Source organism: Lactuca serriola, chromosome 4, assembly GCF_051521515.1.
Source record: "Lactuca serriola cultivar US96UC23 chromosome 4, Lser_US96UC23_V15, whole genome shotgun sequence".
NCBI lineage: Eukaryota > Viridiplantae > Streptophyta > Magnoliopsida > Asterales > Asteraceae > Lactuca > Lactuca serriola.
The window spans coordinates 328,158,791-328,230,879 of NC_136411.1; the positions used below are offsets into that span (position 1 = coordinate 328,158,791).

A 72,089-nucleotide genomic window follows, 5' to 3' on the forward strand; every position below is an offset into this window, starting at 1 on the left:
CCTTAATGTTGCATTGGAACTTCTCCTTTTCATCCTGAGTGACGTCTTTCACATCTTTTAATAGATCATTATACTCCTTTTGAGTTTTAATGATCCTGGACGTGCTTGAATAAGCGAAAGGGTCAGAAGTGATAGCTTCCCATATCAGATACCCGTTATCTTCAGATCCAATAACGTAATCTTCAAAGTGGTGCGTCCATACTTCATAGTCTTTAGTATAGAGAATTGGAATCTTGGTGGTTGATCCGATGCTGTTAGAGATGTTGATGGGATTGGATTGAGAATCATCCATGCTTGATCGTGTAACCTGTTATAAGATTAGACTTTGTAATATGTAATATTAGGGCAAGTTGAATAATTAAAGAGATACGTCAATTATGAGTGACGACTCAATAAATATCAATGAATGTGGAATAAACCCTAATCACTTCTTTCACAGAAGAGATGTGTATGAATTACACAGTCTATTGCTCTGATACCAATTGATGAGTTAAAAAACTCTTTGATCGTTTAGATCTTCGAACAGGTTAATCAGAAAAATACTAACAGAAAGATCAAACACAAGAATGAAACAAAATATGTCAAATGCTTCAATAGATTCACACCTCAGCAGAGCTCGACTAAGAACTTCCGCTGTAGAGGCTATTTAGGGTTACAATCAAAACAAAAGTATCGTTGATCATGATTGACTCTCCAAAACTTACGTACTAAGATGCATGCAAGCATCTATATATACTAAACCCTAGAATATAAAATCACGGATGGACAGGCCCAATCCAGATACAAAATTGGACTAAAGAACGAGCCCGAGACGCAACACTTAACGGACCCTACATATACCTGTCTACTGATGACCTGAGAATACAAGTTATTTTGAAAACGAGTATCAGCATAAAGCTAGTGAGTTCATAAGTATTTAGTGTCATTGCTTGTATAAAAGTGTTTACAATCATGTAATATAAAAGCTGTTATCAAAGTTTTGAAAATAGCATGAATCCCTAGAAAATCTTATATTTTCCAGACTTGAATATTTGTAAGTTTGATCCTTTGAGTGTGTAAATGTTTTCCCAATGAGACTATCAGTTATAAAAATATAATTTTAGATTTCATTCTTGTAAAGTAAATGGGAAAATAATGTTTTATCCCAGCAGTTTTACTGCCGGCTGAATGAAATAGAAATGCAGACTCCAAGTGGTGATAAGTGTACAATACACCTCGGGGAGTCTGTTTTAACTTATATTCTTAATTTATTAATTAGAGGTCCGAATGTGAACTCGTACGTAACCATGCTGATAGACGATCGAGGGGTTGATGACCCTCCAGGTCACACGTAGTGTGGTGACATTTTGTCATCCCTAGGCCTAGCCGACTCCGACTGTAGCTAGCAGTCGGGATGTGGGAGTGTCTATCCCGTATAGATCTATACACATAATGCCCGCTCTCCCTCCAGGAGACTCTGGTTACACGGTAAAGGTACAGTAGAGTGTCGTGTAGAGGAATAGTGTGTCACATTCTGTTTTAGTGTATTCTCTTGTATTATAGTATAATGTACTTTTTGGTATAGTGTATTGAGTGTTCTCTTGTATAGTATATAGTATTCTATTTGCATAGTATTTAACATGTATTAACTCATAACAGTAGTAATTATAGTAAGCGTCATAGTGATAGTGGTAATGAGCAGTAACCTTAACTATACCTATTATAGTTAAATAGAATGTTGGTTGCATGCCTTTGATACACAAAGGTATTGAACTAAGTGAAGACTTTCATATCTAACACAAATATATACAATATATAACCAAGAATTCATCGAAAGTCAGACAGATAACAGTATACCCTAAGTCCACAATCAAACAAGAACAGGAAGTAAGGCGAGCTATCAGACCTAAGTCCTTCAAGTCTTACTTATATAAATATATTGGTGTAGATATAGTTTGGAAACAAACAGGTTTAAAAATAGTTTAATAACAATTTAACATAAAAAAATGCGTTTGATAATTATTTAAAGTAGTTTTGTTGACAAAGCAGTTAAAAGTATAGAAAATCCTTTTTGATTGCAAGTTATAAATCACATGTGATTGATACTATAACTTGTTGGATTCAACTTGTATTCCCCCCCCCCCCCCATAAAAGCATTTAAAAAACATTTGAAAGGTTAATTAAGGGGTATGAACTCACCTGCAGTGAGTGGAGTGGATGAAAATGTCGGGTAGGATGCTAGGTGTCAAGTGAGGACTTGAACACACACACACAGATCCTATGAAACATGTAGTGACACATAATGGTGTCTAATTAGTCATTTAATCACCAATTAAGTAAGTAAAGACCCTCTAATGCATGAAAACACCTTGTTTCAAGTGCCAGGAGTGTTAAGGGTTGCATCTCAGGAGAGTATGGCCTCACTTTGGAGTTTACTCTTCAAATGGTAGTACCTAGGGGTATTTACGGTTTTTGAACCATATCTCCCATGAGTTTACGGCCGTAAACTCATGGGAGTGGTGTATTCGTGTGCTTTAAGGCTTCATGCTTCACAAAGAAAGGTTCTAGGGTCGATTCAAGGGCTTAGGAAGTGGTTAGGGCATGAATTGCCCAGTTTTTGGAGTTTACAGTCCTTGGACCATTTTTGGGGAGTTTACTACCATAAACCCATGAGTTTACGGCAGTAAACTCATGGCTACTCCATCCACTTCGAGTTTTGGGGTTTATAGATCATTCAAGCAAGTTCCTAGTCCATAAGTCATGCTAGAGAGGAAGTTAGGGCATCAAAACACCCTTCTTGGGGTGTTTACGATTTTGGGAGATCCCCAAACCGTAAACACTTGTTCTTGGGGTTTAATCCATAAATTTTCAAGCATACTAAGAAGATAACTAGATAGGAGGAGTATACTTACTTATATGAAGCTTGTAAGAGGGTTTTAGGACCCAAAAACACTAGTGTGTTCTTGGTGATTTGAAGATGCTTGAAGATCTAAGTAAAAATCAAAATCCATGGATGAAAATGATGTATAAACACTAGATTTAGTGTTGTATAAATGAATTTAGAGAGGAAACACTTACATTTGGCGGATTTGGAAGGATGAATTTATGATAGTTGAGAGAAAAGCCTTGTGTTCTTGAGTGGAAAGTGTAGAAATGAAGGCAAGGGGAGTAAACTCATGCTATATGCATGAGTCCTGGGAAAGAGGGTGTTTACGGCCCAAACACCCCTTATTTGGCCGTAAACACCTAGCTAAGGTGTTGGGTTGTTTTAATCGTCATACTACACTAATAACGACCCCACTTTTTTTTAATCGTTTGACGAAAAATAAAATTAAAGACCAAATGGACTTAAATCCGGCCAAAAATGTATTAAAAATATTTTTGACTAATATATGAAGTGTTTGGATGCGGGAATTTTACAATTGAAAATTTCGGGTTGTCACATGTACTCAGCACGTATGCGCAGCGTACTCGCTTGAGGGCTTGTATGCTAAGCGTACCTGCTTGTACGCATAACGTACTCACCCATTCAACCAAATCTCGATTTTAACCCTTAATCCATTAAGATATTGCTCCAAAACGTAGATCTGACTTCCTTGAGCTGGATTATCACATAAATTTGCTAACTTTACATTCATGCATGGCTAAATGAAGCTCTTAAGCTTAAAAAAGGACTTAATAGATGAATTAATACATGCATGAGACCCAATACTCCATAAAGTTGGCACATTTATGCTCAAGGAACTCCTAATAAGCTCAGATCTAAAAGAATAAGTCCTTCAAACGTCTTAACTCAACAACCAACCCAAAAAAGGACCATCAACATAACAATTCAAGTCATAAAGAGATATAAGCATCTAGAAGCCAAGGTATGAACTTGATACCTCCAAAGTCTTGCAAAAAGGGTGATAATTCTAGATCTATAAACTCCTCACCAATCAAAGCACCTTCAATCTTCTTTACTTTCTTCACAAAGGGCAAAATAAACACCAAAATCTTCTCAAGTGCTCAAGAACACCACAAAGAAGGCTTAAGGGTCAATTTAGTGTTTTAGGAGGTTTGGGGGATGGTAAAGAGACCATCCAGAGCGACTTAAGGTCTTTAAACAGGATGCAACACCCTAAAATTAGGGTTTCTTATTCCTCTATGTACGCTAAGCGTAACCCTCGTACGCCTAGCGTACGAGGCCTCGCAATCCCGATCGCTATCTGCTTAGTACGCTAAGCGTACCATGTGGTACGCCCCACATACTAGCTTTTCAACTAGTGCGCTAAGTGTACCATGTGATATGCCCTACGTACTATTCCAAGGACTAAAATGCAACATTTTCAAAATGAAAGGGCAATAAGGAAAATACCAAAAATCCAAGTTTTACATGTGTTCTTCCTAAAAACATACACACACACACACACACTAAGAGCATTCAGCTAAGCCCAAAGCTCCACAAGAGACATTAGAATATGTCTTCAAAGACGAGGCTGATGGATAAGCGACTACATGTTTCATCCCAACCTTAAGACATTAGAATATGTTTTTTTGCTACCCTTAATCTTAGCTGGAATATGTTTTGTGATATCTGGTTGGGCATGGTGGTTGTAGGATAAGAGGTGGCTTATTGGTGCCGACGACAACATGACCATGGTTCACCTGAGTTGTAGCCACTGCCTTTATCTTAGCTATCTTAGTTGTGGTGGGCTTTAGCTCTACACTTCTAAAAATGTAGTCGAGTGAAAATAGTGGAGGATTCTTCAAATCCAAATTATTCAAAACCAACAACAATAAGTTTGATTATGGGTATTTTTTGTTTCAGATTCTTGAGATGGGTTCTTTTTGGAAAGAGAGAGAGATCCTTTTATATTAAATAATTATATTTTATTTTTTGTTTTTTTTAAATAAAACAAAACTTCATAAATAGTCCCTATGATATTGAAATGACGAAAATGTCCTTTAATTAACGGACAAATACTGACAGAATGAGCAATAAGGACTAAACAATAAAAGTTTTGTAACTACAAAGACCATCTATAAGACTTTTAAACTTATTGACTAAACTTTTGATTTCGAGATACCATATGAACCATTTATGAAGTTTTGTCAAAACTAATTTTGTTGTAGGGCGAATTTACCCATGATGTTGTATGAAATCTCTACGCAATTCCTTAATTGATATAAAAATTAGTTCCATTATATAAATGCAAAACTTATGAAAGATGAGGGGCTAATTAATACTTATTTATATCTTCCATTCTTCCTCGCCCAATCTCTCACAAACAGATGTGATATTCTCACACATCCTTCCCCTATTTTCGCTCCTCCTCCAACTCCGGCCAATGAATCCGTAAAATCCCCCGAGTTTTCCGATCAATTGTCGGTAGAAGACCAATGAAGCGCAAGAAGTGGTCAGAGCTCGAAGAACAAACGCTTCTGACCAAGTACTCCGACCTCGACACCTCCGGCGCCCTAGCGAAGCTAAAAACCAGAGAAAAGAAATTCAAGCCAATCGCCGAACATGTCAACTCCGTCCACCACCTTCGTGACCCGAGCAGCTTCCCGTTCAAGTGGTCATGGCGTGACGTATCAATAAAAGTCCAAAACATGCGTCATCAGTACTTAGGAGTGAAGCAAAAAATTAGGGTTTCGGATAGCGAATACAACTGGAAAGACGGAGAGAATCACTGGGAGAATTTCATGAAGTATAAGGAAGTTTTCGGCGACATCGAGCTCGAATCTAGAGACAACAAGCGGTTTAGCGACGTCGGCGGCGATCTATTTGCCGATTCCGGTTTTGCGTATTCACGTAACGGTGGGGATGAGTTTTTCGGATTAGGTTTCGACGAATTGCAGAACGATGAAGATGACGATAACGATAACGATGACGATGGTGATAGTGAGAAAGAGGAAACCGATGATTCTGGTTCAGTTCACGTGAAGAAGCTTCGGAAAGGAGTAGGTGGGAGGATGTTAGGGTTAGTCGGAGCTCAAATGTTGGAGCTGAGAGATGTTGTGTTGAGGAGAGAAGAGAAGAGGAGGAGGAGAGAGGAAGGTGGTTTAGAGAGAGAAGAAAGGAAGAACATGAACATCAATGGAAAAGAAAAGGATGACGATGATGAAGAAGAAGAAGAAGAAGAGTTGTTAATGGTGATGGGGAGAAGGGAAGTGGAGAGCAGGGTGAAGTTAGAAATGGAATTTGAGGAGGAGAGGAGGCGGCGGATGGTGGTTGAGGAGCGGTGGGAGGAGGAGGAGATGAAATGGAGGGAGAAGATGGTGAGTATGCAAATGGAACATGAGAAACAGATGATGCAATTGCATGCCAATGCTTGTCAGAATCAAATGCAGATTCTTGGAGTTATGGCTAGGGTTTTTTGTCAGTTTTTTGGATCTGGGAATGATGGATTGGGGAATTTGGGTCCACAGGTTTTGCAGAATTTGCAGCATCCAGGTGTTTTGGATGACAATGGAAAGCCAGATTCAAATTCACCTTCAGAATTCTTGTAATGTAATTCATAACCTTTTTCTTATATATATAAAATCTTTTTAAATCTGATATGTATATAACCAAAGAGGCTAAGAAACAAAAACCATGATTCCAAAATGCAAATTAAATTACACTGTTATAATTATTTGACATGAAATGTACATGAAGTAATGTATATAAGTTATATAATATGTATATCTGGAAGTTGAATTAAGGCAACTCCAGAAACAAATATATAAATACGACTTAGGATTTTGGAGTATGGAGTATGGAGTATGTACATGGTTTTCAAAGGCTGTTATTATTTTTATTATTATTATCTCCAGTTGCTAATGACTTAATAGTCTTTCTTTGCCACATTGAAGTTTCTGGATCAAATCTTAGCTCCCATGTAGGCCAGTAGTGTAGATCTTGTTTCAGTGTCAACACTCGTGGCTTCCCATTTAAGTGGATTGTTCTTACACGAACAAATTCTCCATCTTCAATTTCCTATAATAAGATTGCATTCAATACACTACTTTCATTTTGCCAGTTTCTTGGTATAGTAGAATCACTTAATGTGTTAAGCCAAAAAAACCAACTCCTCTCACGTTAAGTGTGATGAAATTTTTTTTTTTTCTTTGGAATGTAAGGGTAAAATTGTCATTAATACCTTTGTGACATCAACAAAAGCATCCAAGTCAGGAGTTGGTTTCCCATTAACTTCCACTATCCATTGAAGAGCATATAAACCATATCTATGCACAGGACTCCCATGAGACCACCTGCAAATTTTATTTAGTACCCCAATTAAATTCTTTCTTAAGACATAAAACTGATGAAACACATATAGAGTAAATTACATCTTTGGTCCCTGAGTATAGATGATTTTTTCAGTTTTAGTCCTCTTGTAGTGTTGGTTCTTATTTGAGGTTTTTGTAACATTTCTGGTTCCAGTTGCCCAAGTAAAATAAATGACTATATTTTTGGGGACTAAAATTGCAAAAACCAACTATACTCAGGGACTAAAAATGTAATTTAGTAAAAGATATGAGAAAAATGATACCTGGTGACATATACACCATGGCCTTCTTCAGGAAGAAAGCCAAGGGCACGCACTGCTGGGTGAGGTTCCTGTACAAAGCATCCACACCAATTTATAACACGTTTTGTACCATTTCCATCTCTTATATCTGTTCCCACAACAACTTCAACTTCACATCCCTGAGAGAAAAACCACAAATAAGAATCATCAATTTCAACAGAATTAAAATAATCTTAAAAAATAAGAACCATATATATTTGATTAAATGAACCTGACGAAATATGGTTAACTCAAGTTTCTCTTCCATGTTATCAGAAAGATCCAATACATGACATGCATCTTCAACATCTTGAAAACATGTAACTGGCTTTTTATTAATAGCCAACACCATATCCCCTTGTTCTAATAAATTCTCAGCTTTAGATCCAGCCAAACAACCTTTCACCCGTAGAACTTGACGTCTCACAGGATCCTTTTTCGCAAGAGCCTGACAACAAATTTATAAAAAAATATATATAAATTTATACAAATATAATTTGATGATAAGAAAAAATTAAAAAAAAAAAAAAATACTTGGATCCAATTATTGTTGAGGCCAAAACTTCTAGCCTTGGAAAGCAAAGTAGGATAAAGCTCAACTTCCAAAATCCTAACTAAAGGCATGGGTCTTGTTACGCCATTTATAAGAAGGGAGGGACCTTTTGCGCCTGATATGATTTTATCAAGGACTTGGGTTATGGAATGTATAGGAATGCCTCTAACAAATTGATGATCTTCAGATGAATTCACCCCATATTTTATCTGAAATTAGGATTTAGATATTAAAGCATTAGTCGACGTATTAGTGATTCCAATAGGACTAAAGAAAACCAACCAACCAACCTTCCTTTTCTTTTTGTTTTTTGATCGATGATTAGTACAAACCTGAGTTGAAAAGCTTCCCCATATTGCTTTAACCCTTCCTTCCTCATCCGTAAGCACCCCCGAAAAACTGCTACCAAAATCTGCATAAATTTTATAAAACAATAAAAGATCCATCTCTTTAAAATTATGTTATTGAAGTGTTGTATATACTATATAGTACCTGTGTCAAGCTCAATGACTTCCATGTTGGTTGCTCTATAACGTGGAGAATCAGCTGAGCTTATGTTTAAAGCTGCACATGGGTTTGTCACAACAGATTTTCTAGATGTTGTTTGTAAGCTTCTACTTAACCCCACAAGGTATACACTCTCTCCACGACGCAACCCAGGTTCTATTTTTTATTTTTTTAAATAAAAAAAATAAAATCAGTATCAACTAAAAAGTCAAAAAATAACAAAAATTTGCCTACCAGGAAGAAGTTGAGCAGCTCGTACTAACGAAGCACCAGTAGCTCCAAGGGCAGAAGGGTCATATGCAATAATAGCATAATTATGAACTGGGTGAAGAAACACCACCTGAAAAAGTACTTAATTAGGAGATTTAATTTTAAGAATTAAAAGTTAAAAAGTTAATTTCTCTGTTTCATAATCGTATTTAATTTACCTCTCCTGGGATTTCTATAGGAAAAGCAGCAAAAGAAAGCATGACATCAGATGCTGATATGGCAACAGTATTCTTGTCAACAGCAACCAATCCCATGTCTTGAGAATGATATATAATCACACCAGTTCCAACAAAATGCTGTGAGTGGACCCCATCAAGCATACATGATGATGGTACATAAACCTGCCATGTCATGTCACATCATACATCATACATCAACATCAATCGAATCAAATGTAAAAAATTTCAGACTCAATTTTGTAGTTTACCTCAAACATGACAAGAGTGGGTTCTATAACACGTTCAGCAACAGAAGCATTCCCATTACCATTACCATTATCAGATGATGAATCTTCCATATTTGTAACATTATTACCATTAGCCACTTGTTCACCAACATCAACATCAACACCTTTAATAACTTCCAAAGTGGGACCCACAACCAGAGCTTGTTTTCCTACCCAAATACCAGAATTATCATCACGGGTGTAGATCTGAGGTGGAGCATACCACTCATGGCGATCAACTGTAACAAGAACAGACTTCCTCCTATGCCTATCTGTATAGCTTATGTACTCTAAAGGAACCCTAGCTCCTTTACTTAAATTAGAAAGAACATTGATCAAGTCTTGAAGATTTGAAATGTCTTTACTTGCTAACTTCTTGATAATTGCATGTCGTGGGACCCCTGCTCGATACAACATGTAACTGCATAGATATATATTGACAAAAGTTAAGTTATCATATCATACTAAAGAAATTTTAAACAACTTTAAATTTAAACTTAAACTTACCCAGGTTCTGATACATATACAAGACCACAGTGAAAACGAAAATTCCTAGCCTGTTGATAGGAGAGAGGGTGTATAACAGCACCACTAACTTCAAGAAAATGATTTGGAGTTATGGAGTGTAGATCTTCCACCTGAAGATAACAATTACATAATGGAGAATTTTAGTATCGTTGACTAGTATTTTGACTTTTACAAATTACAAAATCTTACCTTTAACTGAACAGTTAAAGGTGTGCCACCTCTTTCAAACTGTAACTCAACATTTTGGCCAACACTATCATCAAGTAAAGTCTCCATTTTCAGAAACTGAGTAGTCACCTGTATATACATTTGTTATAAATTAGTATTTGTTGGTATCAAATATGGTGAGATTTATTTTTATATTTTATATTTTATACATACCTCACCATTCATGCGAACAAGTACATCACCTGGCTCTAAATGGTTATAAGCTGGGCCACCTGGCACCTACATCATATGTCCACGTAGGCATCACCCATAAAACATACTGCTAAAACTATAGATATAATGGAAGGAGACTTATCACTTACCACAGAATCAACAACAAGCATTCCCGTTTCAGTTAGTGGAGATGCATGGCGAACAAGCTGATAAATAATCCACAAATAAAATTAATTTAAAAAAAAAAAAAAAAAAAAAGATGAATAAAAGTATAAAACCACATACCTGCTCTGTTTCGGTTTGCAGGCCTAGCCTACGGGTTTCATCAAATCCTTTGTGGACAAAGGTTGTCTAAATAAAAGCAGTGGCATATATGTAAATACGAATCATTTTGAAAAAGGGTAATCAAAATCAAAATCAAGATTCAAGAAGTCTCATTTAATTAAAAGTTAAAAGAAACAAACCTGGAGGGTACCACGAGGTATTGAGACAGCCTCCCACTTATCTTGACCAGAAGCTCTTCCCTTTTGTAAGAAATTTAAAGCCCTCACCACCTGCAACAATATTATTTATATAAGTTGTCATTTTTTTTTTTTAATTTTTCTTTATAAATATAAATAATAAGAATAAAGTTTGATAATTGTTAACTAACGCGTTCTAGAGGGAAGAAAAATGCTGAAGCACTAGAAGTCTTGCTGCCAGCATTCAGTGCAATTGCCCTTCCTTGCCAATCAATCACTGGGGAACCACTTGAACCACCTTTAGTACCTGAAGCAGCCTGGTGTGTGTGTGTGTGTGTGGAAAAAAAAATACAAAATTAAAAATTAAAAAGATTGGAAGGAAATCATAAAATTTAAGCTTAATAATTACAGGAAGCTCACCTGCATGTAGAAAGTATTGAAATCGTTGTATCCATCCCTGCAGTAAGGAAAGATAGATCTTTTTAGTTAAAACATGAATTTTAAACTAATATTGCATATAATATAATCATAAATTTCTTACCTTTTTGCCCTTGCTTATTTCTATGACTACATCCAGATATCTAGTTGTCTACAGACTACACATTACTACTACATTAAGTCAAGTTTGAAAATTTCTTACCTTTTTGCCCTTACTTATTTTTCAGACTACATCCAGATCTCAAGTTGTCTATACATTACCACATTAAGTCAAGTTTGAAATTTTCTTTACCTTTTTGCCCTTGCTTATTTTTGAGTTTAACATTAGTTAGGTTTGGGGTTGAGTGATATAAATAAAGGTAAAAAAGTATAAAAAATAGTGAAGCAGCATACTTTTTATAATGTGGAGCATCCCTATCCAGACGAGCAAGGGTACCAGCCAAAATAGAGATCTGTAAGTTTCACCCAAAGATATGAACAAGAAAATTGACAAAAAGTATGTATAATGTTCAATTTTATACCCCAGTGTGACCAAAAATCATGTACACAAGTACACAACCATGGCTTCACATAATCATCATACCTTCTCTCCACTGTCATTACCAACAACTCTAATTTCCAGTCCAACACAAGCAGCTTCAGGGGCAAGAGGGATCTCTTCATAGCTCAGGAACTGAATTGCAGCAGGATCATAACGAAAGAATCCAAAATCATGAACCTAAAATTGCAAAAGCATTAATATTGTTATCATTCACAAAACGCCTCTTTGAATTAGTAAATTGAACATTTGAAAACCAAGGTACTGAAGTAAGTCTCTTAAGATAGCTATGATCCATTAAAATGACTCACAGGGTCTCTGTATATGGGATAGACTGGAGTCTCTTCACGATTTACAAATGTAGCTTCTGCTACTACAGGACCTACAAAAGTTATAACCAAATCAGCCATAAATAACACCTTAAAGAAGCTAATCATAATCATAATATATTATATATCCAGAAGCGTTGAAAAGGTAACTTTTTTGTTTCTGTATTAAGATCATGATTACTAATTTCTACTCCCTTGTTGCACAATCAGAGTCTTTTCAGAACTGATCCGATGTTCTCAAGTTTCTCAATTTGAGATCATGTATATCGTTAACATTTTCCCTAAATTTGAAAAGTGGTGGCTAATGATGAAAAGAAGTAACTCAGCTTACCTGGTTTAACCACATGGCGATTAGTTAGTATAATTCCCCGACGCTTGTCGACAACAAACCCGGTAGCATAGCTAGCACCCGCAGATTCGGTGTCAAAAGCTCGGCAAGCAGTCGTACGAAGCACCACCACCGCCGGAACCACGTTATGCAGCGCTTTCCTCCAATCCTCAGCGGTCGCATGGTTCTCTTTGAACGGAGGATCGATTTCCATTGACAGCTCATTCTTCATTTCCGATGACTCCGATTCTAATAACTTCTCCGATGAATCCTCCATCTCCTCAAAACCTAAATTCCAATAGCTTTTTCTTCTTTGTCTTGTTATCTGAAACCGTAGCAACTGGTGATTAGGGTTTAGACGCTAGATGTAAAATGCGATCTCTTCGAGTGAGTTTATGAATTATGAGTATGCGCCCGTACGAGCCGGAGCACTGCGGCTGGTACTGAAACTCCGGCGACGGCGACGGCTACGGGGACTGCAACCGCGAAGTGAGTGCAGTTGTTATTGCGATCAAGAGAGAGGATGTTAAAATTACACTCAACCAAGTCGCTAATTCGTCCATTTCAGTTCGTGCTGCAGCTTTTTCAACCCTTGATATTAAATTACCAAAATACCCTTCGTCTGTCATCATAGTCAACCGTTGGTTGGTGTTATGGTCAACGAACAACAAACTCATTAGATTAGGTATCAAACTTTTCTCTTTTTACTATAACAATAAAAGTTAGGAATTAATTGTTTCATGTAGATATTTTAAATAAAATATTGCTAGAATAGCCTATATATTTAAAATCTACAATTCGTATCGGACAATAAAAAAATCATATATATGTATGTGTTTGTTTGTTATATATGAGATGTGGTTTGTTCCATGCTTGATTGTTTAAATTATAAATTAATTCCAATGGGTTAGCATAGCCACATAATGTTCAGTATTTTATTATAGTATTTGTGAAGGTTGGTAACATAAGATCTAAGGAATTAGAATCTTGCATTTTATTATGGGGATAATGACTTAAAAGGGTAACATATTATTGGTTTTGTACACATTTAGTCCCTGCCTTTTTTTTGTCCACATTTTACCCTTGAACTTGTTGTTGTGTATAAATTAAGTCATTATTACCGGTTGCTTCCATATTTGCTGGCATGGCTGCCTATGTGGACACTCATTAAAAGAAAACACTCCTACGTGGATCATCTACACTCCTACGTGGATCATCTCTTAGTTCCGTTGATTATAATACCATACCTACCCTAATTCCAGTCAAAAAACATTCGAACCCATACCCAAAATCGAAGAAGAAGATGTCGACTCCCAGTTCATCTGGTTCCATCGCAAAGAAAGAGGAGCTATGTGATTGTCAACTCCCAGTTCGAATATGCACATCGAACACTAAAGACAACCCTAACAAAAAGTTCAAAGTTTGCCCTAATTCTATGGTATGTCGATCTTGATTCCCCTCTGTACTTTTGATTTTGCTTCTAATAAATAAATATTTTGAGGTTCTTACAATTTTTATATTTGATTTCAAAGAAACCAGGTAAGAAGTGTAAGTATTGGGAATGGATTGATGAACCTGTGACTGGGAATCCAGATTTAAAACAAGAACTTGAAGCAGTTAAAGTGGATGTTGCATGTTTGAAGAAAGAAGTTCAAGAGCTGAAGAATAAAGCACATAGTTATAGGGTTGAAATCAGCTGTAATATTATATGAAAACAGTTTGAATAAAGTTTTGTATGATGTATTGAATTGTGGTATTTTGAATGTAGGGATTGAATGGTTTATATGGAATGTAATGAATAGTTTATATTAAATGTATTGAATGGAGTTTGCATACTGAATGAAGTGTTACATGGTGAACATTTGATTGTAATTTACATTGAATTTGGCTGCAATTTCAATAGCCAAAAGACAAGGACAATGATAATTTAATTTGTCTGCAACTTCAACAACCAAACGACAAAGGACATTGATAGAAACAAATAGGGAATATGATTCCCAGTAGACAATTGACATATGATTCCCATTATGACATTCTTAATAAACTAATGCATTAATACCAAAAAAGATTGAAAAAGACAAAACACAATTGACATAGGATACCATATCTGATTCTATTACTTAAAGACCATAAAAAGTTGCTAGGATACAAGCAAGGGTAGTATTGTCAGTTACATCAAAAGTTGGCCCAATTAACAAAAGAAAGTCACCATACACAGTGTACTATTACATACTTCCAAAGCAAAAGAAAACAAGTAACCCTAATCAGTCTAAATCTAAAGTAACTGGGTTGTCCTTAGTCACTCCTTTGCCATCCTTTCGGAAAACCTGCTTCCTGATTTGTATCTTGTTGATTCTCTCTGAAGGCTTCCTTGCTCTAACACCAAGTCTCTTAGGCACTCTAACACCAAGATTCACAAGCACTTGGTTAACAGGTACTGGAATCACAGGATCTTGGTTAATAGGTACTTCATTCACATGATCTTAGTTGACAGGAACTTCATTCACATTCTCCTGATTCATAGGATCTTCATTCACAGGGACATGGTCTTAAGTCAAAGGATCTTGATTGACATGTGTTGGAGCACTTGGAGCTGGAGTGCTTGGACCTGCTTGTGAAGGACAGTTTCTTGCATTACTCTTCTTTCTTGCTTTACTTGGACCTGCTTCAGAAGGACCCCTCATTGGACATGTAACTTTGTTGTGTCCAGTTTCATTACAAATTATACATCTGTGTTGAACACCTGCCCTGCTTATAGTATGCCTTGTGTTCCCACTGAGTTCATTTTCTGCTTGGTCTCTTTTTCTTTTCACACATGGCCTACCAGGTAACCTCCTCCTAATAGGAGGTAGTATCTGGTGAAAATCAGGCATGTGGGGCCACAAGGTACTATCATTCAGGGGATGTATGGTGTACTCATAGGCCTTAAGAAATGCATATTTAGTAAACCACTCTGCAACAAATTCCTCTGGATCAAGATTCAAGGAAGATATGACACATATGGCATGTACACAAGGAATTCCTGTCAATTGCCAACCTCTGCATCCACATTCTCTCTTCTCCAAGTCAACACCATACCTTTCATTACATTGCACAACTTCAAACTGCTTGTATCCACTAACATATGATGCCTAGAATCTGTCAATTCAAAAAGTTAGTTAGCACTAGCATGTACAAAAAGTAAGTAAAAGTGTTTGTAACAACTAACCTTCTCAACTTCTTTAGTTTACCAAGTTTCCTTCTGATAGTTGGACAAATTGCCAAATCCCAGCCCAATCCTTTCCCTTTCTGCATGTACAATCTCTCCATCACAAATACCCTTATGTCCTCCAATATAGTGATCAATGGCTTCTTTCTAGCTTCTTCAATATCAGCATTGAAGCTCTCAGACACACCATTTTCCATTGCATCACATCCCATTCCAACCTTAATAAAAGCCCTTGACCAACACTTGGGGTCCCTTTTAATGAGATAATCATATGCCCCTACATCAAAACTCTTGATTTCTTCCATTGCAAGTTCAAATTTTGGAATTGTAGTTGCCTTTACAGCCCTCCAATAAGGTTTAATGTAACACTCACCCTTAAAATTTTTATGGAAGTTAGCAAGGATGTGCCTAGCACACAACCTATGCTCAACTTCTGGACATCTTTCTTTCACAGCCTCCATTATACCCTGCATTGATTTGGTATGTTAGTTTATGTAAAAGCTAATTTTTGTAAAATAAAAGTAGTGTATATATGTACCTTGTGTCCATCTGACATCAATGTGATTCCATTACCATTTCCCCCTTCATCTATGTCTTCCATTAGATTTTCCAATAACCACTTCCAAGTATTCTAATTCTCAACATTTACTACTGCCCAGGCTATTGGGTAAATGTTATTGTTTCCATCCCTGCCTACTGCTGAGAGGAGCTCTCCTTTACAGATGCCCTTCAGAAAACATCCATCTATCCCAATTACCTTCCTACACCCATCTAACCATCCATCAATAACTCCTTTAAAACTCACATAAAACCTTTCAAACACCACAGTAGAATTATTTTGGGGCTGCACATACACTTCTACATGAGATCCTGGGTTGGCCCTTTTAATTTCAGCTCCATAATCCCACAGCTTGGAATAATGATCCTTCAAATCACCCTCAATTTCACACAATGCAAATCTTTTTACATTCCTACATTGTCCAACACTAACATTTATGTTGAATAACTTGGATACCATAGCTTTCATCTTCCTCAGACTCATTTTAGGGGACTTCAACATATCAGTGACAAATTGTTTCCCTATCCACTTGTAAGTAACAATTGACCCAAGTTTGAATGCCCTTGAACAACTATGGTCTTCTCTAAAGGACTTTATTTGAAATGTTTGTTCATCTTTCATCCAGGAAGCCCATAGTCTAAAAGGGCATTGTGGTCTTTTTCCTTTACAACACTTTACAAGCAACCTATCCTTGTCATTCTTCTCATAATACAAGTCATATCCATGTGCAACTGCATAGTTACTGAGAGATGACTTAAGTTCAGCAGGAGAAGAGAATCTCATACCTAGTTCAGGCTTCATCTTCCTCCATTCCTGAGTAGCATCATGCCTAGGGTAGACAGCTGAAAGTTGATTGCCTTTTTCATCTTCATCTTCAACAACTACTGGACATAACTTGTTCAAAAACTTATCATTATAGGTTCTTTTGAAGATTATTTTGCTTGATGTAACAGATTCATCCTCTTCATGTTCACAGTTCTCATCATCTGCCAAAACAGAGTCGACATCTTCTTCTGAATACACAAGGTCTTCATCGTCTGGTTCTTCTTTCTGAATCCACTCAAATAGAGGTTCATTATCATGGTCAATATACACATCCACATGTTTGTTAGCATTTGCAACCTCAAGAAACTCAGAGTAGTCACATTCATTTTGTAGTGTTTGGAGCCCCTCACTCAATCTCACTTCAGGTATACAATAATACACATGCTTGAACTGAAAATCGATAAGCTTCTCAACATATTTGATGAAATCGGAGAAACCTAACTTGTTTGCATCTTCATTCAGACGTAGTACTTGTGGAGCAAAATACACTAACGGATTAGGCACAAAAGTACCATTATAGTGTACATCGACTTTTGGAAAACCTTGATTTCCTCCATTGAATCAGAATGGTGTTTTGAGAGAAGAGAAGTGTGAGTAATGTGGAACCAATCAAGAACGAATTATGAGAATAAAGACAATATAACCCTAATTGATCTTCGTTCGTAAATGAGGTTTCTTGATAAATGAGCGTGAAAGGGGGTAACTGCCAGGTAATTGCCACGTAAACCAGTAAAACACAAAATGATCTGCTTAACTGGAAGCAACCAGTAATAATGACTTAATTTATACACAACAAAAAGTTCAAGGGTAAAATTTGGACAAAAAAAGTCAAGGACTAAATGTGTACAAAACCAATAATATGTTACCATTTTAAGTCATTATCCCTTTATTATGAGTATTAGTTCTTCAACCAATAGAATTGTAATATAATATGTTAATAGGATGGATGATTCTAAGCAAATTCCATGGTCCATCTTTTTTATGAAAAGATAAAAATGTTTTAAAAAAATTGTTAAATAAAATACTGTTATCATTTTCATCGTTTTTAATAATGTGAAGGAACTATGTTTCATTTTCTAATAATAAAAAATGTGACATGTGATAATTATTTTAAAAGTAATATTTTTCAGATCAGTACCACAAATATTATGTAAAACCAAACTTCTTTGTTTATCTAGTTGTATAGCTTTTGAAAAAAAAAAGATTTTGTAACTTGTTAAAAAAAAAGATTTTGTAACATTATATGTATCTCTATGTATTGCAATTTTGTTTATATTTTTTTGATCATTTTTTTAATATATAAGGATGTTGATATCGGAACCAACGGTTGTTGAACCTAGCCTAGAATGGGTCACTTGGGTTCTTAATATTTTAAAACTACTCTCGGAATCATTGATATTGGTTTCGGTTTCGGTTATCTGGGTTCTATTTCTTTTGTTATGAAATAAATTGAATAACTATTAAACAACAAAATAAATAATTAACCATATAAATTATTGATAATATATTGTAAATAAAAATTACATGTTATAATTGTTGACAAATACAAAAAAGAAAAAAAAAATAATAAGCCATTGTAATTTTTTTTAATAATGGGGTGAGTAAAATTGGTACCGAACTGAAATGGCACTGTATAGGGTAAATCGGTTATCGATTCCTCCATATCGCAAAAATCAATGCTCGGTAGTTTCGGTTCTGGTACTGATGTGAAAAATAATTACGCACTAGTTTTATCATACTAATGTAACTACTTTCTACCTAAGACAATGTACCTTGTTGTAAATAGTATAGCATAATAGACGGGTATCGAACACAGAGAACTGTATTATTAGCTAATTTTTACATACTACTAACTAAATTACTAAGAAATTTAGAAAAATATTTTTTCTCTGGTTGCAAGACTAGAAACTTAATTAACTAAGCTAAACTAACAATTAACTAAAGCAATTATCAAACTAAAGCAAGAAACAAAAAGAAGCGATTTAAACCAATGTATTTGAGAGACTTTAGTTTAGCTTCAGTTTATTGCTATTGTGGTTGATTTATGGAAGTGCATAGATTAATGTTCAATTGGTTACCGATTCCTAAGCTGGCCAAGTTAATGTTCACTAACTTAATCATTTAGCAAACAAGTTCATTCATACGATAATCAAGCGGATAAACTAACAAGCTCACTAGTGTTCGGTTCGAGTTAAATTAGACTATAATAGATTGATCAAATTGGTTAATTGATTCAATTCAATATATGATAGGTCGTCATATATTAGCTCCCACAATTATTTACCCACTTTTCTATCTAACCCTATATTTTAGTCAAAACTCTAGTCCTATAATTTTTGTAATCCACAAAGATCATAAGATTCAAGTTCAATTAAGAAACATAGTCATGCAAACTTAATTAAACTCAGCCATAAATAGATTAAACAGTTATCATAATCATAGAAGGTTATTTAATAAACTAATTAAACAAATAACCAGTAAAAACTTAATCCAACCATAAATCCAACCATAGATAGTCAAGAATATCTTCACCAAACGAAAGTCATGGGGTTTTAGCCCATGATTTCAACAACTAAACTCAGAAAAACGAATTTCATATGCAAAGACATGATTAAGCTAGAATATAAAATCATAATTAAGAGTTTATTGACTTAATGCTCTCAATTCCCAAGCTACAATCGATTTATTCACTTCCAAGCTTTAATTCAGATCCTTGGCCTTCAAAAATCATCAATAACTCTAAGCAAAAGTCCCCAATTCGGAGAATAATGGTAGGAATTTATAGATTCCCGAAAAACAGATCACCACGTTGTGGTCTTCATTGTTATCACATATACGGCAAGTATTCGAAGTCAATTGGGAAAGGTCAAAACACCACGTCGTGGGTAAGTCACCACGACATGTTGAATGCATTTTTTTCTTCATTTAAAAGTCTTCATTCAAATTCCTTAGCTTCCAGCTTCTAGCTTCATTTATGCTCCAAACATATCTTTTACCCCTACAACACAATACATAACAAATTAAGTACCTTTTGCTCTATAAAGGGCATAAAAGTAATTAAAAATATTAAGATATGATGTACAATTATATATATAGATATGCACATATCAGGTACCACCGGGTTAGGGGAAATTTGATACCGAATATCGGTACAAGTTCCAATCTTCATAACTGTGTTAATTCTTTTTTTTTTCAACACATTAATCTCTGTCTTTAGTACACGTTAAGCTCAAGAATCAAGTTAACTGTATAAGTATTTGTTTTAGTGCATGGCCTCAAACATAGGATGTTGGGGCTGTTTCAACTTTTTTTTTTATCATATCCTGATTTTTTTCGTATGACATTGATATGAGATGCTTTTTTTCTTGTATATTCATTGGTGTCTTAGTTAGAGGTTGGCTTAAAAACAACCTAATTAGATAAGTATTAGCTAAACTAAAAAGCCTCAAACATATATGTTTGGACTATTTTAGTTTTTGTAATTGTTTGGACCATATTATGTTCCTCATAATTTATTCGTACGTAGGGGCGGAGGGAGTAAGGGGACTAGTGGGTGCGCTTCCCCCCTAACGTTCTCTTATTTGGATTATTTTACTCATATAGTATTAGTAATAAATCTCATTTAATTGTTTTAAGCTCAAAATAAAAAATCATCCTAAGTCAACTAGCCCCCTCTATAGCCCAATTTCTTTAACTTTGTATCGGGCAATAAACAATTACCTGCACATAATAAAAAACACAGTTACATACCTACCGTAAGTCGGTTATTGCAAAATCAACAATTACAAATCATCGACAAAGAGCTAATGCAATTACATTTATCGACATTATCTTTTACCAACATCAGTTTCAAGAAAAGGTAATTTCCAATTCTTAATTAATACATATTTAAGTGTTGTGTAATTTATGGTAAAATTTTTTTTGAACAGTATAATTTGTAATTGATGATAATATTATGATTGTGTTTTTAATTCTTATAATCATAAGGTAAACACGAGTAAGAAAAGAACCAACGAAAAAAAAATATTCACGACTTACAACCACATCCTGTTAGTGATAATATTATGGTAGATGTTCATAATATATGCCCACAATCTGAAATGAATAGTAATATGGAAGAGTCAATTAGTGTTGAATTTGAAAAAAAAATTATATTTAAAAATTAAAAAGAGGTAAACTTAGATTCTTTGATTCGTTATCACCGAGTACCACTTTCGATCTAAAGATATCCAAGTCACCAAGGTGATGATATTAGATGATTATATATTGAATTTGGACCATGCCAACTTCTAAAACCAAAGTATACTTCTAGTCCTAGTGTAAAGATTTAATTTTGATATATACAAGTCTCACTTATTCTAAAATCCTGACCCCGCCCTTATTTATACGAGCTTGAAATGCGCTAAATTATTCTCCGTGACCCATTAGTAAAACCTTGGTATAAATACCTCAAAGGACTAGCGAGGTGTGAATTTGTAAACTTTATCTTCTCCAACGAGGGTTTGGTTTACTAAATTTGATTTTTCATTTCAGCGAGCAAAGTTAAGAGAGCCTAGAGTGTGACTCACTTAGAGCAATGCATCTAAAAAATGAGAGATGAATTATAAGGAAGATATATGACCTATATGAGTCACAACCAATAATGAGAAAAAAAATTCAGTTGCGATGAGTGAGTTAGAGACATGGAGGGACATTGTAGCTTCTTCGGACAAAAGAGAGGCTTCATCATTGTTCAATTTTGTAAAGACAATCGATAAGCTACGAAACCCAGTTATAAGTTTGATTGTGTCGTTCCAGGACCAAAGATGTTGGCGGTGATCGCATGCCTCCCGTCAAACCCAGAGTATGAGAATGGTGACATCCTTGCTAATAAATGAAGATTTTTTTGCCACTTGTTACACTCTCATTCAATTTGTCAAATGTCATTTTTTGGTTATTTTGAATTAATTTTTTTTCCACATTTCATTTGATGAGTTTTTCTATTTTATTAAATTTCACATAATATTTTAATGTAATAATTGCAATAAATATAATAATAAATGAACATTAATTTCACTGATAAACTTACCTTTTAATTTTAAAATTTCCAAAATTAAAGCTCAATAGTTTCTTTTTCTTTATTTAAATTATTTGTTTAAATTTAAAAGATAAAAAACATTTTCATTATAATACATCATTATTTTTCTTATAAATTCAAAGTTTTCAAATATTTTTATTTTGACATTTATATTTAATATTTTTTTTAAATAAACTCATATAATAAATGAATCTAACAACTAGTTAATGAATAAATGTATTTGTATGTGAAAGAGTTGTGATCCATATCCAAATTGTAAAAAAATTGTCAAACTTTGATTTGTATTCGGTCACAAACTTCAAATATAATGATTAAACAAATGCCATTAAAATAATTGCATAGTTGTGAAATATCACGATCTTTTTAATGATATGAACTTTTCATCTACAGTAATTTGGTTTTCAAATATTTATTTAAGTCGTCTGACAAGATATGTAGCTACCACCAATAACGGGTGAAATTTATGGGGCACAAATAGATTATAACGAAAGGTAGGGGGGGGGGGGGGGGGGGGGGGGGGTTGAATAGAAGATAACCATAATGCAAAAAGGTCAGTAGGTGGACAAGTAAATCTTGAGGGCACTTAATCTAACAAATAAAAAGAAGTGGGTTAAAAGTGAAAATATATTGTCAGAAGTGGGATTTGAACCCACGCCCTCTCTCGAAGACCAGAACTTGAGTCTGGCGCCTTAGACCACTCGGCCATCCTGACTAGATATACATTTCTGTCGATTTCAATGTAATAAATATAATTTAGTTTGAACTATAATATTGTTGTTTTTAAATAGTATTTAACTTTATAATCAATACATTCTTGCTAATTTAATGAAGAACTCTCAAGATTAAAGATCTTTAAACGTTAAGGTATTCTAGTTATTTTTTTCGGCCAACACACATTTATAAAGCTCTAAATAATAATATACTAGGTGAAAGACCCATATATTATATGAGTTTATTTAAAAGAAAAAAAAAACTAAATACAAAATTTTAAACATTTGAAATAATGAATTTATAAAAAAAGGTAAGAATATATTGAATTATAAAACTTAAAATATTTTTTTTCTCTTTTAAATTTAAACAAATAATTTAGATAAATAAATAAAGAAAATTAATAAATGTTTAATTTTGTAATTTTGAAGTTAGAAGGAAAATTTATTAATGAAATTGATATGCATTTATTATTGAATATAAATACTATCTACAATTTAATAAAATGAAAAAACCATAAAATGACATGTAAAATAAAAATTAATTTAAAATAACCACAAAATTACATGTGACAAAATGAATAAAAATATGACATGTTACAAAAAGATCTTTATATATTAGGGAAGATTCTTTTTAACGGGGCAAGGGTAATATACAAACACAAATCTTTGAATAAGGATGCATTCTTGTTAATATACGTGGCCATAAACAACCAGAGAGCATAAGTCATCAATCTAATTTTGTTACTTTGTTAAGTAGTAAAAGTACAGCACTAAATGTCGGTTCTTAATTTGTTGAAGAATATATACGTTTATATAAAACCTTTTATGTTATTATTATTAGTAGACGAAAATTCGTGCCCTATGTTGAATATCTAAACTTGTAATAAAAATGAACAATATTATAAAATATATGTATATTAGAATAATATCATTTGATAATATCTATACATTGGTTGCGTTTAAATAAAACTAAATATGTTTTTCAATTTATTATTATAATTTGATGTTATAATTGATTAATTTAGAAATTATTTATCTGTTGATTTTTTTAAAATTTCGATCATGGTGATTAATTGATATATTGACCATTGTTTATAACTTAACACAACTAATTTTTATATGTTATTTAATTAAAAACCGCTTATTTGGAAAAAAATGATATATAATAAAAAAAATATTTTTTTGATATTTTTTATTTAATTTGACTTGTGGTTATATATTTATAATATTTAATATTTTTTAATTATTTTGAAAAATAGTATTTGAACATATTTTTTAAGCTTCTTTTATATTTTGATTTATGGTTTATATTTAATATAAAATTTTAAATTAACAGATAAATATAGTATAGTAATAATTTTTAATGTCTACCAATAATAAAATAATATTTTATATTTAATAATATCTATTCAATTAATAGATTAATTATATAAAATTGAAAATTGAAATATTATAAAGATTTCTAATAGGTGATAGAAAAAATATACATACAAAGTCTTTATACACACGATATATATCACTCTAAGTTTTATAGCTTGTATGTGGAAGTTGTTACTAGAGATCCTAAAGTACAATGCGTAAAAAAGCAATGGAAAAAAAAAATTTGAATCAAAATCGAACAATTATATATTCTCATATATCTCATATATTCCATTAATTCACTATAAATATACAAAATACAATGGGCCAAAGGAAAATAAAAACAAACTGGACCTGAATGGGCCGGTTATATTATATATATACACATTACTCAAATTAATATTCCTTCATAATTTGATCGGGTGTCTAGACAGAACATTTAAATTGGTCCTAAATTCATAGAATAATGTTGATGGAAGCCCTTAATTGAAGATATCAACGATTGTGATGAGATGACACATCGAAAACCTGGATGCAACCCACGACCACTTTATCCCAGACGAAGTGGATGTCAATATGTTTTGGTATGTTTGTATTATTGCACCGAGCTAGAAGACATATAGATCACATTGATATAATCATATTAGATGATGATAATGATTGCCTTGGGTGGGGATGAGAGTAGTTCTCGTAACATATTGTCAAGCCAACATACCTTGGCTATGGCGCAAGCCAGTGTCAAAGTAAAGAGGTATCCTGGAAATTTTCTTTTGTGTAATATACAATAAGAAAAAAAAAACCCCGCAATTTCATTAGATATAAGGTTCAACTTCCATAACAAAGTTACGTTTTAAAGTTCACCTCTTCGCTCTTTCATTTTACGAAAGCAATAATTATATTTTCAGTCTTAACATTCTCTAGTGCTTCCTTTTCTACACTACAAATAAAAACACCATTTATAAAATCGTCACCTATTCTATTACGTAAATCGGTCTTTAAGAACTTCATTTCAGAAAAACACCGTTCAACGATTGCGGCTACGACAGGCAAAACCAACGTTAGTTTTAATAATCTATAAACCAAAGGAAAAGAGAGGTGCTTCCCGGTTTCCACCAACAAACGAGAGAGGTCTGCAATTCCCTTCAAGTTGAAAAATCTTTCATCGTTGAGCAAATAGTGATAATAGATATCAAGTTGCCCATTAAGTTGCACCTTTTCTGAATCGTCAAAATCGTTTTTGTATATCTCGCTTAATTTTAACAACTTTGCTTTATCAAAACTAGAAAATAAGTCACAAAGACTCAAAGCCGCCATGTTCTCCATCAACTCTGTGCCAAATTCACTAAATGTATCCCCGATTCTTGAATTTGCATATCTAAAATTGTGTTAAAAATCACAAATTCAAAATGATGTTGATTAGTCTTATTGGTCCTATGCTTACGTGGGGTAACATAATATTCCGACATGTCCATAGTTCCTATACTACGCTTTTCACAAAAAGCACCTACCTTCTTCCAAATTTGTGGAAACTTATATTTTCTAAAAACTAGCAATGCTTTTTTTGTCCCTTTTATTAACGAAGCCGCTTCCAAAATATTTTGATCTTTTTTTTTTTAAGATGCTTTGACAAGGTATCTGTGAGGCATATAATTTCCAACATCAAGTGTAAAAGAAACACGAAATCAAGTGTCTTGAAATATGAAAAAAATACCCTTTGCTTGATTACGGTTAGATAAAGTAGACCCATCCTCTTTGACATATTTAACTACCGCAACAACTTTTGCAAACAAATTCACTAAACTTACAATTGTTCTAAAATGTGAACCCCATCTAGTATCTCCAACTCGGACAAGAGAAATCTCTTGGTTCAACCTTCTTCCTAGTTCAGTTTCACCAATACCAATTTCAACTATCACTCTTTCTCTTTGCATCTCTCGTATCATATCTTTTCTCTTACAAGACCCACAAACGATAATAACCACCACAACTAGTTGTTCAAAGAATTCTTCAACATCATCATGTTTCTTTGCAACCGCCACAATCACTAATTGAAGTTGGTTAATGAGCAGAACTGTTTTCATTTAAAATCAAAAATTTCAAACCGTTGAATGCACCACTAATATTACTTGCTCCATCATAACCTTGTCCCCTCACCTATATATTTAAAAAAATTAATACAAAAAACTATAAGAAATAAAAATAAAACTAATAGTATTTTAAAATTTAAAGGAATAAATATTTTATGATTTCTTACCTGAGCCATACTCAAGTTATTGTTGGAAAATACGGTATCAATGATAGCTTTAAGAGTCAAAGAAGATGTATCCAACACGTGAACAACTCCAATAAATCTTTCCTTTACAATCCCAAGTCTATCAACATATCTCAAAACTATAGCTATTTGTTCTTTTTTGGAAACATCACTAGACTCATCAACTAAAATAGCAAACATATCTTTACCAATTTCATCACAAATAGACTTGATTATCTCTTTCGAAAAGCAATCGGCAATATCTTTTTGAATCGTGGGAGAAGTCAACTTTTCATTTTTTGGAGCATTTTCTAAAGTAACTTTAAAAATGTTCTCATTATCTTCTCTAATCAAAGATAAGACTTCAATGAAAAGTCCTTTATTATTAGACTTTTCAGTCTCATCATATCCACGAAATGGTAAATGCATTTTTCAATAAAAATCTACAACTACGGACTGTAGCACGTAATCGAATATCATAATTACTTTTCTCAAGTTCTGTTTGCCTATGCAAGATTTCACCAATAGATTGGTTATTTCTCAATAGAAAATCACACTTTTCTTGGGCCTTATGGTGATAACTTTGAATATTACCCATATGTTTCCGGAATGAGCCTTAGCCTTCGGTTATAAATGCATCTCTTCCACCTTGTTCCCCTACCATATCTCCAAACAAGTAGCAACAAAAACAATATGGCTTCTTATTTTTATGCTATACTCTAACCATGGAAAATTAGTAAACCATTTCACAACAAAACGTCTTGGCTTATTACTAAATAATGTATATTCAAAACTATGCCCCTTTGGTTGACAAAGACCTTTAATTAAATATGCCCTCCTTATTTCATCATTTGATTAGGATTATAAGATGTAATCTTTGGCCTATTCGTCGGGCCCGAAGGAAGATCATTCAAATAAAAAGATTGTGTCACTTTTGGTTTTGGCATTGGTTGATTAGTTTGTGGAACTTGAGTAGGTTCATTAGATTGTGTTTCTTATGGTTTTGGCATTAGTTGATTATTTTGTGGAACTTGATTACTTTCATTAGCCCTATTTTTTTTGGAAGTTCCTTCACCATTGTTGTCTCCAACATCTAAATGTCTTTTGAAAAAACTTTTAATATCAACCTATTATCAAAATATACAAATTATAAACTTGTTTTCAAGTTTCAACAATAGTCAACAAATAACAACCTACAGTCAAATTATTAATTATCAAGATATATCAACTATAATCTTGATTCCAAGTTTCAACAACAAATGAACAAATAGCAATCTACAATAGAAATATATCAACTATAACTTGATTTCAAGTTTCAACAACGTAATCATTAATTATTAACCATAATTCCCTAATTTAACAAAGTTAATTGTTAATTTCTAATTTTTCAAACATAATGACAAAAAATTAGAATTTGAATTAACCTAAATACATAATAGGGATGAGTATTTTGGTTATACTAACTTGTTTCATTGTGATGGAAGAGCCGAGGAGGTGGCTGGAATTCTGCAATTGAGAAGGGTTGATGTCCAATGTTGACGATCGTAGCAAGGGTAGTGGGCAGAAGACGATTTCGAGTCTTCTACAATTAAGAAGTTAACTGACGAAGTGACGATCCAATTTAGATACCGATTACATCCTTTTTTTATTAGACTATTGGGTTTAATACCTCTTTGTTTCAATAAATTAATTGGCGTGGGCTTAAAAATTTTGGACCATTTGGGCTAGTTTGTATTTTTGGTCCATTTAAAAATAACCTGCAATTTTTTAGGGTAGCCCAATTTTTTTTTTCCGATATAAAACCGCAACATAAACGAATTTTTCCGAAAAAATTAACACTACTAATTTTTTTTTGAGGGGTATCCCAGGATACCCCGAGATCCATAATGGATCCGCCTATGGTTGGTGATGCCTCGATATCCGACCTCAGAACTAAAGGAGGATAGAAGGCATGGTGTTTGGATGATCATGAGTTGAGGTTACCCCTTAAAAATATGCAATAACTAGAAATAGATAGGTGTACGGTAAGGCACCTGCCCCAATTAACATCACAGTAAGCAATACGATTTGAGGAAGGTGATGCATGAATATGGAGTCTATGCGAGAGGGTGTCACGAACATATCGAAGTATGCACATAATCGCCATAATATGAGCCTCTTTGGGATCATGCATGGAGATGTGGACTTGTGGGACAACATATATGAGATCCGGTTGGGTAAATGTCAGATATTAAAGAATACCATCAAGGATATGATACTCGGTGGGATCACTAACAGACGATCCTAACGTGTCCAATTTGGAGTTTTTGAAAATTGGTGTGCAACAAGGCTTGCAATTTAGCATCCTTAGTCTAATAAAGAAAATGTATGGAGATAGATATGGTGGCTGATATCCTATGGAAGTAGTTGAGATTTTTCCAAGTATGTAAAGGAAAACTCGATGCCAAGGGAAGAAATGATTTAGTCGAGTAAAGTCATGGACGAGGCTGTTAAAACAATGTCATCAACATACAATGATAAGTATTTAGTACTGTTCCACTGAAGATACATAAGTAGTGATGAATCTGAGAGTCTCTAGGAAAAAGCAAGACATATAACATAAGCAATAAAGTTTCAGAACCATGGTAGTGGGGGATGTTAGAGTTCATATAAAAACCGACATAGTTGGCATACGTTGTATAGAAAACGACTGTCTTGAAATCTTGGTTGTGGGTGCATATTCACAGTTTCCTACAATTCGTCATGCAAGAGGCATTTTTAACATCAAACTTATGTGTAAGCTGGTTACGAAATACCACAAGAGTTAGGCAGGGCCGGTCCTAGATAATTTAGGGTCCAGGGCAAAAAAAATTGGGGCCCTTATAATTTATTTATTTATTATTTTTTTTGTAAAGCAGGGCGGCACCTCCGGAAATTTTTATTAATTAAAAAAAATAATACAATTGAAGGCTGGGGACTCCCCACCTATGGAAAAAAAAGGGTTTCGGGACAGGTCGCAGAAGCCCAACAACCTAGCAACTATTAATATACAAAAAAAAATTAAAAGGCCAGAACATGCTGAGAACCCTAATACATAAACATCACAAAGAAAAAACTAAAGAAATTTACATTTATGAGCTTTTTAGATGCAAAGTCATCAATTATAGAGTCAAGTTCAATAATATCCAACAAATATTTTTCGATGCATAACATAGCCAAACCATTTAATCTTTATTGTGACATTTACAATCTTAAATAAATTTTTAATAATTTAGTTTTGAAAAAACTTCTTTCTGCTGATGCTACAATAACATATACGGTTAATAGGATTCTATATGCAATACAAACATTTTGATAACAATCTTTACCTTTGGCAAACTCTAAAATTTCAATCGATGACATAACAACATTTGACAAAGTCTTTTGTAATACTTTAAGTTCCGTAAAAAAATCATTTAAATCCACATCACATAAGTCATTATGAGTAAACTTATTTACAAAAATAGTACAACTTTTTTTAAGTTTAATATCATCCAATGACTTTAACCTTTTGAATTATATAAAAATCCAAAAATATTTTCAAAGTTTTTTAATTTCTCAAATCTATTCTCTAATGACGTAATTGCCACATCAACAATATATATGAAATATCTGATTCTAAATAATTCTTCGGTTGATAGTAATTTATTTTGACAATTAGTTCCATCAAATTGTTTTGTTCTAATAATTTGGCTTTTTTTTGGAATATATGTTCAACATCCATATCCGATGCAATGACCTTAACATTATCTATACTAAGGGCATAACCTTAATTTCTATAATTTTTTAAAAATGTCATCATAGTTTTTAATAGATCAACTGTGGCATCAATACACATAGTTTTGGTTTGTATTTTTTTACTAACTTTATTTATAGCAAATAAAATATCACAACAAATTACCATACTAAGTAAAAATTCACAACTTTCAATAGCATGAACTAAACTTTCAGCTTTACTTTTAGACTTTGCATCATCACATGATAAACATAATTCTACCAAGACATCTCTTATAAGAGGAGCTTGAAACCAAATGTATTTGACACTTTTTATTCGAATCTCCCAACATTAGATAAAGATTTTACCGTTAAGTTAGGGACTTTATCAAGTAGTATTGACCATCTTTTGGTTGAACTCGAAAATAATACAAAAATGCATTGCAAAACTCCCAAAAAAGAAATGGATTTAGCACAAGAATGAGCCATCTCACTAAACGTGAGGTTAAGACTATGACAAGCACATGACATAAACAATGATTTCGGTTAATTTCATGTAATCGTTTTTGAACCCCTTGGTGTTTTCCTTTTGTAACGCCTGTGTTTCGGGCTTGCCATTTGTAGCAATGTAATAGTCTAGGTTGACCTCTGTAACCCGTTTTGAAATAATAAGATTGTATTATTTGAGTATTATGTGTTTTGTGCTTAATTGCTTAATTATGTGGTTTGATTAATTAAGAATAAAAATAAGCGTCAAAATTTAAGTGTAAAATAAACTTAATATCTTTGAATAATGTTGTAGTAGTTGAAACGAGGTTTCCGAATATATTTAGAACGCCCAAATCTGACTTCGTATGAGGAAGTTATGATTTATCAAAGTTCCGGCTTAGCGGTATACAGCCTGTTTTACTCGATTTGAGATCGAGCGGTTGTTAGCCGAAGCAATCTAAATGAGAATCGAAGATCTCATTGTTGGTATCGAAGCGATAAAAAGTTAGGCGAGAACGGACGTCAAACGAAGAAGTTATGAATTTATAACGAAAGTTTCTGTCCCGGCCTATTAAAAATAATTAATAAAAATAAAGTCAAAATTAGCCGACGGAGTCTAAACGAAAGTCGTAGAGCATGGTCTCACCTTTCCGTGGATATAAAGAACGTCGAAAACGGAGTTCGTATGAAGAAGTTATGAATTTCCGAAGTTTATAAATCATTTTGTATTTAAATTTAAATCAAAATTCGGAAGCATTATCCGAAGGAGTCACCGATCTGATCCGAGGTACGCCCCGCGTACTCGAGTACGCCCCGCGTACTCCGAGGGATGTCGACACTCGCACTCGAGCACTTCGGATACGTAAGCAATGACGTTTTGGGCAGTACGCCCCGCGTACTCCGAGGCTCCAGCCTCCTATAAATAGGAACCGAAGGCAGCCGACCCAATTGCCAATTTCTTCTCTTCTCTCTCCCGTTTTGCATCGTTTTGCGTGCCATAAATACCCCGAAGCCCCGGTATCATACTCTAGTCCCGAAGCAAGTCCCGAGATCCCGAAGATCCCGAGAAGTGCGGTTCCCGAGTCGAAGCTCTGCCCGCGAGAAGTTCGATTTTTGTGAAGATCGTCCAGATCTGCTGTGGATTACTACTTCTATAAGCCGTAGTGCTGTCCGATCATCTTCTGATCAAGTGAGTGTATACTACCTTTCATAAACACAATAATAATACGAGTTTGGTTCGAGTGTATTAAGAGTATTGTTGTTTATAAGTGTGAGTGTGTAGTTATTTTCTTCCAAATACAATAATACGAAGTATTATATATAAAATACATGCTATGTGTATATATTTGGTTGTGTTATGTGTGAATGAGTATTCACTCTCTTCTATCTTATAGATCTACTTATTTCTTTATGAAATATGTGTTATGTGTGTGTGTGTGCCTCATCTGTTATGTGATATATGTGTTGATTAAAGCATGCTATACAGGTTTTCTTTAAACTATGTATACAAATGTATATTTTTATCTACTAATGTGTTGGGTAGAACATGGGTAGACAGTTGGTGTGTAATAAACAGATGAGAGGCCTCGTTGTTGTTTGATTGAGTCATCTAGCGGAGTTTAGATGACGACCACTGGCTATTCTAGACAGTCTTGTGGAAACATTAGCAGGTTCGCCACCTGTAGGTGTTAATGAACTTGGGTGTTCATTCGCTGTACTCCATCCCCCTCATGGTTGCCTTATTTGACTTATATTGCTGAGGTACCCCCGAAGCATGTGTTGTCGCCCCGATGAAATATTCTTAGACTAGGTCCCTTATGTTAGTTGTTTTAGGGACATTAAAGTGAGAATAACGGGAATGGGTAATTGGGTTATTGTTGGTTGGTGAAAATTAAATATGATATTTATTGTGGGTTGAAAACCCTATATGCTCACCAGGCTCCCAAGCCTGACCCACTCAGTTTTAAATTGTATTACAGGAAGTGGCGGAAGGGCATGAGATGGATGAACCATCAAGTTGTTTTGTTTACAAGTCTGCATATGTTTATATTTGTTATATGACTTGTAATGTATTCGTTTATGCTTATTGGTCTGTATCGGAACATGACACCCCGAGTTTTGATTATAATGAAAATACATTTCTTTTATGAAATGCTTCGGTAAACATTGTTTTATCATGTTTTGTTTTTGGGAACAAATTCCGCAACTCTTTCAAATCAAAAGGATTTACTCTGAAAATATTTAAAAGCATAAATGAAAATCGGTCTTTTCTGGCCGAGATTTTGGGGATGTCACACCTTTCATGTTAGAACTATTATCATAACCTTATCCTCTTACATCATCAATATTAAGACCATATGATTTAATTGCATTAATAACTCATTAAAAAGTCCTAAACCCGATGTGTTTTCTACTTTAAAAAATTCTAAATAAAATTCTTCAAATTTTATTTTATTATTAGACATGTTCACAAATCGAATAACTAGAGTCATTTGTTCTTGATGGCTAATAGGGGGTGTAATCAAGGATAACGGAAAAATATTTTGATTCTTTTATAATATTAATTATAGAATTTCTAACTTTATTAGCTAAAATAGAAATGATTTCATTTTGAATTTTGTGCCCTAAATAATGAAGATGAGTTTGATGATTTTCTATGTGTCTAACATGCTCTTGCATTATAAAACCAAATTCTACCATCATTTGAATTGTTCCCAAAAAATTACCATTAGATTCTTGAAAAAGTTTTTCATTACAACCTCGAAAAGCCAAATTGTATTTTGCCAAATATTTGATGTCAACAATTATTCTTTTTAAAATTTTCCTCCAACGTTATTTTTTATGTTAAAATTTTATTTTTTAAATTTTTATCAATTGTTTTATTATTATCAAATCTTGCTTTTAGTTCATCCCAAGAATCCATACAAAAAAGATGTTGAGAACTATTTTCATGTTCTTTAAGTCTATCAAATAGATGTTTCCAATCATTAAATCCATCATTTGCTAAAGAAATTTTATTAACATAATTATTAGGTTTAAACAATTTACAACAAAAACAAAACACTTTATCAACTTGTTTTGAGTAAATTAGTCATTTTCGATCACTCGTCTCACCATTACTTAACTTTCTAGTATAAGAAGCATAAGAAAAATGTCTAGATAGATTATCTTTAGGATACACAAAATTTGATTATCTTATTGACCATTTTTTAATCAAAATATCTCTTAAGTTATTATCAAGATTATCCCAATTACTAGGATCATATATATCTAAAGGTGGAATAAATTGTTAATTGTTATCATTCATGCCATTTTCATTTTCATTCTCATTTGTAATATTAACATTTTCATGAGTGAAATTAATATCTTCATTATTAATAATTTCATCATCAATAACAATGTTTTCATTTGAAACATTTTCATGTATGACATTATCTTCTTCATCTAAAACATTTTTATGTGCAACATTACCTTCTACATTAGAAGAATTTAACTTTTTTACAAACTTATTCATAGGTCCTTTTTTAGAATCATTAAATTGTTCAATTTTTTTTTCGTTTTTCACTTTTAGATATATATTTTCTAAGAGGCATTTTTAACAAAAAATAATCAAGATAACATATAACAAACAATAACACAGATTCACAAAAAACAAATTAACAAAATAAAAGAAAAATAGACTACCTAATGGCTAACGTGGCTACTTTGCAGTTGGTTTTCTGTTGATTGTTTATATGATTATATCCCCAGTCATTTGAGACCAAAGCAATGAGAAATCTGAAGATTAAAAATACAAAATCATCTTTAAATATCAGAAATTTCGAATTTAGCAAAATCACAGAAAATAGATTAACAAATTTTTTGTTTTGAAAAGAAACTACCAGTAGGCTATAACCTACTTAGCTGTTAATAATCTGTGAGCAGCCCAAAATAGAAATGAGAAATCTCAAATCTGATTATCTAAAGATAGAAAATAGTTAAACAGTGAAATAAAAAAATTAATTTCATATCTGATTATCTCAAATCTCAAATCTGGTTATCTACAATTAAGCAGTGATTCATATAAAATCGAAATAAGAAAATTTATTTCATTAAACAATGATTAATCATTCATAAGAAAATCAACATTAGAGAAGTTATTTAAGCAAAATCATATTACATTGTAGATTCTTAACAAAATAGTTCACAGATTAAAGAATTAGACTTACATGTATTAGAAAAAATGGGTTGTCATGTTTCGATTATGAAAGAGTACAGGTTGTACTACTATACTATATTGTACTTCAAAGTTCATACGAAATCGAAAATCACCACTCACCAAAAGATTCAGAAATATTGAAAGAGAACCAACTATTTCAAAAAATGAAATAAGAAAATAGAAGAGAAATAGAGAGTGAGTATAGTGTAATCGACTAATTGGTGATGGTGAATCAAAAAATAAAAATTCAGAGAAAAGGAGATTGGAGAAGGGTAACTGATTGACTTGAAGTCTTGAACTAGAGATAGAAGAAGGAGAACCGAGAACTAACCGTTAGAGATGGTGTTGTTTGGATTTTCCATGGAAGCGAAGTTGAAGAGAACCCAAAGATTGAATTCTGATTTGAGTCTTGGAAATTGGAACTGAGAAACGCAAACATGGTAGGTCGCACTCCCGCTTCTTCAACTTGGGCACAAGTGTTAACATCGGGCCAAAAAATATGGGCTGTGATTAATATAGGCTTAAAAAATATGGGCGGCGACCAATACAACCCAATAACAGGTATAAATATGGGGTCCCTTGGCATTTGGGGGCCTGGGGCGGTCGCCCAACTTGCCCAGGCCCATGGGCTGGCCCTAGAGTTAGGATTGTACGTATAAAGTATGACTTAGTAACGAAGTTGAACGTGTGTAATGTCCCATTTTTCACAAACAAAAATTTCATTTTTAATTAAGGTAAAACACCATTTCCATAAAAATCAAGTTAAGAAAACTCATTTCTTCCAAAATACAATTTCTTAAAAATCAGAGTGATATAATAAATGAGAAATCTCCAATGTAGCTCATGATTGTGTAAAGCATGCCATCGCCTTCCCACGATCACCATTGGTACCTGAAAAACATTTAATCCATAATTGTAAGCCAATGCTTAGTGAGTTCTCCCAAAACATCACACACCATAATACACTTACGATGTATGCACACACACGAGCCTTCAGTTTAAGTGGACTGCCTCCCGAGGCCTGTAATAAACCTGGACTACTCACCTGGGCCTCCAGTCCATGACCAATCACCCTCTCGTGCCCACAACATACAACTGGTTCATACCTGGCCTACAACACACCATTGGCCCACCTGAGTATCTTAGCATACCGTACAAATCAGTACCACCTCAGCCCACCACCCGACATGTTGACATATAAACCAGATAAGGAATCAAGCAAGAACATAAACACAAGCAACTTTCTACCCTAGTCTACCTGTCTAACTGTTGGATAAGGTGTCTAAGTCCATAACTAATTCTGGTAAATACTTGACCCGACCCGGCATGGTCCATTTGGGTTGCATGGCACCATGCAATTGGATAAACTAAATGAGAGAAATAACACATATGGTTTATTAATATATTATAAGTTCTAATATATTAATAATATTATTTAATTAGTTTTGATCAAGAATTAATATAGAATTAATTAAGTGATCAAAAGAATAACTAATTAAATATATGGGTAGATTATGTAAATCTTCCATATCTTATATAGTGGGCTAAAAGGCTCCATGGATTATCAAGTTGGGTTCCACCTATAGGATGCTCCATGGATTGAGAAATGAAGAGTCATGTTACATTAGGGTTTTACCTAATGCAACACACTATATAAGGACCATGTCTCTCCCCAAAATCGGCTACACTAGTGAGACACTAGAGAAACAAGAGGGCTTGGCCGATTTTGAGTGTGTTAGAGTATTCTCTCAAGTTTATACTTTGCATTTGGTGTTGTGTGAATCATTTGAGGCATCACACTTGAGGTTCTAGGCTCACAAGGTTTCAAGGAACACTTACAACAACAAGGTATGTAATTCTATCTTTTATACAAAGAAAAATTGTTCCCCATGTATGCTAGATAGGATCATAGCCTTGGAAATCGACTTTGCATGATTATTAGACAAACATAGATCCAAGGTTATTAGGGTTGCATGTACACTTAGGAAGTGTTAGAATGCTCAAAACCCATTAGTGGTATCAGAGCCTAGGCTTGCTTGTCTGATTTTTGTGCAAACTGCTTGAAAATCGAGTTTTCTGTTTTCTGCTCGTATGAACTCGCCGAGTCCATGGGGGGACTCGACGAGTCCATGACCAAATGCAAGCTACTCGTCGAGTCAGTTCATGCACTCGACGAGTAGAGGCTGCAGTTTTCAGAATTTCGGTTCTTGTTGCTGGAAATGGACTAGGAATATTACCCTAAACTGTTTTGGTGTTTTAAAACTTGTTTGAGTTGGTGTAATGTTCATGTTAATCCATTTACAACAACAAGTTATCAAAATTACAAGTTTTTAAGGGTAATTTTTGATTCATGAAAGTGTTCATATTCATGTTCTTGATCTTATGATGTTTAGATGATCATAGGAATTATTTGTAACCTATGTGGTAGTTTAATTCTTGATCATAATGTGTTTTAATGGAGTCCATAACTTGTCCTCAAGTTATGAAAAACCAAGAGTCTCACTTGAATTAAAACCATTAAAAGAACACAAGAGTTAGAAAAATGAAGAGTCTTGATTTTTATTACTCTATTTAACTCATAAGTTACAAGAAATGAAAAGTTTTGAAAGTTTACAAAACTTTCCCTCAAGTTTTGGAACAAGTAAAGTCATATTAAAAACTTTAGTTCCAACCCTTAGAATTTTAAAAGTTAAAATTCAACCCTTATACTTATAATATTATAAGTTAATAATATATATATATATATATATATATATATATATATATATATATATATATATGTATGTATGTATGTATAAGATTAAAGTCGTTTTACCGCTAGTACGCCTCATTCACGAAGCTAGTCTATAAGGTGGGTATAAGGTTGTTGCCTATAAAATGGCAACTTAATGGGTGTCCACTCTCACCCACCGCTTGCTTGACTAGTGGAGGGTCGTTAGCCGAACGGGCAATATAAGGACTTATAAATTCTCATTAAAAGTATGATGAATATTATAAAGTAACTAAATGTCTTATTAAATTCCCAATATTAGTTACTTTAGGAAAAATGTGAATAAGGTGCTAATCCATGAAATTACACTTTACACTTTGTCTAAGTCGTTAGTGGAGCGTGTGTGGTTAACCGACACACTAACTTGGACTTAACAAGGTAGGTAAAGGGTGACTTAATATTTATCATAGTATCGATGGAGCATGTGTGGTTAACCGGCACATCGATTGAGGGGTAATTTATTAAGGGTACCAAGTAAGTTGCATGGTTACTTCACACCTCGTTTTGTGATCCTCGGCATCCCAGTCACAAAACTTGGAGGGCACACTTGAGATTGAAACATGCCTTTGAAAAGTTCATTGAATCTCAAAAGAATCTAGGAGTTTCTAAGAACCAAATTAAATATTTTAATATTTCGACTTTGGTGGAAATTGGTGAATCGTCATTCACCTACCTTTCAAATATGTTATTACTTAGATTACGACATACCTCTTCTAAGTATAATATATTGTGATTGGGTCCTAGCCTTAATACTACATTTGGGTGTTTTATTAAGGACTATCTCTATATCTAAACTAATCCTTTCTTTCTTCTCTTATCAGATGTCTGCAAACAATGCTGCTTCTGGCTCTAATCCTAGTGGCTCCTTTTCTCTTATGAACTTGTGTGGGAAAGTCACTTTTGATGGATCCAACTTTAATGAATGGATCAGAAACATCCGAATGATTACCCGCTACGAGGACAAAGAATATGTCCTCGATAAGGAGCTTATGGAGATTGATGAGATAGTTGCTACTCCTCAAGAGATCGCTGACTTTAGGGCACATGAAAGGGATGCCACCAAGGTGGCATGCATCATGATGGCCACTATGACCGCGGATCTCCAAAAATCCTATGAAGATTTCTACCCTTTTGAAATGCACCAAGATTTGATGGAAAGATACCATCAAAGTGCTCGTCAAGAGAGGTATGAAATCATCTCCTCCATGATAACAACTCGCATGAAGGATGGTGAATGCATCATGGGCCACATGCAGAAAATGCAAAGATTTGTGGACCGTTTGCTGAAGCTTAATGTGAACTTCCCCGAGGAGCTTGCAATAGATATCATTTTGCACTCCTTACCTTCATGTTATGATCAATTTCGCATGACATACCACATGAACAAGGAAGAGGTCACTCTCAGCAAACTTCAAGGACTCTTAAAGACCGCGGAAAGTGGTCTTAAGGGTAAGGCGGTTGTTACTCCTACTCCTATCAACTTCGCCCTTGTCTTGGCAATCGGGAAAGGACGAGGGAAGAAGAGAAAGAGTTCTTCGAAGGGTACCAAGGTTAGGACCCTTGATGGCTCTTCTTCAAGTGGAACCAAGAAAGGTTTCATCTCTCCTTCTTCTGACCCAAAAGAGGCTGAATGCTTCTATTTCCATGAAAAGGCACATTGGAAGCGGAACTGCCCAAAGTACCAGCAAGATGTGAAGGATGGGAAAGTTAAACCCAACCATGCATGTACTTACACTATCTTATCTAATAACTCACCCCATTCTAATTCTTGGGTCCTTGATACCGGTTGTGGTATTCTTATATGTTCTGATTTACAGGGACTAAGAAGAAGTGAGGATGTGGAGCAAGGAAGAATAAACTTGATCATGGGAAACAGGAAAGCTTCACCCGTCACCAAGATTGGAGTTTATAATTTATCGCTAAGTAGTGGGTTTAGTTTAGATTTGAATAAGTGTTGTTATTCGCCAGAAATGGCAAGAAATATTATTTCCTTTCATGCATTGTATAAACAAGGTTTCACCTTTTCATTTGATAATGAAGTTGGTTCGATTAATGCTTTCTTTAATAATGTTCTTTATTTTAAAGCATTACCTTGTGATGGCGTGTATGAAACAGTATCTGTGGTTGATAACTTAGGAAATAATGTATTGTGTATTGATTCTGTTAATAATAATAACTTGGATAAAGCATCATTATGACATTGTCGTCTTGGACATATAAGCAAGAAACGCATAGGCCAACTCCAAAAGGATGGAGTCTTGGAGTCATTTGACCTAAAGTCAGATGATAGTTGCGAATCATGCTTACTTGGGAAAATGACAAAGTCACCCTTCACAGGTTCTTGTGAGAGGGGTGAAGGTTTGTTGGACCTTCTACACACGGATGTGTGTGGACCATTCAAACATGCCACAAGGGATGCTAATCGTTATTATTTGACTTTTACTGATGATTACAGTAGATATGGATATGTCTATTTAATCAAGCATAAGTCAGAGACTTTCGAAAGGTTTAAGGAATTTAAACAGGAAGTCGAGAATCAATTGGGCAGGAACATTAAGATGCTTCGATCCGACCGAGGTGGTGAGTATCTTAGTTCAAAGTTCCTCGACTATCTTAGGGAATGTGGGATTGTCTCACAATTGACACCTCCCAGGACACTGCAGTTGAATGGTGTGGCTGAGAGGCATAATCGAACCTTGTTGGATATGGTTCGTTCCATGATGAGTCAAACTTCGCTACCAATTTCATTCTGGGGGTATGCCTTAGAGACTGCCACCCATATTATTAATCTAGTCCCTACAAAGAAAGTTGCCAAAACTCCTCACAAGATGTGGACTGGTAAAGTACCTAAGCTAGACCACATCAAGATTTAGGGTTGCAAGGCTTTTGTGAGGCGCGAGTCTCATGATAAGCTAGAACCCCGAAGCGAGAGGTGTATTTTCATCGGCTACCCACAAAGATCCTTTGGTTACCTTTTCTACAGACCTAGTGATAATATGGTCTTTGTAGCAAGAAGAGGAGTCTTTCGAGAGAGAGAATTTATAAGTCAAGGAGACAGTGGGAGGCAAATTGACCTTGAAGAACTTCAAGAGTCAAGCGGTGAAGGAACTTCAAACCCTAGCCCTCAACTTGAGGAGGAAACTCCTGTTGAGCCAATTGACGAGTCTGTACCTCTGAGGCATTCCACGAGAGTTAGGCATGCACCTGAGCATTACTATGGTTTCCATATTACTGCAGAAGGTGAGACACTTATTAGTGATGAGACACTAGTAGGTCTGGATGAACCTAACAGCTACGCGGAAGCCATGGCAGGCCCCGAGTCTGCGAAATGGAAAGAGGCTATGGATAGCGAGATACAATCCATGTATGGCAATCAAGTTTGGAACTTGGTTGAGAATGTACCAGGTTGTAAGACTGTAGGGTGCAAATGGATCTTCAAGAAGAAGACCGACATGGATGGTAATGTACACACTTATAAGGCTCGACTGGTTGCAAAGGGTTTCTCTCAAACTCCTAGAGTGGATTATGATGGGACCGTTTCTCCAGTAGCCAAGATTAAGTCTATTAGGGTTATGTTAGCCATAGCTACATTTCATGACTATGAAATTTGGCAAATGGATGTCAAAACCGCTTTCCTTAATGGAAAGTTGACTGAAGATGTTTACATGAGTCAGCCAGAAGGTTTTGTCAGCAACGAGTACCCTAATAGAGTGTGTAAGCTTGAGAAATCCATTTATGGATTAAAGCAAGCACCTTGCAGATGGAATCTTTGCTTCGATGAAAAGGTCAAGGAATTTGGCTTTTCTAGGAGTGAAGATGAATCTTGTGTATGTCAAGGCTAGTGGGAGTATAGTTAGCTTTTTGGTATTGTATGTGGATGACATACTACTCATAGGAAATGACATCCCTACTCTGCAGGAAGTTAAGTCCTGGCTTGGGAAGTGTTTCTCTATGAAGGACCTAGGAGAAGCTGCCTATATTCTAGGGATAAGGATTTTGAGAAACCGGAGTAAAAGACTAATTGGACTTAGTCAAAGTACATACTTGGACAAGGTGTTGAAGAGATTCAGCATGCAGAACTCCAAGAAAGGAGAGTTACCCATCCAGAGTAACGCCAGATTGAGTAAGACACAAAGCCCAAGTACCGAGGCTGAGATAGCATAAATGAGTCAAGTACCTTATGCTTCAGCAGTAGGCTCGATCATGTATGCTATGACGTGTACTCGACCTGATGTAGCCTTTGCCTTGAGCATGGTTAGCAGGTATCAGGGGAATCCTGGCATGGCACACTGGACTGCGGTAAAGAATATCCTCAAGTACCTACGGAGGACTAAGGACTGGGTCCTTACCCTCGGTGGGAGTGATGACTTGAGAGTTGTAGGGTATAGTGATGCTAGCTTCCAAACTGATAGGGATAATTTCCGCTCTCAGTCGGGCTGGGTCTTTACCTTAAACGGAGGAGAAATCACTTGGAAGAGTTCCAAGCAGGAGACAGTGGCTGATTCCACTTGTGAATCATAGTATATAGCAGCGAGCGAGGTAGCAAAGGAGGCAATATGGCTGAAGAACTTCATTGGAGACCTTGGGGTTGTATCAGCTATAAAGAAGCCCATGGAAATTTTCTGTGATAGTGAAAGTGCTGTTGCCTTAGCCAAGGAACCAAGGGATCATGGAAGATCCAGACACATCGACAGAAAATATCATTTTATCAGACATCGCATAGAAGAAGGAATCCTCGTGGCAAAGAGGGTATCATCAGATGAGAACCCAGCAGATCCCCTCACAAAGGGACTGAGTAGGGTTAAGCTTCTCCAACATGCTCGGAGCATAGGGCTGAAGGATGATATAAGTTTTAGTAGTTAGATAAATTATGAAATTTGTAAAGTGTAATTGACATTTGATGATGAATAAAAGTTGTGTTTATTTATGAGTAAAGTGTTACTATCTTTTGTCAATCGTTTACTATATTTCTTTTGCATGTTTTGACTTCCAGAATAATTATGTTTGGTATATCATATTATTCGAACCTCCACAGTCAGTTATATGTCGGAAGTAGGTATGAATCAAGACTGTCATGATTGGTTGCAGAGGTCTAAGGTGTTGGACATGGCTACAACAATCATGAGTGCTCATAAGTTCTGAGTATTGGAATCAACCCACGCTCACTGGAATCACTTCATGGAATTTTATCTCGAGTGATCGTGAGACGGTAATATCATACAAGTCTTCAAACCTAGAGATATGATTTGTTACTTACGAGTTGGTTATGCATTGATTGTACGAAAATGCATTGGTAACTCGATGTTATAAAACGTGCTTTTGTGTGTAATTCAATGAGTGGTAGAACAAACATATGAGTCGAAGTTTATCTGTTCCTTCTTGGATTAGAAGCTGATATCTGGGCCCATCGATGATTTTGTTTTGACCTATGTACCGGGCCCGTTCAGAACTAAGTTGATGTGTTCAATTAAGTTCTTTGTCAAACAAATCGGAAATCGGGAAACAAACTGCTGGACAATAAGTAAGACATTGTTCCATGTATTTGTCCGACTGATATCTAGAACAAAAGATTATATGATCACTTATCTTAAATGGCGTATCAACATCTTCTCAGTTCCGAGAGACCTTGAAAGAGCTACGATTGCCGATCGGTTCCTGAAGTATTGCAGTTATAGTTATTAGACTTATCCAAGTGGGAGACTGTTGGATAAGGTGTCTAAGTCCATAACTAATTCTGGTAAATACTTGACCCGACCCGGCATGGTCCATTTGGGTTGCATGGCACCATGCAATTGGATAAACTAAATGAGAGAAATAACACATATGGTTTATTAATATATTATAAGTTCTAAAATATTAATAATATTATTTAATTAGTTTTGATCAAGAATTAATTTAGAATTAATTAAGTGATCAAAAGAATAACTAATTAAATATATGGGTAGATTATGTAAATCTTCCATATCTTATATAGTGGGCTAAAAGGCTCCATGGATTATCAAGTTGGGTTCCACCCATAGGATGCTCCATGGAGTTAACCCATGGATTGAGAAATGAAGAGTCATGTTACATTAGGGTTTTACCTAATGCAACACACTATATAAGGACCATGTCTCTCCCCAAAATCGGCTACACTAGTGAGACACTAGAGAAACAAGAGGGCTTGGCCGATTTTGAGTGTGTTAGAGTATTCTCTCAAGTTTATACTTTGCATTTGGTGTTGTGTGAAGCATTTGAGGCATCACACTTGAGGTGCTAGGCTCACAAGGTTTCAAGGAACACTTACAACAACAAGGTATGTAATTCTATCTTTTATACAAAGAAAAATTGTTCCCCATGTATGCTAGATAGGATCATAGCCTTGGAAATCAACTTTGCATGATTATTAGACAAACATAGATCCAAGGTTATTAGGGTTGCATGTACACTTAGGAAGTGTTAGAATGCTCAAAACCCATCACTAACAACTCACTACAACATACTGAGCTTCATATAGTACTCTATGTCACTATTAACAGATCACTAATGAATGCATAACTATATGTAGTCAGAGGTGAGATAAACAGTCGAACAGGTGATCCCACTCTAAATCCACAACCAAACAAGGAACATGCAAGAAAGCCTAGATCAAGAGTTCTCAAGCTATCCTACATGACTGCACATAATCCCTAGGGCACTAAAGTAGACGATTACCGACCCCTAGTACTCTAAAAACAATATCACTACTCCTATATCGTAACATACAAGGATATATAATGTAATACATAGTATAGTGAGAAAACTCACCTAAATCGAAAACCCAAGTAAACACATCAATGCCCTTACTTCTTGCAACGATCACCCCTGCGAATCGACTAACACCAAAACAAAGATAGATACTTAATCAATAATCAAAGTCCTTCAAGTTTGACCCAATTTCAAACTAGTCAAAATTCAACGGTCAACCAGGTCAAATTGGTCAGACGGTTGGGGTTTCAGCAAAGAAACCCAAGGGATTCGACTCGAGGTCGAACGACCAACAGGGTTGGAGCCGCTGTCGGAAATGTGGAAGGTCACATGAGGGAGTTTGTAGAGCAGGGGCCTGAAGCTACTACAAGTGCAGCAAGACCACTGCCATCTAGACATCAGACCTGATTTGATTTCATTGCAATCATAGGGCCACAAGAAGGCCCACTTCATGAGTCTAGCATCAGGCGCACCAGTGATGGCACCAGATCCAGTGACCCTGCGGATGACAGATGGTCGTCAGGGCAAGACAGATGCTCCAGTGGTGAGGAGCCGAGACTTTTAGTTGACCGCCGAGGAGGCATGGGCCGCACCTGATGTGGTGACGGGTATGTTTCTTTCCATTAACTTTTATTTTATGCTGATTTCAATACTCATATTTTATGTGTTTTGTTCTAGGATCGTTCCATGTGAACGATATTCCTGTTTTGGTGTTGTTAAAATCGAGAGCCACCCGATCTTCCTTATCTCTTGCGCTCAGCAAGAGGTTTGCCGGATCTCCGAGTATGTTAGACTACGCGGTAGAGGTTGAGATTGCAGATGAGCGATCCGTCCGAGCATCGAGGGTCCATCAGGGTTGTGTTTTGAGGATGTGTGGCGAGTGTTACTCTATTGACTTGGTTCCTATACCTCTGTGTGGGAACAAGGTCATAGTAGGGATGGATTGGTCGAGCACCAATAGGGAAGTGATTGATTGTGAGCACCAGTTAGTGCGTGTGTGGACCCCATGTGGGGGAGAGTTAGTGGTCCAGGGAGAGGGAGCTCAACGCGACCCCGTTTTATGTTCAACTGCTAGGGCTAGACGCTATCTCCATCAGGGTTTCTCTAGGTTTGTCGCTTATGTTATGGATACATAGGAGCAGGATAGAGCGTCGGTTGATGGGGTGCCAGTTATTCGAGAGTACCCGGACAGGTTTTCGGAGGATTTACCCAGAGTGCCTTCGAAGAAGCAGGTGGAGTACCAGATCAATCTGCTTCCCGGTGCAGCCCCAATAGCCAAGGTACCATATCGATTAGCCCCACGAGAGATGTAAGAGTTGTCTACACAACTGTAGGAGCTGTTAGACAAGGGATTTATCTGGCCGAGTAGCTCACCTTGGGGTGCATCGATCCTTTTTATGAAGAAGAATGATGTGTCGCACCGGATGTGTATTGACTATCGGGAATTGAACAAGCTAACGGTGAAGAACCTTTATCCACTCCCGAGGATCGATAATTTATTTGACCAGTTTTAGGGGGCGTCTTTGGTTTTCCAAGATTGATTTGCACTCGAGATACTACCAGATGAGGGTCGGGGAGGATGATGTGCCAAAGACAGCCTTTTGGACTCGTTATGGTCATTATGAGTTCCTGGTGATGCCTTTTGGGCTCGCCAATGCCCCATCCACGTTCATGGACCTCATGAACTGCGTGTGTAGGCTGATGTTGGATCAGTCGGTGATAGTATTTATTGATGATATCCTGGTCTATTCCATGACCCAGGAGCAGCATGAGGAGAACTTGCGAGAGGTATTGGATACCTTGAAAGTCTTTAAGCGATGTTCTCCAAGTGCGAGTTCTGGGGCACCTTGTTAACCATAACAGTATTCTGGTCTATCCGGCCAAGGTGGAGGCCGTGATGAGATGAGAGGTTCTGAGGTCTCCATCTGAGATTTGGAGCTTCCTTGGGCTAGCTGGATACTATTAGAATTTATTCAGGATTTCTCCAAGATAGCAGTACCCCTGACCTGATTGACGAAGAAGATTGTCGTTTTCCGCTGGGGGCCTGAGCAACAGGCAGCGTTTGAGTCTTTAAGGAAGAAGTTATGTAAGGCGTCGATTTTGACCCTGCCAGAGGGTGTCGAGGATTTCTTGGTTTATTGTGAATCGTCTATTTTGGGCTTGGGTTTAGTCTTGATGCAGAGGGGTCACGTTATCGCTTCCGCCTATAGGCAACTGAAGCCTCATAAGGCGAATTACCCGACACATGATTTAGAGTTGGGGGCAGTGGTCTTTTCCCTTAAGATTTTCCGACATCACCTCTATGGGGTCTGTTGTACTATTTACACGGATCACAAGAGTTTGAGGTATTTGATGGATCAACCAAATCTGAACATGAAGCGACGTCGGTCGTTGAACATGATAAATGACTATGATTGCGAGATCCTTTACCACCCAGGGAATGCCAATGTGGTGGCCGGTGCTCTTAGCCACAAGGAAGTCGCGGCTCCGATCAGGGATATCTGCCTGAGGATGACAGTGGTGACTCAGCTTCTAGAGCGGATTCGGGAGGCCCAATTGGAGGCTATGAAGGAGGACCAGTGGAAGAGTGAGCGCATTGTGGGTCAGATTTCCTTATTCGATTATGATAGTCGAGGTTTATTGACACTCCATCGGAGAGTGTGGGTCCCGTACTCAGGCAGCGTGCGCCAAATCCTGATGGAGGAGGTGCACAAATCCATATTTTCCATCCATCCCAGGGCGAAGTAAATGTATAGAGATCTTCGTCCTGATTATTGGTGGCCCTGGATGAAGCAGGATGTAGCTTGGTATGTTGAGAGGTGCTTGACCTGCAGGAAGGTCAAGGCCGAGCACCAGAGGCCTCACGACAAGATGCATCCGTTAGACTACCCAGTGTGGAAATGGGAGGGGATTACCATGGACTTCCTTACAAATTTGCCATGGACGGTGCACGGATTCGATGCGATATGGGTCATCGTGGATCGATTGACCAAGAGCTCCCATTTCTTTCCAATCCACAAGAGTATTTCTGCCGAGAAGTAGGCATATATCTATGTCAGGAAGGTCGTGGCTCAACACGGGGTGCCGGTTTCTGTGATTTCCAACAGAGACGTGCGGTTCACTTCCAGATTCTTGAAGAAATTTCATGATGAGTTGGGTTCTCGTCAAAACTTCAACACGACCTTCCACCTGCAGACGGATGGTCAGAGTGAGTGGACCATCCAGAAATTGGAGGGTATTCTGCAAGCGTGCGTTCTGGATTTTAGTGGTAGCTGGGATACAGACCTCCCGTTGGACGAGTTTTCATATAACAATAGCTACCACGCCAGCATCGACCGACTTCCCTTTGAGATGCTTTATGGGAGGTAGTGCAGAACCCCGATATGTTAGGGTGAGGTCGGTCAGCGAGTCATGGGGAGTACCGAGGTGGTACTCAAGATAATCGAGTTGATTCAGTAGGTCCGGAGTAGACTCCAGACGGCTCAGAGTAGGCGGAAGAGCTACACCGACAGACGCCGATCGGACTTAGAGTTCCAGGTTAGGGATATTGTTCGCCTGAAGGTGTCACCTTGGAAATGTGTCATTCGCTTCAGGAAGTAGGGCAAGTTGGGCCCTAGGTATATCGTACCCTTCATGATTATAGCCCGGGTGGGCAAGGTAGCGTACCGACTAGATCTTTCGGAGGAGCTCAGGCAGATCCACAACAGTTTTCATGTATCCCAGCTGCGAAAGTGCTTAGTTGATGATTCCACTATGATTCCTTTGGAGGACATTCAGGTGGATGACCACCTGAACTACATTGAGAGGCCATTAGCAATTATTGGCAGGAAGACGAAGGATCTGAGGAACAAAAGGGTCGAGCTGGTGAAGGTGCAGTGGCAACGCCGTAAGGGCTCAGAATGGACGTGGGATCCAGAGGATGATATGAGGGTGCATTACCCGGAGTTATTTCCAGCAGCAACAGCAGACTTTGAGGACGAAGTCTAATTCAAGTGGGGGAGATTTGTAATGTCCGAGTTGCCAGGTACCTTATTTTGTTGCTTATTAAAAAATATCAATATATACGGGAGAGGGTCGTACGCTGGGCGTATATAATGTACGCACGGTGTACATAAGTGAGGCGCGAATCGGGGGAAGTCCCTGCATACGCTGGGCGTACCCATGCGCATGCTAGGCATAGTCTGGACAGAAGCAAATCCTAAATTTGTGACAACATGAAAGTATTGGAACAAGCAAGGTCTAAATTGTAACCCTATTACAATTAAACCTTGAAAACCAAAAGGGCATAAGTGCATGTATATGGGTATATACACTTTGGAAATCATATATAAGATAACCTCTTGAAAGTAAACAAGTTTATCAAGGCAAACCTAGACAAATAAATTGGAATTGGAATCATGAATTTGAAATAATGTTTTTAGCCTAGTATCCCACCCACCCTAGAACATTTGAAAGCCATAAGTACAATGAATTATAAGCTAACATATATGTATATAAATATGTATAAATAAGCTTTGTGGAACCATGATTGAAACACACTTTTACAAGTCAACAAAATAGCACACAGTAAGCATTTCCTTTATGAATTAAGGCCTACAACCCCACTATGACTGAAAACACCCTTGTGGGGAGAAGTTAGGGCCGAAAACCCTTTCCATGAGGGATCCAAAATCGAAAACCAAACCAAAACAAAGCACTAGGACCGAAAACTACTCTGGTGGACCAATGTTTGGCCGTAAACACCTTTAGTGGGTCATGGTTTGGCGTAAACACCCCTTAGTGGACCATATTTGATCGTGAACCCATCCTAGAGCCATTAGGACCGAAATCCCCAAGGGATGGGGTGATTTTGGTCACAATAAAGTATTCCCAAGAAGGTTTACGGTCTATAGGAGGAAACAGACAAAAATGGTTGACTCTAGGAGTTGATATCTCACCTATTTCTAATGTAGTCCTAGTAAACCATGCATTATCCAACAAATATCCATACTATAACCTCCAGATAACCAAATACACATCATATCACCCTCGTTCTTTTATTATGAATGAAAACCCTTTTCCCTCACAAACCACAATTCCATCTCCACTTACTGTGAAATTTCAATTACTCTCAAGAATTCAAACTTCAAGCTTTGAGAAGGCTTATTTCTTCAAGTATCATCCCTAAATCTTGGTAAGTATTTTCGAGATTTGCTAGTAATCCTACACCTTATTATGAGATTTCATCCTATTTACACAAAATAATATGTGTTAACATCCTTAGGGTAACATAAGCTTCAAAGAGTTCATCAAACACTTCAAGTGTTTTAGGCTTGAAATCTTCACTTCAACCCTTCAAATCATCCACCAAACCAAACCATGAGTTCATACCCCCTTCATTTTCAAGTTTTTCCATGTTTGGGGGGGGGGGGGGGATACAAGAAAAACTTTGTTTATCCCACAAATAATTACAAGTTTTTCATCTTTATGTTAAAGAAAAATTATTATTTGTGCAAGTTATGGTATATTCTACTTTTGGTATAAATATTTGTGACATATATATTGGCAAAACAAAAATAATCTATGCTATAAAATCATAAGAAAAGTTAAGATCTATAAACTACATGGTTTTTGGGAACTTTTACTAAAAGATAGCTTTACTAACAAAAATGGTTACATTATGGTCATTCGTTAATCTAGTGGGTTTTGACCCCAAAATATTATATTTTCATGCTAGAATACACAACTATATTTATATAAAAGATTATATAAATAGTTTCAACATACAAGATAAACTATAATTGGTATAGTTTGGAAGTCACAAACCACACCTTTCAAAAATACATATAATTATTTAAAGGTATAATTATATTATTTGCAAGTAAAAGGAGTCAGAGTTCACGTAAATCTATTAATGCTCTTGTGATACTTTCCTTCACCGTACCTACCTAGTGTACACCTTAAGTCCTGCATTATAACTAGAGTCTCCTGGAAGGAGAGCGAGACCGTTATGTATAGATCTATACGGGATTGACAACCCCACATCTCAGTTGTTCGCTACAGTTAGACCGGCAAGTCTAGGGCGACAAAAGTCTACCAATTCCGACGCCTGAAGAACGTCGTTCAGGCATAACAGTCATATCAAGCATGGTTATAAGAACTCACACAAGGATTAGCAAAACTATTTGGTTTATGGGAAGCTTATACTTCATTAGTTATATTAAAAGAAATGAAACTTTATATACTATTTTCTGTACAATACCCAATTTTATCTTGGTCTTAGGGTTTAAGACTACAATTCACCTTTAAGAAAATACAGGATTTTCTGGAAGTTTACAATTATTACTTTATAAGGAAAAGATACAAATGAAAAACTTACAATTTCAGTTCATGCTAAAGGAAATATTGGATTTTCTGGAAAAATACGAAACCGTCTTTCGCGAAAATGTTAAAAACCATTTTCATGCAAAAATGTTTATGAACTCACCAACTTAATTGTTGAGACTTTTCAATATCACTTGTATTCTCAGGAAACCAGTAGACAGGTACTCAACCCTTCTTGAGGGAAAGCGTCATCGTCTCATGTTTTCCTACTTTTCCAGTTATTTGTATTCATGTAACATCTATAAAATTTCATTAAAATTTAAAACTTTTTCAAACATCCAAAAGCCATTAGTCATTACAAAATGTATTCAAAATATTTTCATATCAAAGTATCCAAGAAACCATAAGTCCAAAATACGAGGATATGTACGGTCACGCCTTCACCTTGCCAAGACATCTGAAGCACCTGTAACAATAAACTGAAACTGTAAGCACAAAGCTTAGTGAGTTCCTCCAAAGTACCAACACACAAAAAATAACACATATGAAAATAACAGTATGTAATGGGTCCACAGCTCTACAGACTGGATTACCGCCTGGGCACACAATGTGAGTCTGGCTTACCTTCCGGGCCCACAGCTCACATCTGGCTTGCCTCCGAGCCCACAATATAAGTTTGGTTTGCTTTCGAGCCCACAACTTATGACTGGCTTGCCGCCTTCAGTCCTACGACTGAAATATAACTGATCAGCCCTCAGTGCGAGTCTGACATGCTCTCATGGCCCTCAGCTCGCAACGGAAATGATCCAATACCCTCAAGCCCTCAGTACGAGTCTGGCTCATATCTGGCATACTCCAGGGTTTGTTGGTCACCGCACGAAGCAGTGCAACTTCAACCCTACTCACACAACATGTCTACATATACAGATAAGTGCACATACAAATAATTCGGTAGTATCACAGGTAGTCCTACAGATCTACCAGACTATCATATCAACTGGCATACATTACTAACTCATACTCAAATATCAATCACTACTAGGATATCAAATCCGATGGGTCGGCCTTGGTGCCTTAGACCCTGTTAGTACAGTGAGGAAAACTCACCTCGCATGGCCGAACACATAGACGATCCCTGTCTGCTGATTGGTAGATCCTGAACCACCAATCAACAAGACAAGGACCCAACAAAGCTGGTCCCATGAATAATCACTGACAGCATGTGACAACCCAAAAATTTCCGTTAATTTTAACGTCGAAATTAATTACGTCAAAAATTAGCCAAATTTATCCCAAAACTATTTTTGACCGGAATTAAACCCATTGGAATATTTTAAATAATATTCGTCAAGCAAAAAAATAAACTCGTAAATTATCTTTCCATTTTATTGGAAAAAGTTTATTTTTAATTTCGACCATTTAACTGGGTAAAAATTTTAAACCTCGTTAAACATAAGTATCGGGTAGTCGTATAAGGGGTACAACACCCAATCCCTATATAAGGGAGGGTGGACACTCCTTAGAACCCTTTTACTACCTAGACCCACTTTCTCTCTCTACTCTCTCTCCTCAAGTCCGATTTCACCTCAAAACCACAAGTTTCCGCTTCCAAAACGTAAGTTCCCTTACCCTAACTTGTCCTAAACATCATTGCTTGTTGCTATAGTTCAAAAATCACTCAAGAAAGCCAACTAAAAGGAGTTCACGGCCTAGGAACCTCCTTAGGCCGTAAACACCTAAAATGGTGCCAAAATGCCCAAAACTCCCTCCTTTAGGCTTAGAAACTAGTTTTGGGTTAAACCTAGAAGTGTTTGAGCCTTGAATCATCAAGTTTGGGGGCTTGAAAGAGGGTTTACGGTCCAAGCATATGCTTAGACCGCAAACACCCTCTAAGCATGCAAATCAAGCCCAAAACACTTCCAAACCTCATTTAGGCTTAAGATATGACTTAGGGACTTACCATTTCGGACTTGGAACACCCAAACATCATCATTTGGAGGGCAAACTAGAGTTTACGGCCCAAGCATATGCTTAGACCGTAAACTCCCCTAAAACATGCCAAATGAAGTTTCAACCCCCTAAAAAGCCTTATACCCTCACTAGAACTTGTTAGGAATGAGCCAAGGACCTTGAAATCAAAGAATGGAAGGTGTCGAAGAGTTACTACCGTAAACCTGGTTTACGGCCGTAAACTCCTCATAGAGTGCCAATGGACCGTAAACTCCTCAAATGGTCCATTTTGAAGCCTTAAACCCTTCATAAGCCCTAGAATTGAACCTAGCCTAATTCCACAAGTGTTATAAGACCTTAATAAAATGCTTACTTACACAAATGACATTAAATACTTATGAACTCACCAGCATTTATAAAAATGCTGATACTCGCTTTCAAAATAACTTGTATTCCCAGGTCAGCGATCGACAGGTACATCTCAGGAGCTTTTGTTGAAGACAGCCTAGAACCGAGCTGCAACTATATTATTACTTGTATTACTTTAATGTCTCTATGAAATGTAACTTATGTAAAACTATTACTATTAATGCAATGGTTGTTGTACTTTGATTACTATACTGCATATGTTGTGATACTTGACATGACGTCAACCACCGCAGAAGGTTTCCGCCGTTCTGGTTTTGGGGTGTGACAGATTGGTATCAGAGCATTGTTTATAGTGAGCTAAGTATATCAATTCATAAAAGATATATAGCCTATAAATACATAGGGATAAAACACCCTGACCAAAAATTATACTTTAAAATATAACCGTATTTTACCAAAGTATAAGAACATCCAGAATCTAAACACTCGAACACAAGTATCACAAGAAGAACAAGAATAAAAGTCTTCGGATGTTGAGCATTACCATCAAACCTGTGCAAATATGTAATTGTAAGCTGGAATAAATGTAACCTGATCAACTACATTTATTTGAGATGCGATGAACGTGTGCGTGGGAGTGATAGTGGTGTGGCAACAGGTCTGAAACTTACCAACTAGGAATGCTAGAGCCAAACATAAAGTTTAAAATACTATGGGAGTATTTTGGAATACTAAAAGACTCACATTAATCCCAGAATCGTATTCAGAAGTTAACAACCAAACAAGAAATTAAAATACCATAGGGGTATTATAGGATCCATAGATAACCTTGTGTGAAGAACTAAAAAGATCCTTATTGATATACCTACAATTAAGAAGGGTATACTCCCAAGGTTATATATAATAAGGATCCCATAGACTAAGAATGTGTGGTTTTGTTCTACTTCCTTTTCCTCGTTGGGATGTGGATATAGAGTAGTATCACATATTCGAAGGCCTGTCGGATCTAAGCTATATATGATTTGTGTACCCTATGTAATTATAGCAGGACTCGATATGGATCACCTAGTGAAATGTTAATAATCTCTTAGGATTCTTTAGACATTTCCATTCTCGCACGAACCCTGTAGAAAACCCTATCCATTTCAGTACTCGGCAGAAGAGTTGATTCAGACCCAGAGGAGGTTCATTGAGAAGATTTCCAGTTCGAAAATAAATGAACTAGGTCGAGACTATTGAAATCACCAAGTGCCTATATCTTTTTAGGGACATCGGTGGGAAATTCGCCTAAACTTCCGAGATTTCCAGTCATCCATCATGAAGTGATGACACTTAGAGTCAGGATCAGAAGAAAGGCGGAGTAGAGATTCAATATGTCCATACGAGGAGAGAGCCCTAGCTAACTACCCGAAGGAAACCAACGCCGGTCCCAGTCAAAGATACAAGGTAGACAGAGGGAGCCAGTACATGGAACCCGAGAAGTGTCTTTTCCTCGTGTTCGTCACGCTAATACACCCATAAAATAATACAATTTAGTGAGTTAGTGATTACACTACTCACGCTATGTGTTAGGTAAATCGCCTTTTCCCGTCGCAAGTAATACGATTAGAGCGGATCCCAACACCTCCATTGAGAGTGTTTAGCCATAAGTCTTCATGAGCCTTTCTCCCTGCGGCCTTCGTTCCGAACTATTCTCAGATCTCTCCAAGCCGGAGAGTGAACCTTTCCTAGTATAAAGGTTACTTAGTAGTAACGACTCCCATCTTATGGATTTTCCGATATTCTTACTCCTACCTTGATACCCGGAATACATCATAAGGATGTAGGTCGACACTCAAGCAACCAAAACGAGTTCACGGCCTAAGAACCTCCTTAGGTCGTAAACACCTAAAATGGTGCCAAAATGCCCAAAACTCCCTCCTTTAGGCTTAGAAACTAGTTTTGGGTTAAACCTAGAAGTGTTTGAGCCTTGAATCATCAAGTTTGGGGGCTTGAAAGAGGGTTTACGGTCCAATCATATGCTTAGACAACAAACACCCTCTAAGCATGCAAATCAAGCCCAAAACACTTCCAAACCTCATTTAGGCTTAATATATGACTTAGGGACTTACCATTTCGGACTTGGAACACCCAAACATCATCATTTGGAGGACTTAGGGACTTACCATTAACGCTTCTACTTCGTTAAACGCTTCTACTTAGTTAAATGCTTCTACGTCGTTAAATGCATGCCTGTACCTGTATAGTTATATAAATGATGTTTAAAGGACTTAGGAAGGCTAGTTCGCCTTATTTCCTTTTCCTCGTTGGGATGTGGTCTAGTGGGTATCGGATATCCGTCCGAAGGTCGTTTAAACATTAATTATATATCATGTATAAATGTATAGACATGAAGGTTTACATCGATCAGTTCAGTTGTGAGTCTCTACCGTTAGTCCAGCGCCTCTAATAGAATTCAGATTTTGAGATGCATCTTCAAGACACGGATCTCCCCATCGTCGAGTTGGTAACCAGAGTCTCCTGTAGGGAGAGCGGGCATTGTGTCTATAGATCTATACGGGACCGACACCCCTGCACCCTGACTGCTAGCTACAGTCGACGACCTACCAAGCCAAGGGGTGACAAATGTCATATTTACACCGACGCTTGCAGGGAGTCAAGTACTCTAGTGTCGATTAGTATGGTTACGAGTATCTCCATGTTTACCTTATAATTCATGGCCTTAAGATAATGATAATCAACACTGTATGCTGGAAACACACTCTTAGAATTACTCTTTGTTTTAGACCTTGCTAGGTGTATCTTTCATTTGATATTGTCTGGGGTCTGTGTTTCTTTGTTTTAGACCTTGCTAGCCGTATCGTACATTTGATACCGTCGGGGGTCTGTGTCTCCTTTTGTTAGACTGAGCCAGGCGTGTCGTTCACTCGATACTCTCCTGGAGTCTATGATTTCTTTGCCTTAGTCAGCAGTATTTTCTGCTGAGGCATATGTTATTTTCCCTTGTATTTTACTAGTAATATTCTCCTACTTTCTCTAAAGTCAAATACCGTATTTTGGGTAATGATAGTATTTCAGGGAAAATTTCTCTTTAAAACATAACACTGTCGAGTCTTGGTAGAAGACTGCTTTTAAGTAGAAAATATAGGATTTTTTGGAAAGGACTCTAATACACTGTAGACTCTAAACTGCTACTTTTATAAAGTTATCTTGAATAAAATGCTTACTTACACAAATGAAATTAAATACTTATGAACTCACCAGCATTTATAAAAATGCTGATACTCGCTTTCAAAATAATTTGTATTCTCAGGTCAGCGATCGACAGGTACATCTCAGGAGCTTTTGTTGAAGACAGCCTAGAACCGAGCTGCAACTATATTATTACTTGTATTACTTTAATGTCTCTATGAAATGTAACTTATGTAAAACTATTACTATTAATGCAATGGTTGTTGTACTTTGATTACTATACTGCATATGTTGTGATACTTGACATGACGTCATCCACCGCAGAACGTTTCCGCCGTTCCGGTTTTGGGGTGTGACAGATTGGTATCAGAGCATTGTGTATAGTGAGCTAAGTATATCAATTCATCAAAGATATATAGCCTATAAATACATAGGGATAAAACACTCTGACCAAAAATTATACTTTAAAATATAACCATATTTTACCAAAGTATAAGAACATCCAGAATCTAAACACTCGAACACAAGTATCACAAGAAGAACAAGAATAAAAGTCTTCGGATGTTGAGCATTACCGTCAAACCTGGGAAGATATGTTATTGTAAGCTGGAATAAATGTAACCTGATCAACTACATTTATTCGAGATGCGATGAACGTGTGCGTGGGAGTGATAGTGGTGTGGCAACAGGTCTGAAACTTACCAACTAGGAATGCTAGAGCCAAACATAAAGTTTAAAATACTATGGGAGTATTTTGGAATACTAAAAGACTCACATTAATCCCATAATCGTATTCAGAAGTTAAGAACCAAACAAGAAATTAAAATACCATAGGGGTATTATAGGATTCATAGATAACCTTGTGTGAAGAACTAAAAAGATCCTTATTGATATACCTACAATTACAGAGGGTATACTCCCAAGGTTATATATAATAAGGATCCCATAGACTAAAATGTGTGGTTTCGTTCTACTTCCTTTTCCTCGTTGGGATGTGGATATAGAGTAGTATCACATATTCGAAGGCCTGTCGGATCTAAGCTATATATGATTTGTGTACCCTATGTAATTGTAGCAGGACTCGATATGGATCACCTAGTGAAATGTTAATAATCTCTTAGGATTCTTTAGACATTTCCATTCTCGCACGAACCCTATAGAAAACCCTATCCACTTCAGTACTTGGCAGAAGAGTTGATTCAGACCGAGAGGAGGTTCATTGAGAAGATTTCCAGTTCGGAAATAAATGAACTAGGTCGAGACTATTGAAATCACCAAGTGCCTATATCTTTTTAGGGACATCGGTGGGAAATTCGCCTAAACTTCCGAGATTTCCAGTCATCCATCATGAAGTGACGACACTCAGAGTCAGGATCAGAAGAAAGGCGGAGTAGAGATTCAATATGTCCATACGAGGAGAGAGCCCTAGCTAACTACCCGAAGGAAACCATCGCCGGTCCCAGTCAAAGATACAAGGTAGACAGAGGGAGCCAGTACATGGAACCCGAGAAGTGTCTTTTCCTCGTGTCCGTCACGCTAATACACCCATAAAATAATACAATTTAGTGAGTTAGTGATTACACTACTCACGCTATGTGTTAGGTAAATCGCCTTTTCCCGTCGCAAGTAATACGATTAGAGCGGATCCCAACACCTCCATTGAGAGTGTTTAGCCATAAGTCTTCATGAGCCTTTCTCCCTGCGGCCTTCGTTCCGAACTGTTCTCAGATCTCTCCAAGCCGGAGAGTGAACCTTTCCTAGTATAAAGGTAACTTAGTAGTAACGTCTCCCATCTTATGGATTTTCCGATATTCTTACTCCTACCTTGATACCCGGAATACATCATAAGGATGTAGGTCGACACTCAAGCAACCAAAAGGAGTTCACGGCCTAAGAACCTCCTTAGGCCGTAAACACCTAAAATGGTGCCAAAATGCCCAAAACTCCCTCCTTTAGGCTTAGAAACTAGTTTTGGGTTAAACCTAGAAGTGTTTGAGGCTTGAATCATCAAGTTTGGGGGTTTGAAAGAGGGTTTACGGTCCAATCATATGCTTAGACTGCAAACACCCTCTAAGCATGCAAATCAAGCCCAAAACACTTCCAAACCTCATTTAGGCTTAATATATGACTTAGGGACTTACCATTTCGGACTTGGAACACCCAAACAACATCATTTGGAGGACTTAGGGACTTACCATTAACGCTTCTACTTCGTTAAACGCTTCTACTTAGTTAAATGCTTCTACGTCGTTAAATGCATGCCTGTACCTGTATAGTTATATAAATGATGTTTAAAGGACTTAGGAAGGCTAGTTCGCCCTATTTCCTTTTCCTCGTTGGGATGTGGTCTGGTGGGTATCGGATATCCGTCCGAAGGTCGTTTAAACATTAATTATATATCATGTATAAATGTATAGACATGAAGGTTTACATCGATCAGTTCAGTTGTGAGTCTCTACCGTTAGTCCAGCGCCTCTAATAGAATTCAGATTTTGAGATGCATCTTCAAGACACGGATCTCCCCATCGTCGAGTTGGTAACCAGAGTCTCCTGTAGGGAGAGCGGGCATTGTGTCTATAGATCTATACGGGACCGACACCCCCGCACCCTGACTGCTAGCTACAGTCGACGAACTACCAAGCCAAGGGGTGACAAATGTCATATTTACACCGACGCTTGCAGGGAGTCAAGTACTCTAGTGTCGATCAGTATGGTTACGAGTATCTCCATGTTTACCTTATAATTCATGGCCTTAAGATAATGATAATTAACAATGTATGCTGGAAACACACTCTTAGAATTACTCTTTGTTTTAGACCTTGCTAGGTGTATCTTTCATTTGATATTGTCTGGGGTCTGTGTTTCTTTGTTTTAGACCTTGCTAGCCGTATCGTACATTTGATACCGTCGGGGGTCTGTGTCTCCTTTTGTTAGACTGAGCCAGGCGTGTCGTTCACTCGATACTCTCCTGGAGTCTATGATTTCTTTGCCTTAGTCAGCAGTATTTTCTGCTGAGGCATATGTTATTTTCCCTTGTATTTTACTAGTAATATTCTCCTACTTTCTCTAAAGTCAAATACCGTATTTTGGGTAATGATAGTATTTCAGGGAAAATTTCTCTTTAAAACATAACACTGTCGAGTCTTGGTAGAAGACTGCTTTTAAGTAGAAAATATAGGATTTTTTGGAAAGGACTCTAATACACTGTAGACTCTAAACTGCTACTTTTATAAAGTTATCTTGAATAAAATGCTTACTTACACAAATGAAATTAAATACTTATGAACTCACCAGCATTTATAAAAATGCTGATACTCGCTTTCAAAATAATTTGTATTCTCAGGTCAGCGATCGACAGGTACATCTCAGGAGCTTTTGTTGAAGACAGCCTAGAACCGAGCTGCAACTATATTATTACTTGTATTACTTTAATGTCTCTATGAAATGTAACTTATGTAAAACTATTACTATTAATGCAATGGTTGTTGTACTTTGATTACTATACTGCATATGTTGTGATACTTGACATGACGTCATCCACCGCAGAACGTTTCCGCCGTTCCGGTTTTGGGGTGTGACAGATTGGTATCAGAGCATTGTGTATAGTGAGCTAAGTATATCAATTCATCAAAGATATATAGCCTATAAATACATAGGGATAAAACACTCTGACCAAAAATTATACTTTAAAATATAACCATATTTTACCAAAGTATAAGAACATCCAGAATCTAAACACTCGAACACAAGTATCACAAGAAGAACAAGAATAAAAGTCTTCGGATGTTGAGCATTACCGTCAAACCTGGGAAGATATGTTATTGTAAGCTGGAATAAATGTAACCTGATCAACTACATTTATTCGAGATGCGATGAACGTGTGCGTGGGAGTGATAGTGGTGTGGCAACAGGTCTGAAACTTACCAACTAGGAATGCTAGAGCCAAACATAAAGTTTAAAATACTATGGGAGTATTTTGGAATACTAAAAGACTCACATTAATCCCATAATCGTATTCAGAAGTTAAGAATCAAACAAGAAATTAAAATACCATAGGGGTATTATAGGATTCATAGATAACCTTGTGTGAAGAACTAAAAAGATCCTTATTGATATACCTACAATTACAGAGGGTATACTCCCAAGGTTATATATAATAAGGATCCCATAGACTAAAATGTGTGGTTTCGTTCTACTTCCTTTTCCTCGTTGGGATGTGGATATAGAGTAGTATCACATATTCGAAGGCCTGTCGGATCTAAGCTATATATGATTTGTGTACCCTATGTAATTGTAGCAGGACTCGATATGGATCACCTAGTGAAATGTTAATAATCTCTTAGGATTCTTTAGACATTTCCATTCTCGCACGAACCCTATAGAAAACCCTATCCACTTCAGTACTTGGCAGAAGAGTTGATTCAGACCGAGAGGAGGTTCATTGAGAAGATTTCCAGTTCGGAAATAAATGAACTAGGTCGAGACTATTGAAATCACCAAGTGCCTATATCTTTTTAGGGACATCGGTGGGAAATTCGCCTAAACTTCCGAGATTTCCAGTCATCCATCATGAAGTGACGACACTCAGAGTCAGGATCAGAAGAAAGGCGGAGTAGAGATTCAATATGTCCATACGAGGAGAGAGCCCTAGCTAACTACCCGAAGGAAACCATCGCCGGTCCCAGTCAAAGATACAAGGTAGACAGAGGGAGCCAGTACATGGAACCCGAGAAGTGTCTTTTCCTCGTGTCCGTCACGCTAATACACCCATAAAATAATACAATTTAGTGAGTTAGTGATTACACTACTCACGCTATGTGTTAGGTAAATCGCCTTTTCCCGTCGCAAGTAATACGATTAGAGCGGATCCCAACACCTCCATTGAGAGTGTTTAGCCATAAGTCTTCATGAGCCTTTCTCCCTGCGGCCTTCGTTCCGAACTGTTCTCAGATCTCTCCAAGCCGGAGAGTGAACCTTTCCTAGTATAAAGGTAACTTAGTAGTAACGTCTCCCATCTTATGGATTTTCCGATATTCTTACTCCTACCTTGATACCCGGAATACATCATAAGGATGTAGGTCGACACTCAAGCAACCAAAAGGAGTTCACGGCCTAAGAACCTCCTTAGGCCGTAAACACCTAAAATGGTGCCAAAATGCCCAAAACTCCCTCCTTTAGGCTTAGAAACTAGTTTTGGGTTAAACCTAGAAGTGTTTGAGGCTTGAATCATCAAGTTTGGGGGTTTGAAAGAGGGTTTACGGTCCAATCATATGCTTAGACTGCAAACACCCTCTAAGCATGCAAATCAAGCCCAAAACACTTCCAAACCTCATTTAGGCTTAATATATGACTTAGGGACTTACCATTTCGGACTTGGAACACCCAAACAACATCATTTGGAGGACTTAGGGACTTACCATTAACGCTTCTACTTCGTTAAACGCTTCTACTTAGTTAAATGCTTCTACGTCGTTAAATGCATGCCTGTACCTGTATAGTTATATAAATGATGTTTAAAGGACTTAGGAAGGCTAGTTCGCCCTATTTCCTTTTCCTCGTTGGGATGTGGTCTGGTGGGTATCGGATATCCGTCCGAAGGTCGTTTAAACATTAATTATATATCATGTATAAATGTATAGACATGAAGGTTTACATCGATCAGTTCAGTTGTGAGTCTCTACCGTTAGTCCAGCGCCTCTAATAGAATTCAGATTTTGAGATGCATCTTCAAGACACGGATCTCCCCATCGTCGAGTTGGTAACCAGAGTCTCCTGTAGGGAGAGCGGGCATTGTGTCTATAGATCTATACGGGACCGACACCCCCGCACCCTGACTGCTAGCTACAGTCGACGAACTACCAAGCCAAGGGGTGACAAATGTCATATTTACACCGACGCTTGCAGGGAGTCAAGTACTCTAGTGTCGATCAGTATGGTTACGAGTATCTCCATGTTTACCTTATAATTCATGGCCTTAAGATAATGATAATTAACAGTGTATGCTGGAAACACACTCTTAGAATTACTCTTTGTTTTAGACCTTGCTAGGTGTATCTTTCATTTGATATTGTCTGGGGTCTGTGTTTCTTTGTTTTAGACCTTGCTAGCCGTATCGTACATTTGATACCGTCGGGGGTCTGTGTCTCCTTTTGTTAGACTGAGCCAGGCGTGTCGTTCACTCGATACTCTCCTGGAGTCTATGATTTCTTTGCCTTAGTCAGCAGTATTTTCTGCTGAGGCATATGTTATTTTCCCTTGTATTTTACTAGTAATATTCTCCTACTTTCTCTAAAGTCAAATACCGTATTTTGGGTAATGATAGTATTTCAGGGAAAATTTCTCTTTAAAACATAACACTGTCGAGTCTTGGTAGAAGACTGCTTTTAATTAGAAAATATAGGATTTTCTGGAAAGGACTCTAATACACTGTAGACTCTAAACTGCTACTTTTATAAAGTTATCTTGAATAAAATGCTTACTTACACAAATGAAATTAAATACTTATGAACTCACCAGCATTTATAAAAATGCTGATACTCGCTTTCAAAATAACTTGTATTCTCAGGTCAGCGATCGACAGGTAAATCTCAGGAGCTTTTGTTGAAGACAGCCTAGAACCGAGCTGCAACTATATTATTACTTGTATTACTTTAATGTCTCTATGAAATGTAACTTATGTAAAACTATTACTATTAATGCAATGGTTGTTGTACTTTGATTACTATACTGCATATGTTGTGATACTTGACATGACGTCATCCACCGCAGAACGTTTCCGCCGTTCTGGTTTTGGGGTGTGACAGATTGGTATCAGAGCATTGTTTATAGTGAGCTAAGTATATCAATTCATCAAAGATATATAGCCTATAAATACATAGGGATAAAACACACTGACCAAATATTATACTTTAAAATATAACCATATTTTACCAAAGTATAAGAACATCCAGAATCTAAACACTCGAACACAAGTATCACAAGAAGAACAAGAATAAAAGTCTTCGGATGTTGAGCATTACCGTCAAACCTGGGCAGATATGTAATTGTAAGCTGGAATAAATGTAACCTGATCAACTACATTTATTCGAGATGCGATGAACGTGTGCGTGGGAGTGATAGTGGTGTGGCAACAGGTCTGAAACTTGACAACTAGGAATGCTAGAGCCATACATAAAGTTTAAAATACTATGGGAGTATTTTGGAATACTAAAAGACTCACATTAATCCCATAATCGTATTCAGAAGTTAAGAACCAAACAAGAAATTAAAATACCATATGGGTATTATAGGATTCATAGATAACCTTGTGTGAAGAACTAAAAAGATCCTTATTGATATACCTACAATTACAGAGGGTATACTCCCAAGGTTATATATAATAAGGATCCCATAGACTAAGAATGTGTGGTTTCGTTCTACTTCCTTTTCCTCGTTGGGATGTGGATATAGAGTAGTATCACATATTCGAAGGCCTGTCGGATCTAAGCTATATATGATTTGTGTACCCTATGTAATTGTAGCAGGACTCGATATGGATCACCTAGTGAAATGTTAATAATCTCTTAGGATTCTTTACACATTTCCATTCTCGCACGAACCCTGTAGAAAACCCTATCCACTTCAGTACTCGGCAGAAGAGTTGATTCAGACCCAGAGGAGGTTCATTGAGAAGATTTCCAGTTCGGAAATAAATGAACTAGGTCGAGACTATTGAAATCACCAAGTGCCTATATCTTTTTAGGGACATCGGTGGGAAATTCGCCTAAACTTCCGAGATTTCCAGTCATCCATCATGAAGTGATGACACTCAGAGTCAGGATCAGAAGAAAGGCGAAGTAGAGATTCAATATGTCCATACGAGGAGAGAGCCCTAGCTAACTACCCGAAGGAAACCAACGCCGGTCCCAGTCAAAGATACAAGGTAGACAGAGGGAGCCAGTACATGGAACCCGAGAAGTGTCTTTTCCTCGTGTCCGTCACGCTAATACACCCATAAAATAATACAATTTAGTGAGTTAGTGATTACACTACTCATGCTATGTGTTAGGTAAATCGCCTTTTCCCGTCGCAAGTAATACGATTAGAGCGGATCCCAACACCTCCATTGAGAGTGTTTAGCCATAAGTCTTCATGAGCCTTTCTCCCTGCGGCCTTCATTCCGAACTGTTCTCAGATCTCTCCAAGCCGGAGAGTGAACCTTTCCTAGTATAAAGGTAACTTAGTAGTAACGTCTCCCATCTTATGGATTTTCCGATATTCTTACTCCTACCTTGATACCCGGAATACATCATAAGGATGTAGGTCGACACTCAAGCAACCAAAAGGAGTTCACGGCCTAAGAACCTCCTTAGGCCGTAAACACCTAAAATGGTGCCAAAATGCCCAAAACTCCCTCCTTTAGGCTTAGAAACTAGTTTTGGGTTAAACCTAGAAGTGTTTGAGCCTTGAACCATCAAGTTTGGGGGCTTGAAAGAGGGTTTACGGTCCAATCATATGCTTAGACAACAAACACCCTCTAAGCATGCAAATCAAGCCCAAAACACTTCCAAACCTCATTTAGGCTTAATATATGACTTAGGGACTTACCATTTCGGACTTGGAACACCCAAACATCATCATTTGGAGGACTTAGGGACTTACCATTAACGCTTCTACTTCGTTAAACGCTTCTACTTAGTTAAATGCTTCTACGTCGTTAAATGCATGCCTGTACCTGTATAGTTATATAAATGATGTTTAAAGGACTTAGGAAGGCTAGTTCGCCCTATTTCCTTTTCCTCGTTGGGATGTGGTCTGGTGGGTATCGGATATCCGTCCGAAGGTCGTTTAAACATTAATTATATATCATGTATAAATGTATAGACATGAAGGTTTACATCGATCAGTTCAGTTGTGAGTCTCTACCGTTAGTCCAGCGCCTCTAATAGAATTCAGATTTTGAGATGCATCTTCAAGACACGGATCTCCCCGTCGTCGAGTTGGTAACCAGAGTCTCCTGTAGGGAGAGCGGGCATTGTGTCTATAGATCTATACGGGACCGACACCCCCGCACCCTGACTGCTAGCTACGGTCGACGACCTACCAAGCCAAGGGGTGACAAATGTCATATTTACACCGACGCTTGCAGGGAGTCAAGTACTCTAGTGTCGATCAGTATGGTTACGAGTATCTCCATGTTTACCTTATAATTCATGGCCTTAAGATAATGATAATTAACACTGTATGCTGGAAACACACTCTTAGAATTACTCTTTGTTTTAGACCTTGCTAGCTGTATCTTTCATTTGATATTGTCTGGGGTCTGTGTTTCTTTGTTTTAGACCTTGCTAGCCGTATCGTACATTTGATACCGTCGGGGGTCTGTGTCTCCTTTTGTTAGACTGAGCCAGGCGTGTCGTTCACTCGATACTCTCCTGGAGTCTATGATTTCTTTGCCTTAGTCAGCAGTATTTTCTGCTGAGGCATATGTTATTTTCCCTTGTATTTTACTAGTAATATTCTCCTACTTTCTCTAAAGTCAAATACCGTATTTTGGGTAATGATAGTATTTCAGGGAAAATTTCTCTTTAAAACATAACACTGTCGAGTCTTGGTAGAAGACTGCTTTTAATTAGAAAATATAGGATTTTCTGGAAAGGACTCTAATACACTGTAGACTCTAAACTGCTACTTTTATAAAGTTATCTTGAATAAAATGCTTACTTACACAAATGACATTAAATACTTATGAACTCACCAGCATTTATAAAAATGCTGATACTCGCTTTCAAAATAACTTGTATTCTCAGGTCAGCGATCGACAGGTACATCTCAGGAGCTTTTGTTGAAGATAGCCTAGAACCGAGCTGCAACTATATTATTACTTGTATTACTTTAATGTCTCTAGGAAATGTAACTTATGTAAAACTATTACTATTAATGCAATGGTTGTTGTAATTTGATTACTATACTGCATATGTTGTGATACTTGACATGACGTCATCCACCACAGAATGTTTCCGCCGTTCCGGTGTTGGGGTGTGACAGATTGGTATCGGAGCATTGTTTATAGTGAGCTAAGTATATCAATTCATAAAAGATATATAGCCTATAAATACATAGGGATAAAACACTCTGACCAAAAATTATACTTTAAAATATAACCATATTTTACCAAAGTATAAGAACATCCAGAATCTAAACACTCGAACACAAGTATCACAAGAAGAACAAGAATAAAAGTCTTCGGATGTTGAGCATTACCGTCAAACCTGGGCAGATATGTAATTGTAAGCTGGAATAAATGTAACCTGATCAACTACATTTATTCGAGATGCGATGAACGTGTGCATGGGAGTGATAGTGGTGTGGCAAGAGGTCTGAAACTTACCAACTAGGAATGCTAGAGCCAGACATAAAGTTTAAAAATACTATGGGAGTATTTTGGAATACTAAAAGACTCACATTAATCCCATAATCGTATTCAGAAGTTAAGAATCAAACAAGAAATTAAAATACCATAGGGGTATTATAGGATTCATAGATAACCTTGTGTGAAGAACTAAAAAGATCCTTATTGATATACCTACAATTACAGAGGGTATACTCCCAAGGTTATATATAATAAGGATCCCATAGACTAAGAATGTGTGGTTTCGTTCTACTTCCTTTTCCTCGTTGGGATGTGGATATAGAGTAGTATCACATATTCGAAGGCCTGTCGGATCTAAGCTATATATGATTTGTGTACCCTATGTAATTGTAGCAGGACTCGATATGGATCACCTAGTGAAATGTTAATAATCTCTTAGGATTCTTTACACATTTCCATTCTCGCACGAACCCTGTAGAAAACCCTATCCACTTCAGTACTCGGCAGAAGAGTTGATTCAGACCCAGAGGAGGTTCATTGAGAAGATTTCCAGTTCGGAAATAAATGAACTAGGTCGAGACTATTGAAATCACCAAGTGCCTATATCTTTTTAGGGACATCGGTGGGAAATTCGCCTAAACTTCCGAGATTTCCAGTCATCCATCATGAAGTGATGACACTCAGAGTCAGGATCAGACGAAAGGCGAAGTAGAGATTCAATATGTCCATACGAGGAGAGAGCCCTAGCTAACTACCCGAAGGAAACCAACGCCGGTCCCAGTCAAAGATACAAGGTAGACAGAGGGAGCCAGTACATGGAACCCGAGAAGTATCTTTTCCTCGTGTCCGTCACGCTAATACACCCATAAAATAATACAATTTAGTGAGTTAGTGATTACACTACTCACGCTATGTGTTAGGTAAATCGCCTTTTCCCGTCGCAAGTAATACGATTAGAGCGGATCCCAACACCTCCATTGAGAGTGTTTAGCCATAAGTCTTCATGAGCCTTTCTCCCTGCGGCCTTCGTTCCGAACTGTTCTCAGATCTCTCCAAGCCGGAGAGTGAACCTTTCCTAGTATAAAGGTAACTTAGTAGTAACGTCTCCCATCTTATGGATTTTCCGATATTCTTACTCCTACCTTGATACCCGGAATACATCATAAGGATGTAGGTCGACACTCAAGCAACCAAAAGGAGTTCACGGCCTAAGAACCTCCTTAGGCCGTAAACACCTAAAATGGTGCCAAAATGCCCAAAAATCCCTCCTTTAGGCTTAGAAACTAGTTTTGGGTTAAACCTAGAAGTGTTTGAGCCTTGAATCATCAAGTTTGGGGGCTTGAAAGAGGGTTTACGGTCCAATCATATGCTTAGACTGCAAACACCCTCTAAGCATGCAAATCAAGCCCAAAACACTTCCAAACCTCATTTAGGCTTAATATATGACTTAGGGACTTACCATTTCGGACTTGGAACACCCAAACATCATCATTTGGAGGACTTTGGGACTTACCATTAACGCTTCTACTTCGTTAAACGCTTCTACTTAGTTAAATGCTTCTACGTTGTTAAATGCATGCCTGTACCTGTATAGTTATATAAATGATGTTTAAAGGACTTAGGAAGGCTAGTTCGCCCTATTTCCTTTTCCTCGTTCGGATGTGGCCTGGTGGGTATCGGATATCCGTCCGAAGGTCATTTAAACATTAATTATATATCATGTATACATGTATAGACATGAAGGTTTGCATCCATCAGTTCGGTTGTGAGTCTCTACCGTTAGTCCAGCGCCTCTAATAGAATTCAGATTTTGAGATGCATCTTCAAGACACGGATCTCCCCGTCGTCGAGTTGGTAACCAGAGTCTCCTGTAGGGAGAGTGGGCATTGTGTCTATAGATCTATACGGGACCGACACCCCTGCACCTTGACTGCTAGCTACAGTCGACGACCTACCAAGCCAAGGGGTGACAAATGTCATATTTACACCGACGCTTGCAGGGAGTCAAGTACTCTAATGTCGATTAGTATGGTTACGAGTATCTCCATGTTTACCTTATAATTCATGGCCTTAAGATAATGATAATTAACACTGTATGCTGGAAACACACTCTTAGAATTACTCTTTGTTTTAGACCTTGCTAGGTGTATCTTTCATTTGATATTGTCTGGGGTCTGTGTTTCTTTGTTTTAGACCTTGCTAGCCATATCGTACATTTGATACCGTTGGGGGTCTGTGTCTCCTTTTGTTAGACTGAGCCAGGCGTGTCATTCACTCGATACTCTCCTGGAGTCTATGATTTCTTTGCCTTAGTCAGCAGTATTTTCTGCTGAGGCATATGTTATTTTCCCTTGTATTTTACTAGTAATATTCTCCTACTTTCTCTAAAGTCAAATACCGTATTTTGGGTAATGATAGTATTTCAGGGAAAATTTCTCTTTAAAACATAACACTGTCGAGTCTTGGTAGAAGACTGCTTTTAATTAGAAAATATAGGATTTTCTGGAAAGGACTCTAATACACTGTAGACTCTAAACTGCTACTTTTATAAAGTTATCTTGAATAAAATGCTTACTTACACAAATGAAATTAAATACTTATGAACTCACCAGCATTTATAAAAATGCTGATACTCGCTTTCAAAATAACTTGTATTCTCAGGTCAGCGATCGACAGGTACATCTCAGGAGCTTTTGTTGAAGACAGCCTAGAACCGAGCTGCAACTATATTATTACTTGTATTACTTTAATGTCTCTATGAAATGTAACTTATGTAAAACTATTACTATTAATTCAATGGTTGTTGTACTTTGATTACTATACTGCATATGTTGTGATACTTGACATGACGTCATCCACCGCAGAACGTTTCCGCCGTTCCGGTTTTGGGGTGTGACAGATTGGTATCAGAGCATTGTTTATAGTGAGCTAAGTATATCAATTCATAAAAGATATATAGCCTATAAATACATAGGGATAAAACACTCTGACCAAAAATTATACTTTAAAATATAACCATATTTTACCAAAGTATAAGAACATCCAGAATCTAAACACTCGAACACAAGTATCACAAGAAGAACAAGAATAAAAGTCTTCGGATGTTGAGCATTACCGTCAAACCTGGGCAGATATGTAATTGTAAGCTGGAATAAATGTAACCTGATCAACTACATTTATTCGAGATGCGATGAACGTGTGCGTGGGAGTGATAGTGGTGTGGCAACAGGTCTGAAACTTACCAACTAGGAATGCTAGAGCCAGACATAAAGTTTAGAATACTATGGGAGTATTTTGGAATACTAAAAGACTCACATTAATCCCATAATCGTATTCAGAAGTTAAGAACCAAACAAGAAATTAAAATACCATAGGGGTATTATAGGATCCATATATAACCTTGTGTGAAGAACTAAAAAGATCCTTATTGATATACCTACAATTACAGAGGGTATACTCCCAAGGTTATATATAATAAGGATCCCATAGACTAAGAATGTGTGGTTTCGTTCTACTTCCTTTTCCTCGTTGGGATGTGGATATAGAGTAGTATCACATATTCGAAGGCCTGTCGGATCTAAGCTATATATGATTTGTGTACCCTATGTAATTGTAGCAGGACTCGATATGGATCACCTAGTGAAATGTTAATAATCTCTTAGGATTTTTTAGACATTTCCATTCTCGCACGAACCTTGTAGAAAACCCTATCCACTTCAGTACTCGGCAGAAGAGTTGATTCAGACCCAGAGGAGGTTCATTGAGAAGATTTCCAGTTCGGAAATAAATGAACTAGGTCGAGACTATTGAAATCACCAAGTGCCTATATCTTTTTAGGGACATCGGTGGGAAATTCGCCTAAACTTCCGAGATTTCCAGTCATCCATCATGAAGTGATGACACTCAGAGTCAGGATCAGAAGAAACGCGGAGTAGAGATTCAATATGTCCATACGAGGAGAGAGCCCTAGCTAACTACCCGAAGGAAACCAACGCCGGTCCCAGTCAAAGATACAAGGTAGCCAGAGGGAGCCAGTACATGGAACCCGAGAAGTGTCTTTTCCTCGTGTTCGTCACGCTAATACACCCATAAAATAATACAATTTAGTGAGTTAGTGATTACACTACTCACGCTATGTGTTAGGTAAATCGCCTTTTCCCGTCGCAAGTAATACGACTAGAGCGGATCCCAACACCTCCGTTGAGAGTGTTTAGCCATAAGTCTTCATGAGCCTTTCTCCCTGCGGCCTTCGTTCCGAACTGTTCTTAGATCTCTCCAAGCCGGAGAGTGAACCTTTCCTAGTATAAAGGTAACTTAGTAGTAACGTCTCCTATCTTATGGATTTTCCGATATTCTTACTCCTACCTTGATACCCGAAATACATCATAAGGATGTAGGTCGACACTCAAGCAACCAAAAGGAGTTCACGGCCTAAGAACCTCCTTAGGCCGTAAACACCTAAAATGGTGCCAAAATGCCCAAAACTCCCTCCTTTAGGCTTAGAAACTAGTTTTGGGTTAAACCTAGAAGTGTTTGAGCCTTGAATCATCAAGTTTGGGGGCTTGAAAGAGGGTTTACGGTCCAATCATATGCTTAGACTGCAAACACCCTCTAAGCATGCAAATCAAGCCCAAAACACTTCCAAACCTCATTTAGGCTTAATATATGACTTAGGGACTTACCATTTCGGACTTGGAACACCCAAACATCATCATTTGGAGGACTTAGGGACTTACCATTAACGCTTCTACTTCGTTAAACGCTTCTACTTAGTTAAATGCTTCTACGTCGTTAAATGCATGCCTGTACCTGTATAGTTATATAAATGATGTTTAAAGGACTTAGGAAGGCTAGTTCGCCCTATTTCCTTTTCCTCGTTGGGATGTGGTCTGGTGGGTATCGGATATCCGTCCGAAGGTCGTTTAAACATTAATTATATATCATGTATAAATGTATAGACATGAAGGTTTACATCGATCAGTTCAGTTGTGAGTCTCTACCGTTAGTCCAGCGCCTCTAATAGAATTCAGATTTTGAGATGCATCTTCAAGACATGGATCTCCCCATCGTCGAGTTGGTAACCAGAGTCTCCTGTAGGGAGAGCGGGCATTGTGTCTATAGATCTATACGGGACCGACACCCCCGCACCCTGACTGCTAGCTACAGTCGACGACCTACCAAGCCAAGGGGTGACAAATGTCATATTTACACCGACGCTTGCAGGGAGTCAAGTACTCTAGTGTCGATCAGTATGGTTACGAGTATCTCCATGTTTACCTTATAATTCATGGCCTTAAGATAATGATAATTAACACTGTATGCTGGAAACACACTCTTAGAATTACTCTTTGTTTTAGACCTTGCTAGCTGTATCTTTCATTTGATATTGTCTGGGGTCTGTGTTTCTTTGTTTTAGACCTTGCTAGCCATATCGTACATTTGATACCGTCGGGGGTCTGTGTCTCCTTTTGTTAGACTGAGCCAGGCGTGTCGTTCACTCGATACTCTCCTGGAGTCTATGATTTCTTTGCCTTAGTCAGCAGTATTTTCTGCTGAGGCATATGTTATTTTCCCTTGTATTTTACTAGTAATATTCTCCTACTTTCTCTAAAGTCAAATACCGTATTTTGGGTAATGATAGTATTTCAGGGAAAATTTCTCTTTAAAACATAACACTGTCGAGTCTTGGTAGAAGACTGCTTTTAATTAGAAAATATAGGATTTT

The 72,089-nt window shown here is 36.9% G+C and overlaps 2 protein-coding genes and 1 non-coding gene across 4 annotated transcripts; all 3 read right to left on the reverse strand.

The window, feature by feature from the left end:
• Positions 1-6,544: 6,544 nt before the first annotated feature.
• On the reverse strand, positions 6,545-12,863 carry LOC145097437 (protease Do-like 7). Of its 2 annotated transcripts, none has more exons than XM_079034999.1 (22): positions 12,299-12,863; positions 11,950-12,020; positions 11,684-11,818; positions 11,494-11,552; positions 11,083-11,119; positions 10,854-10,979; positions 10,666-10,755; positions 10,487-10,552; positions 10,351-10,407; positions 10,202-10,267; positions 10,010-10,117; positions 9,800-9,930; positions 9,275-9,713; positions 9,006-9,188; positions 8,812-8,917; positions 8,563-8,733; positions 8,361-8,482; positions 8,052-8,279; positions 7,750-7,965; positions 7,500-7,657; positions 7,107-7,218; positions 6,545-6,943 (listed from the first exon to the last, which is right to left on the reverse strand). In XM_079034999.1, the coding sequence occupies exons 1-22, from the start codon at positions 12,570-12,572 to the stop codon at positions 6,743-6,745; spliced, it is 3,156 nt and encodes a 1,051-aa protein (XP_078891125.1). In that variant the 5' UTR covers positions 12,573-12,863; the 3' UTR covers positions 6,545-6,742. The 2 variants fall into 2 exon arrangements, with proteins under 2 accessions (XP_078891125.1, XP_078891126.1); XM_079035000.1 differs by having other exon boundaries at positions 8,403-8,482; positions 12,299-12,862.
• Positions 12,864-14,844: 1,981 nt separating this feature from the next.
• Positions 14,845-16,104, reverse strand: LOC145099587 (uncharacterized). Its single transcript, XM_079037136.1, has 3 exons — positions 16,042-16,104; positions 15,504-15,970; positions 14,845-15,412 (listed from the first exon to the last, which is right to left on the reverse strand). Exons 1-3 carry the CDS (start codon positions 16,102-16,104, stop codon positions 14,845-14,847), a joined length of 1,098 nt encoding a protein of 365 aa, XP_078893262.1.
• A 6,488-nt stretch (positions 16,105-22,592) lies between these two features.
• Positions 22,593-22,676, reverse strand: TRNAL-CAA (transfer RNA leucine (anticodon CAA)). The gene has a single exon. It is a non-coding gene; the product is annotated as a tRNA-Leu (tRNA).
• Between the last annotated feature and the right edge of the window lie 49,413 nt (positions 22,677-72,089).

What these genes read in the sequence shown, in the direction of transcription:
- LOC145097437 (XM_079034999.1), bottom strand. Translation starts at nt 12,572, where the DNA reads ATGGAGGATTCATCGGAGAAGTTATTAGAATCGGAGTCATCGGAAATG. An exon ending in TCGCCATGTGGTTAAACCAG is followed by an intron (nt 12,021 to 12,298) that starts GTAAGCTGAGTT and finishes TAACTTTTGTAG; the next exon opens with GTCCTGTAGTAGCAGAAGCT. An exon ending in GTAATGACAGTGGAGAGAAG is followed by an intron (nt 11,553 to 11,683) that starts GTATGATGATTA and finishes TGAAACTTACAG; the next exon opens with ATCTCTATTTTGGCTGGTAC.
- LOC145099587 (XM_079037136.1), bottom strand. Translation starts at nt 16,104, where the DNA reads ATGGAAGACATAGATGAAGGGGGAAATGGTAATGGAATCACATTGATG. An exon ending in TGATGTCAGATGGACACAAG is followed by an intron (nt 15,971 to 16,041) that starts GTACATATATAC and finishes AAATCAATGCAG; the next exon opens with GGTATAATGGAGGCTGTGAA. An exon ending in AAACTAAAGAAGTTGAGAAG is followed by an intron (nt 15,413 to 15,503) that starts GTTAGTTGTTAC and finishes ATCATATGTTAG; the next exon opens with TGGATACAAGCAGTTTGAAG.